This window comes from Mercenaria mercenaria, unplaced genomic scaffold (assembly GCF_021730395.1).
Source record: "Mercenaria mercenaria strain notata unplaced genomic scaffold, MADL_Memer_1 contig_887, whole genome shotgun sequence".
NCBI classification, from domain to species: domain Eukaryota; kingdom Metazoa; phylum Mollusca; class Bivalvia; order Venerida; family Veneridae; genus Mercenaria; species Mercenaria mercenaria.
The window spans coordinates 1-67,571 of NW_026463798.1; the positions used below are offsets into that span (position 1 = coordinate 1).

At 35.1% G+C, this 67,571-nt stretch overlaps 1 protein-coding gene across 2 annotated transcripts; it reads right to left on the minus strand.

Annotated features, from left to right (window-relative positions):
• Window positions 1–10,161: 10,161 nt before the first annotated feature.
• On the minus strand, window positions 10,162–33,097 carry LOC128554940 (MICOS complex subunit MIC27-like). Of its 2 annotated transcripts, XM_053536273.1 has the most exons (7): window positions 33,080–33,097; window positions 25,885–25,929; window positions 22,714–22,833; window positions 21,862–21,916; window positions 21,078–21,173; window positions 15,956–16,093; window positions 10,162–10,822 (listed from the first exon to the last, which is right to left on the minus strand). In XM_053536273.1, exons 1-7 carry the CDS (start codon window positions 33,089–33,091, stop codon window positions 10,794–10,796), a joined length of 495 nt encoding a protein of 164 aa, XP_053392248.1. In that variant the 5' UTR covers window positions 33,092–33,097; the 3' UTR covers window positions 10,162–10,793. The 2 variants fall into 2 exon arrangements, with proteins under 2 accessions (XP_053392248.1, XP_053392249.1); XM_053536274.1 differs by lacking the exons at window positions 25,885–25,929; window positions 33,080–33,097 and adding an exon at window positions 24,967–25,020.
• Window positions 33,098–67,571: the final 34,474 nt, after the last annotated feature.

The following is a 67,571-nucleotide window of genomic DNA, read 5'->3' on the forward strand; positions in this document are numbered from 1 at the left end:
TGGTAGGTGACCAGTTTTAGCATCACAAATTTTCTGGCGAAACTCAGCTTCATGTGTAGCATTAAACATCTCCTTAGCTAAAGTCATGGTCGCTGTATCAAGGCGTCCCCAATAGATATCAAAATCTTCGTCGGACATGCTTGATGTGTTTGAAAGATGCTGCAACTGGTTTCTTATCCCTCGAATTTCATTTATAAGATATGTTTGCATTGGCTGAAGACTTGCGTCAAACATTTCCGTAATCAATGTAATAAGCAGGGTCACATCCCATTGATTTACATCAGCGGTGCCGTGACCAGGATACAGTAAGTCATACTGATCATCTCTAATCTTTCTTTTCCTCTTTAATTTTATCACATCTTGATGTCTTTGGGAGAGATATGCATCACTGTCCGTATAAGAAGTCCCAGCATCATCCTTCGCAAGCTTTATGAAAAATTCTCTTAAGGGTTCAGGACAAATATTCACCACAAAGCACACAAGTTTGAAGTATTTATCCCCCATCTGTTCAGTATAAATAAAATAGAGATGATAGTAAATATCCTTCAAACAAGCTATAAATATTAAGGTATTGTAAAACTGATACTTTGGAAACATAAGCCGTCAAAATACACATTTTGCCACTTGTGATCATCTTAGTACGAGATAAAACTCAAACTTTCCAGACTGACAATTTAATGGTCATATTGCAAAGCAGTATCCACATCATGGGTACTAAACTGTGCCTTTGGTACCATCTGCACCGATGAGGAATGGAAGTACTTCGCTTCCGGTACCGCATGTACTTCGTCAATGTTGAATGAGCGAGATCGATAAGTGATTTTTTTTTCATTTTTGTCGTTGTGTTACTGCATAGAGCATTTTTAAACAAGAGGACCAAATATTCTTATGTCGCTCACCTGAGAACAGCTTGATCAAATGTAATGAATACCCTACTTAAAATGCGACTCCTTTTGCATAGGCAAAGTACCGGTATTTCTTTGACTTTAACGGGTGACCTAGTTCTTGACCCCAGATGACCTCTATTTGAACTCGAAATAGCTTTCATCAAAATAAACATTCTGATAAAATTTCATGAAGATCCAGTGAAAAAAGCAGCCCCTATTGCATACACAAGGTTATCATTTGATTTGACTAGGCGACCTAGTTTTTGACCCAACATGACCCATATTTGAACTTAACCTAAACTTCATCAAAGCAAACATTTTCATCAAGTTTCATAAACATCCTGCCTAAAATGTAGCCCCTATTGCATTCACAAAGTTTTTCTTTGATTTAACTGGGTGGACCAGTTTTTGACTCCAGATGACCCCTATTTGAACATGACCTAGATTCCATCAAGACAAACATTCTGATCAAATTTCATGAATATTCAGTGTAAAATGCAGCCACTACTGCATACACAAGGTTTTTTCTTTGATTTGACCGGGCGACCTAGTTTTTGATCCCAGATGACCCATATTCCAATTTGACCTAGATTTTATCCAGACAAACTTGGTGATCAAATTTCATGAAGATCCAGTGTAAAATACAGTCCCTATTACATACACAAGGTTTTTCTTTGATTTGATCTAGCGATCTAGTTTTAAAACCCAGATTACCAATAATCGAAACTGACCTAGATTTCATCAAGGCAACCATTTTGACTAAATTTTATGAAAATCCAATGTAGAATGCAGCCCTTATTGCGTATACAAGGTTTTTCTTTGATTTGACAGGATGACCTAGTTTTTGAAACTAGATGACCCATATTTAAACTTGACCTAGATTTCATCCAGACAAACATTTTGATCAAATTTTATGAAGATCCGGTGTAAAATGCAGTCCCTATTGCATATACAAAGTTTTTCTTTGATTTGACCTAGTGACCTAGTTTTTAACCCAGATAACCCATATTTAAACTTGACCTAGATTTCATCAAGGCAATCATTCTGATCAAATTTCATGAAGATCAATTGAAAAAGACAGCCTCTATCGCATATGCAAGGTTTTTCTTTGATTTGACCGGGTGACCTAGTTTTTGATCCCAGATAACCCATATTCGAGTTTAACCTAGGTTTCTTCCAGACAAACATTGAGATGAAATTTCATGAAGATCCAGTGTAAAATGCAGTCCCTATTGCATACACAAGGTTTTTTCCCCCTTTTATTTGACTTAGTGACCTCGATTTTAACCCTAGATGACCCATACTTGAACTTGACCTAGATTCATCAAGGCAATCATTCTGACCAAATTTCATCAAGATCAATTGAAAAATACAGCCTCTATCGCAAATGTAAGGTTTTTCTTTGATCTGACCGGGTGACCTAGTTTTTGACCCCAGATGACCCATATTTGAACTTGACCTAGATTTCATCCAGACAAACATTGTGATTTCATGAAGATCCAGTGTAAAATGCAGTTCCTATTACATACACAAGGTTTTCTTTGATTTGACCTAGCGATTTAGTTTTTGACCCCAGATTACCCATATTCGAACATAATCTAGATTTCATCAAGGCAACCATTCTGACTAAATTTTATGAAAATCCAGTGTACAATGCTGCCCCTATTGCGTACACAGTGTTTCTCTTTGATTTGACCGGGTGACCTAGTTTTTAACCCCAGATGACCCATATTTGAATCTGACCTAGATTTCATCCAGACAAACATTCTAATCAAATTTTATCAAGATCTGGTGTAAACTGCAGTCCCTATTGCATACACAAGGTTTTTTCTTTGATTTGACCTAGTGACCTAGTGACACCAGATGACCCATTTTCGAACTTGACCTAGATTTCATCAAGGCAATCATTCTGACCAAATTTCATGAAGATCAATTGAAAATTACAGCCTCTATCGCATACACAAGCTTAGTGTTGACAGACGACAGACGACGGACATCGAGCGATCACAATAACACACCTGAGCATTCGGGGGAATAAAGTGGGATGTTGTTGTATCGTAGCTATACATCCATGCTAAATTTAGTGGCAAATAATCAATTTCCTAGAAATGCTAGGAAATATAAGTTGGGATTGAAACGTGACATTTTCCACATCAGCGACTGTTTGGATTCGTTTCTTCCCGCTGACCCAAAACGTATCGTCACTGCTGTCGTAGATTATATCTATTGATGACAGTCGATCTGTCAAAACATGAAATGTGTCCAGGAATTTCCGAATTTGAAAGTTATGCCGAAATTTCAAAGTACCGCAGTCATTTTCATGACGCCGCAGCCCCTTCGACGTTTCGCAGGTACTTCTAAAAGTATGGAGGCAAAAATTTGGCCAAAAAGTATCCAGATCTCCAATAACTCGCCCTCGTACGATATAACAGGGCCACATCAAAATGATAATATATTCGTCAGATGCAGCGCTCCCATTTTCAAGACAATGAACTAAAAACAAATTGTCCACCGCCAGCTCCTTTTTGAGATTTTGCGCCTACAGTTTGGAGCATTTCTGTTCTGAGGTCCTTACCGAAAGATACAGTTACCTCCCCTATCGCTGTTAAATACATTTATAGTTCAAACATCTTTTTTATCAAATGACAAGCGAAGGATTTTCAAAAAAGTAACCAACTTATATTCATATTATTTCATAACTGAAAAAATTTGTCCACTTAATCATGAAGTGGTGCAAAATTAATAAGTATTCATTGTTCCGCCTACTATGGATTTCCCACATTCAGGGAGGCGGGGCAACTGCCAAAGCAGGGACTGCATACAAGAAATAATGTGTCTATATAAATATCAAATTGTGCTGTTGTTTTTCTTAAGCTGTCCTTTCATAGGTCAAGTTTTACCTTTCTGCACCTTTCACTCTTTGTATTAACTCCACGATTTGAATACAGCATTGACCGGGAAGTGCACTAATTGTTGCTATTTATATATCTCCAAATTTTCCTATTGTTCATTAAATTCAAATGTAAACTGGAGGTCAATTAGCCTCTACTGGTCTAAAAATAAACCAGAGCGCATAAAGTTAAACCTGCATATTATATTTTCATTGAATAAGAATCTGAATCTAATACTACTCGATAAGTGAGTCGTCTTCAATGTATTCATGATTTTGTGTACAGACAATGTTGACCACACCTCCCAGGGAAATTAAAATCATGAATTTCAAATTTGTCACCTTTGCAAAATAAAACAGAAACAGATTTTTAATAAGATATTGTAAAAAAGTCATTATGTACAAATGTGCAAATTAAAAAAAAAAAAATATCTTTCTACTGATTTAAGGTAATTTCAAAGAAGAGTTCCCTATGTGGTTTAGTTTACTTGAGACGGAGATGTTGCTCCGTTTCGGCAAACTTAATTGCATTAGAAAGTCAATAAATGATATATAACCTATACATATATGTGGGAGGTTATGTACAACAGTACTATTGTTCGATTAATTTTAGAATCAAAGCTTACGCTCAATTCAAAGTTCAGACAATTGAACAGGAAGCCTTATCGAAATTGTGTTTAAATTTAAGAAAGTGAAAGTAGAAAAGTTTATGCCTGTTCAGTGTGATTTTGAAAGTGTTAGCTTTGATTCTAAAATTAATCGAACAATGGTACTGTTGTATATAACCTCCCCTATACAAATATAGCGTACAAATATATGTTACAGAAATACTATAAAACTTTTCTGTTAATGAAATATTGATAAAGTATTATTTTGTACGGCTAGATAAACTTATTTACATATCCGAATTTCTGTAACCATTTAAAATTCTGCCTAATATCAACAACATGGTGTATACTGAGACAGACCATTTTATCATGACGTAACACGATCTTGGTTAAAGGGGTCCTCCATTTTTCATATTATTTATATGAACGACATTTTTTTGATAAAAGCTTACAGAAAATAAATGGTTTGACAAAAAAAAGTATTGTAAAAACCCTTTGTAAGCTCTGTTACTGGTTTTGGAAAGACGTCATTTACAACCTTATTCTGTGACAAGTGTACAATAGTCATAAATGGAATGTGAAAGACATAAACATCGAAAAAACAACAAAATCACTGCTGTCTTACCTTTCCAGTTCAAAATAGCACCCTGTCCTTTTGGACAGCACCCTGCCCTTTTTTGAGCTCTAGAAATAACACAAACTTTGTGGTTAGCGGGAAAAATGAGTCCAGTCGCTGACGCGGAAAATTCACTTTTCCTTCCCAAATAATTTTCCTTGCATTTCTAGGAAATTGATTATTTGTCACTAAATTAAGCATGGGTGTATAGGTAAGGTACAACTACACCCGCTGCATTCCCAGATTTAAACAAGCAAATTCGATGAATTGGTATCCCCCGCCGAAAGGGTCTGCGGTGAGGAACGGCAAAAAAAATATATCCAGCAAAAAGTTAAGTATGTTACAAAGAAGCAAATAATTTCATTAGTCAAAATCAAATTAACAGAAAATAAATGGGTTTTATTGTGTGTGTGCGTGTGTGAGGGGGGGGGGGGGGGGTGGGGGGGGGGGAAGAGTACAAAACTTTATATGTTGATTATAAATATTGATGGAAAATTAAAAAAGAAAAAAAAAAGATTTATTTGGGGGGTGGGGGGGGGGGGGGGGGGGTGGGTTGGGGGGGGGAGGAGGTGTGACCAAGGCAAGGTGGAGACCAGGTGTGGGTACACAACTTCACATGTTTATAATAAATGTTCATGGATAAGAATGAAAGAAGTTTAATGAAATTCATCCAATTGGTTGGTTTGTTATGTACAAATCTGTGGATTTTTAAATAATTAAAGGGCAATAACTGTATGGAAAATTGACGAATAAAAAAAGAAAATGACGGGCATCATCAAAGTATGTTGGTTCATATTTATTTCAAGTTTCATGAAATTCTACAAACTTGTTACTGAGATATGGCTGCAGACGTGTATTTTTCATTAAATCAAGGGCAATAACTTTAAGGAAAATTGACCAATCAAAAACAAAAACTTGACGGGCATCATATCGGTATGTTGGCTCATGTTTACTTCAAGTCTGATGAAATTCTACCTGCTAAGTACTGAGAAATGGCTGCAGACGGACATTTTTGTGCATTTTTCATTAAATCAAGGGCAATAACTCCAAGAGAAATTGACCAATCGAAAAAAAATCTTGAAGGGCATCATTGCAGTATCTTGTTTCATGTCCATTTCAAGTTTGATAAAATTCTACCTGCTAGTTACTGAGAAATGGCTGCGAATGGACATTTTTCATTAAATTAAGGGCAATAACTCTAAGGGAAATTGACCAATCAAAAAAAATCGCAGTATGTTGGTTCATGTTTATTTCAAGTTTCATGTAATTCTACCAAGTAGTTACTGAGAAATGGCTGCGGACGGACGGACTGACAAATGCCATTTCAATACCCACCTCCCGATTCATCGGCGGGGGATAAAAAAAAAAGCTCCATAAATCACTCACCGATCTCGCTCATTTTGTCAACATAGAATAATAGGACGTTTCGAGACAGTGTGATAACTTTTGACTGTCGCTGTAACTAAAAAATAGCAGATCATAAAATAAGCCATCCCGATAAGCCAAATGAGTAAGGCTATGTTGAAGTACCTGCGGTACCGGAAACGAAGTACCTTCATACCACATCAGCGCAGCCGGTACCACAGGCACAGTTTAGTACCCGCGACATAGCCGCCTAGAAACAAATCCTAATTTTAATTGAGCACATATAACACTTAGGTGACGACTTATTACTATAAAACAATATGAAAAGTTGCAATTATTCCATGCATTTATTTTAAACTTCACAACCTACTTGACTAAGTTTAGCCTTACTCAATTGTCTTATCGGTATGACTTATTTTATGATCTGATATTTTATAGTGGTCATCCCTCTAAGCCTTACCCGTATCTGCATTTTACTGTTAGGAAAACGAAGACTTTAAAAAAATCCAAAAAAGTCATAATATACTGATCAAACTTACTTGCTTCAATAAATTTAACATTAATATCCATGTAGAAACTTCATATGGGTTGAATTTAATCCATTATTTTAAATAAGAGACTTAAATCTTCGAAAATATGATGTGACAGGTGCGAGGAGATATCTACCCTGACATCGGTTTCACTAAGGTAGCAGATGCCGGTTTTTTTCTAGTACTTCGGACTTCCGAGCGATGTGGCCAAGTCAGACGGCTTCTGATATCTTACAAGATACAGACCTGAAAATACAAAGATACCTGTTTACATCTTACTTGAAGAAGAAATTAAATACAGAGTAAACTTCATACAAAGCATAAATTTTTAAATCCACAAGCCACCTGAAAGATAACTATAGCCCGCGAAAATACATGACATTTCAGCCCAAATTAGCCATTTTTCCAAGTGGCCTGAAAATGTTAGGGGAAATGATAGAGCCAAATGGCCACATGCATCCAGTACCCAGTTTGAAGTATTACTTGCAGAGCTGGACAAAAATACCTGTCAACCGATTACTTTTTTCACTACTTTCAACTGTGTGAAGCCTATATGTTATTTGACAGTTCACGAGAAGCTGAATGCTGGTAGTGGTATATACGCATTTCAAGCAGTTATACGAAAATAATGCCATCAAGCTTACATTCGCATCTGCCAGAATTTCTGCAATATACCATTCTTAAACTTGTTAATCAAAAACTCACATCAACACATATTTCAAACATCAAAACAGCCTTCACTTCAAGGTTTTATCTCTAATGACAATTCGAATCTGTGGCTGGAAACTACCAACTGCTACCTAACAACAGACTGCCGATATGACACTAAATTACAGAAATAAAACACAAAATATACATTCATAAAATGTCAGCGAGGCAAGTTTAAGCTTTAATGTCAACATAAATTCATTATCAGTGAAGTAATCATTACAAATACTCTATACATGTACCAGAAAACATTCCCAACGGATTTTAATTGGGGATTTCCTTACAGAAATATGCAGAATAAGTTTGGACGTGACGGAGACAGCGACAGTCAAAAGTTATCACGCTGTCCCGAAACGTCCTATTATTTGGACTAGATTAAGTTGGAACTCAATTTTATCCAGACTTTAATATATAGCTACCATATCTTATCGGAAACTCTACGACGGAGACAGCGACAGTCAAAAGTTATCACGCTGTCCCTAAACGTCCTATTATTTGGACTAGACTAAGGCCTAAAAAAAAAATTCTTTGTTTCCGGTAACATGCTCAAAAAAATTAGGGTAGGTAGGTCGGAAATTTTTTTTTTTTTTGATTTTTTTTTTTTTTTATTAAGGGAGACTTTTCGGAAATTATTTTTGTGTCAAAAAATGAATACAAATAAGGGGGTTATGTCTTTAGAGCATCAGTAAGTTGATTTTTAACATCACTGGCCATGTTTAAAGCATAAAAAGTAGAGTTTTGCAACTTTTTGTTAAAAAGTTGAAAAAAATATTCTCCAAGGCCATAAAAAACATTTAGGGTCGGGCCAAAAATTTAGGGTAGGTCGGGATACCGGAAACAAAAACAATTTTTTTTGCGCCTAAGTTGGAACTCAATTTTATCCAGACTTTAATATATAGCTACCATATCTTATCGGAAACTTTATGCATATCCAGATAAATAACTGCAAAAGACAAAAATCAAACAGAAAATGTTACCTTTTGTATGTAGATTCATCCCTCCATAAAGTAAAACGGCAATTTATCAGTTTTGTCTATAAATAGAAACATGGGTAGAAATTCCTATTCTAAATTAAGCACTCATAAAAATGTTATTTAAAGTAACATTTCAAATAAGTTAATAATAGTAACACAATGATCTGTTTATTTATACAAGATTTAACTTTAGTTTGTCTGACTTTAGCAGCATGTTGCAGATGCTTAAATTAGACCGTTACGTCACCGGTCCTGTTGTAACACTAACTTGAATACGAAATCAGGGGTCATGAGTTTGAGCCCCCGCTCCTCCAACTAAAATGCAAAAATTGGTAAGAGTCCCCTGTATGGGTGATTTACTCCTTGCACGCTAAAGAACCAGGGAAACTTCTGGGAGTGGAGTTTTTCCCTGTATCTTGTATTATCCTCTCAATAACAAAACTAATTCGGTCGAAATGTGCTTCCGTGGTTAGTCAAATCAAGTAAATTATATTTACAAAGTTGGGAAGAAGTTGTTTATCTCTAGCAGCCTCTATTTGCAGTGAAGAGGAAACATTTCAACAAAATTGAGGTACATGCAAGAATACTTTGGAACAAGTTTGGTGAAAATCAAGTATTTCATTTAAAGGCTTTCTTTATTCAGCTCTGGTGGCTACTTGATGCGGAATCACTTGAACAAACTGGAGAATAGATCATTCAAAGATGCTAAAGATAAAGTTTGGAGACGATCCATAAGAATTTTTTCTCTGTTTTAATCCTTGTAGCCCTACAAGGGGCACAAACCGTTAGAAAAAAAGGTCCATACAAGGATGACATAGACCAAGAATGAAGAAGGTCAATCTTCTTGCTGTCATTTAAAGGTTTTCCTATTTTTAGCTCTAGTGGCCCCTTTAAGGGCCAAGAGAAACCTTTTTAGCAAATTAGCGAGAGGACTATACAAGGCGGATTCTGACCAAATTTGGTGCAGATCCATCATCTGCTTAAAGGTTTCTTTTCTATTTTCAGCTTTGGCGGCCCTTGAAAGGGGTGAAGCAGAAGCATTTACTTAAGGTTGCTACAAGCAAGTGCGGAAAAGACCAATTATGTTGTGACTGAAGTCACTTAGGTGTTTCTCTATTTTTAGCCCTAGTGGTCCCTAAAAGGGGCCAAACGGAACCACTAGAATAACTTTACAAGGACGTTTCCAACAAAGTTTGGTGGGGATCCATCAAGTGGTTTGAATTTTTTTCTTCTTTTTTATCGCTCTGGTAGCCCCTGTAAGGGACCAAGTGGAACTACTTAACAAATTTTGAGAGGACTAAACAAGGATGGTTCGCACCCATAATCTGGTTCATGAGAAGCAGTCATTTATATGTTTCTTTTACTATTTTTAGCTCTGGTGACTGCTACAAGGTGACAAGCGGAACCATGCGAATCAGTTTGAGAGACGACCTTACAAGAGTGCTACAGACCAACGCTTTCATGCTGTAAAGCTTCTCTACTCATGCAAAATGGCTGCGTGCAATATATTTTGAAATAGTACAGGGGTATATTAAGACTGTAAATTACACACCTGAATCTTTGCAATTAAAAACATGAATATGTATCTTTAACACATTTATTTGAATTATATGATACATAATTTTTTCAGAAACGTCAAAACAACAAATAACTAAGTGGGATTTGTCAGAACCCAACTGTTCTCTATAGATCGAAACATGAATAATGGTATCAAATCTAGTGTAACAGTGACAAAATACCGAAGTACTGTAAATGTCAAACAGCACATTTAATGTTCATGTAATCCCCAGCGCCAGCAAGAGGGTCTCAGTGACCTGACACTTGTTTCTGCCACTTTCAGAGCAGAAGTAAAATAATTGGAGTTTTATGTAAGAAAGTAGCATCAATTTAGGAGTCAAATAAATATAGTTTGTAGTAAGAACATTTTCTGTATGAAATAATGTGACATAAGTAAATGCATTGAAAATCTCTGTAAGTCTTCTGTTATTTCATTACTGCCTTTTCTGTATTTAAATATTTAAACAATAGCATGGGCAACCAAATAATAAACTTGTAATTATCTGGTTAGCTGTAATAAGCATTTTTTTCAAGCCCTCAACATAAAAAGTATTTTTGTGGTAGTTCTATTCCATTCCTATGCACTGAAAGATTTCAAATTCCTCAAGCTTGATGTATTTTAGTTATAAACTGAATTACATAATAAAGTCACACTTGGCTAGGAGCTCTTGTCATCCGAGTCACTTTCTGAAAGTAACAAAAAGAAAAAATACAAGTATTCAAACTATTACTGTTCCAAGATATTTTCTGTAAACAAGAGGACCATGATGGTCCTGAATCGCTCACCTCTTCCCACATGATCCAGTTTTGAGTATGACGTCGTTTTTTCTATTATTTGACATAGTGACCTAGTTTTTGAGCTCATGTGACCCAGTTTTGAACTTGACCTAGATATTATAAAGATAAAAATTCTGACCAATTTTCATGAAGATCCATTGAAAAATGTGGTCTCTAGGGAGGTCACAAGGTTTTTCTATTATTTCACCTATTGACCTAGTTTTTTAAGGCACGTGACCCAGTTTCAAACTTGACCTAGATATCATCAAGGTGAACATTCTGACCAATTTTCATGAAGATCCATTCAAGGGTATGGCCTCTAGAGAGGTCACAAGGTTTTTCTATTTCAAGACCTACTGACCTAGTTTTTGATCGCAGTTGACCCAGTTTCAAACTTGACCTAGATATCATCAAGATAAACATTCAGACCAACTTTCATACAGATCCCATGAAAAATATGGCCTTTAGAGAGGTCACAACGTTTTTTCATTATTTGACCTACTGACCTACTTTTTGAAGGCACGTGACCCACTTTCGAACTTGACTTAGATATCATCAAGGTGAACATTCTGACCAATTTTTATGAATATCCATTCACAAGTATGGCCTCTAGAGAGGTCACAAGGTTTTTCTATTTTTAGACCTACTGACCTAGTTTTTGACAGCACATGACCCTGTTTCGAATTTGACCTAGATATCATCAAGATGAACACTCAGACCAACTTTCATGAAGATCCATTGAAAAATATGGCCTTTAGAGAGGTCACAAGGTTTTTCTATTATTTGACCTACTGACCTAGTTTTTGACGGCACGTGACCCACTTTCAAATTTGACCTAGATATCATCAAGATGAACATTCAGACCAACTTTCATACAGATCCCATGGAAAATATGGCCTCTAGTTAGGTCACAAGGTTTCTCTATTATTTGACCTACTGACCTAGTTTTTGATGGCACGTGACCCACTTTCGAACTTGACTTAGCTATCATCAAGGTGAACATTCTGACAAATTTTCATGAAGATTTCATGAAATATATGGCCTCTAGAGAGGTCACAAGGTTTTTCTATTTTTAGACCTACTGACCTAGTTTTTGACCGCACCTGACCCAGTTTCAAACTTGACCTAGATATCATCAAGATGACCATTCAGACCAACTTTCACACAGATCCCATGAAAAATATGGCCTTTAGAAAGGTCACAAGGTTTTTCTATTATTTGACCTACTGACCTAGTTTTTAATGGCACGTGACCCAGTTTCGAACTAGACCTAGATATCATCAAGGTGAACGTTCTGACCAATTTTCATGAAGATCTTGTGAAATATATGGCCTCTAGAAAGGTCACAAGGTTTTTCTATTTTTAGACCTACTGACCTAGTTTTTGATGGCACGTGACCCAGTTTCGAACTTGACCTAGAAATCATCAAGATGAACATTCAGACCAACTTTCATACAGATCCCATGAAAAATATAGCCTTTAGAGAGGTCACAAGGTTTTTCTATTTTTTGACCTACTGACCTAGTTTTTGAAGGCACGTGACCCAGTTTCGAACTTGACCTAGATATCATCAAGGTAAACGTTCTGACCAACTTTCATGAAGATCTTGTGAAATATATGGCCTCTAGAGAGGTCACAAGGTTTTTCTATTTTTAGACCTACTGACCTAGTTTTTGACCGCACGTGACCCAGTTTCGAACTTGACCTAGATATCATCAAGATGAACATTCTGACCAATTTTCATGAAGATCCATTGAAAATTATGGCCTCTAGAGAGGTCACAAGGTTTTTCTATTTTTAGACCTACTGACCTAGTTTTTGACGGCACGTGACCCAGTTTCGAACTTGACCTAGATATCATCAAGATGAACATTCTGACCAACTTTCATAAAGATCCCATAAAAAATGTGACCTCTAGAGTGGTCACAAGCAAAAGTTTACGGACGGACGGACGGACGGACGACGGACGACGGACACCGCGCGATCACAAAAGCTCACCTTGTCACTTTGTGACAGGTGAGCTAAAAAAAAACAACTGAACTTTATATTCATTTCTAATCATAAAATATCAAACATTTACAATATTCTAATATTGTCAAGTCATTTATATTCATAGGGGCTTATTTTTGTGGGGTTTTATGGTTGAATAAATCCACGAAATTCAATCCTTATGAACATATAAAATTTCTTTACTCATTTGAAAAAATGAAATCTACGAATTTATATCCCCACAAAATAGCTGTATTGGTCAAAATCATGAACTTTTATATTCATGAAACTAAATAATTTCATAGAATTAGATATCCATTTATTCGTAAAGGGCAAATGCATTGAGTATGCTTCTCAAATCCTATTATCTTTATTAATGACTTCTTCCTTTTGATTTCAGTTCGTTTATATTGACTCGTTGTAGGCGAATGGTGATGAAACTGAAGCTCACTTAAATCTTTCACTAGACTCAGTCGTCACTTGACTCAGCCTAGTCCACTTCCTGGCAGACACCAGTCCTGGTGTCATATTAGAACCTTCAAAGGGTGTGTAAGTAAAGTTCAAACGTAAAATTTAAAAGTTGAGTGGCTTATAACTTAACTGATACCACAATGCACCCATCACAGATTACTTAAAATCCTTCTGCAATTTTTTAACTATTAGAATGCTCTGCTGAATAACAAGAGTAAATGAACTGAAGTAATGCCACATATAGTGGAATATCAAGTAGCAGCATTAGACTTTTTATTATAAAATCTACTAGTATGTCAGAGCTCCCACAATGTTTCTGACTGCCTGACATGTCTGGTAAATTTTCATTTGGTCTGGTAAAGTCATTGAAAATGTTAAAATAGAAAAACAAGAGTAGCAGACTGTCACACAATACGCCTATCATCAAACTTGGCCTAATTCAAGGGCCATAATCAAAGAGTGCCTGAGGCAATTTGGCTGGTTATCGAACTTGGCCGAGATATTATGCCACAAACATTGTTACCAAGTTTGTTGAAGATCGGATGAAAACTGTTTGACTTAGAAAGCAGACAAGGCTGAATTTGCAGTTTTTCAAGTAATTCAAGGGCCATAATCGAAGAGTGCCTGGTGTGTTTTGACTGTTTATCAAATCTGGCTGAGATATTATGCCCACAAACATTATTTGCAAGTTTGTGGAAGATTGGATGAAAACTGTTTGACTTAGAGAGCGGACAATGCTAAATTTGCAGTTTTTTTAAAAGTAATTCAAGGGCCATAATCCAAGAGTGCCTAGGGCGATTGGGCTGGTTATAAAACTTGGCAGAGAATTTATGCCCACAAACATTGTCACCAAGTTTGGTGAAGATCGGATGAAAACTGTTCGACTTAAGAGGGCAGACAAGGCTAAATTTGCAGATTTTGAGTAATTCAAGGGCTGGTTATTGGATTTGGCCGAGATATTATGCCCACAATCATTTTCACCAAGTTTGGTGAAGATCAGATGAAAACTGTTCGACTAAGAGTGGACATGCTTTTGAAAGCTGACCATCCCGCCCGCTCGCCTCTGATGTTCACATAATAAGCCCCACTCTTTCAGAGATGTGCGTATAAAAAGGAAATGATTTTGCGGCTTTGTAAAGGCAGGATATTTTTCATGAACTCTACTATGTAATATGTCTGGAAATGTGAAGCAAACAACTAACTCAAAAGTTGGTTTTTAGTAGATAAACTATAGCATCACATCTTCCACACAACAAACTCTTTCCAAGGGACCAACGTTAAAAATCAAGCACCTGATTGGCTGATTTAAAGCATAAATTTGAAATTGACCAATGGAAAGGTTGTACTCCGAGGCTGGTCTCCAAACTAAATTTTATAACACTGGAACCAGGAACTAGAACCACCGCCACCAACAACAAAGGTTGTGCTAAATGGGTAAGATCCATCTAGAAGTTTCTTTGAAGACCTTGAATAAACTGTTTTTCTACATATACATCAGCTGACTACAGCAATTTTTAACCAATATTCATTCTTTTCTTTTCATGAAACTTATTTATGGGTCATTGGACTTTCATTATATTTTACTTTAGTTTAGTAAAGTTTATCATTTAATGAACTTTCACTATACTGAAGTCTGTAATGTCCTTCAACAAGATTAAAGATGTTTTTATACATACCAATGACAGTCATGATCTTATGAAAGGATATACCGGTATTTGTGTTAGAGAAAATTTATAATTTATGATAATATTTGCTTTCCTGGCCAAGAATTTGTGTTAATACTTTGCTGTTATTTCATGTCTTGGTTTGTTTGTTTTGGGTTTAACATCGTTTTTCAACAGTATTTCAGTCATGTTACGGCGGGCAGTTAACTTAACCAGTGTTCCTGGATTCTGTACCAGTACAAACCTGTTCTACGAAAGTAACTGCCAACTTCCCCACATGGATCAGAGGTGGAAGACTAATGATTTCAGACACAATGTTGTTTATCAAATAGTCACGGAGAACATACGCCCCGCCCGAGGATCGAACTCACGACCCCGCAATCTGTAGACCAACGCTCTACCTACTGAGCTAACTGTTTTGGGGGCCAATAACTTACACCCTTCCTTAACCACTGAATGTATAATTTCTTGAAGGAAAACTATATTTGCCTTTGAAGGAGAAAAAAAAATGAAATTTAAACTTTGGACACTTAGTAACAAATATTGATACTTTTGCAATCCCAAGATTGCATTAGATTTTAAAATTTAATATATTTTTAAAAATAGAAATTTTCATTTCCAAAAAATTGCCCCACTAAGAGGGCCCTAACCCTCTTCCTTATGTTTTGTTTTGTTGTGTTTAAGAGCACATTGACATAAGTATAGGTCATATGCCAACTTCATATGCCGACTTTACAGCTCTGATGGTGGAGGAAGATCCCCATGTGCCCCTCCGTGCATAATTTCATCATGAGCGAGCACCTGAGTAGAACCACCGACCTTCTGTAAGCCAGCTGGATAGCTTCCTCGCAAGAAGAATTCAATCTCTTCCTTAAAAGTGAGAGGAGAACCCTGAAGTAACTGAAACAATGTAACTTACTTCCTCTTAATTCTTGAACTTTGTTTCTGAGTTTTTCGTACTGCCCAGTTGTTAAGGCAACTGCTTCTTTAGGATAACACAATGATGTGGCTGATATCACAGCAAATGTACTAAAAGCAGCTTTTCTCATAGGACCTCCTGCAATAAACAGAAAATAAATAATAAATAAGTGCATACAATGAAAATATGCAGAGTGGTACACAACTGTTGACATTATTTAATTTGGCATTACCATTTTGTTCTAATCTTAACCTCAAAATGGTATTCTGTTTATATAGTAAGAGCTGTCTGTAAGACAGCCAATTCTCGACTATTCAAATTGTTGTCCCAAAAGCAGGAATATTGTCCTAAATGTTAAAATATCTATAGTGTTTCAATCCAGTATCTGCATTAGTTCTAGAGATAGTAACTTGCATGCAAACTTTAACCAGGAGTTTATTCGTTCAAAAGGGGATATAATTTTGCAAAATACATGTCAGAGTTATGGGACTTGATGCTATAACCTAGTTTTATAAACCCACAGAAGATTCAATTCAATATTTGCATTAGGTTTTGAGATGGTAACTTACATCCAAAACTTTTAACCAGGATTTTTTAGGTCCAAAAGGGGGCATAATTTGGCCAAAATAAATGCACGAGTTATTGGACTTGATGCTATCACCTAGTTTTATTACTCTGTAGACACATGTGAAGTTTCAATTCAATATCTGCATTAGTTTTGGAGAGTAACCTGCATGCAAAATTTTACCAGGATTTTTAAGTCAAGAATTTAGGGTGCATAATTTTCCCAAATTTATGTCAGAGATATGGAACTTGATCCTGTGAGGTTGGTAATTGACCTACAAAAAGAAAAAAAAATAAGTTTCAAAGCTACCATATATGCTTTTAAATTATAGCTATGATGTACTTGCATGCAAAACATTAACAAGGATTTTCTAAGTTCAAAAAGGGGCATAATTTGGCCAAAATAAATGTAAGAGTTATAGGACTTGATGCCTGGAGATACACGTGAAGTTTCAATTCAATATTCTGTATTCGTTTTTGTGATGGTAATTTGCATGCAAAACTTTAACCAGGATTTTCGAAGTCCTAATTCGGCCAAAATACATGTCAGAGTTATAGGACTCGTCCCAGTGAGGTTGGTAATTAAATTGACCTGGAAAAAGAATAAATGTTTAAAAACTATATACCTTGAGATAATACCTATATGTACTTGCATGCAAAACTTAAACCAAGGTGCGACTGCGACGCCGACACCAGGGTGAGTATAATAGCTTGGACTATTCTTCAAATAGTCGAGTTAAAAACTACAAGCTGAATCTTCATATTCTAGAAGTACACAAAGTACCTTCATATTCTAGAACTACAAGAAGTACCTTCATATTCTAGAACTACACAAAGTACCTTCATATTCTAGAACTACAAGAAGTACCTTCATATTCTAGAACTACAAGAAGTACCTTCATATTCTAGAACTACACAAAGTACCTTCATATTCTAGAACTACACAAAGTACCTTCATATCCAAGATAGATTTAAAAGTAAACAATGCTCGACTATTCGAATTATTGTCCCAGAAGCAGGAAAATGTTACCCTAAATGTTAAAATATCTCAATCCAGTATCTGCATTAGTTTTGGAGATAGTAACTTGCATGCAAAACTTTAACCAGAAGTTTTATGTTCAAAAGGGGACATAATTTGACCAAAATGCATGTCAGAGTTATGGGACTTGATTCAATCAACTAGTTTTATAACCCCGAAGGCACACGTGAAGTTTCAATTTAATATCTGCATTTGTTCTGCAGATAGTAACTTGCACGCGAAACTTTAACCAGAATTTTCTAAGTCCAAAAGAGGGCATAATTTGCCAAAAATACATTTCAGAGTTATGGGACTTGACCCAGTGAGGTTGGTAATTGATCTAGAAAAAGAAAAAAATAAGTTTAAAATATATATGCCTTTAAGTAATAGCTGTATGTACTTGCATGCAAAACTTTAACCAGGATTTTTTTAAGTCCAAAAGGGGGCATAATTTGGCCAAAATGCAGGTCAGAGTTATGGGACTTGATGCTATCAACTAGTTTTATAACCCCGAAGACACATGTTAAGTTTCAATTCAATATCTGCATTAGTTTTGGAGATAGTAACTTGCATGTAAAACTTTAACCAGTACTTTCTTAGTCCAAAAGGGGGCATAATTTGCCCAAAATTCATTTCAGAGTTATGGGACTTGACCCAGTGAGGTCGAAAATTGATCTAGAAAAAGAAACAAGAGGGTCAATGAGCCTAAAGCGCTCACCTGTGTACAAGGCTTCAAGTGTGTTTGTATAATTACAGAGTTAGGTTTCTTCTATGTAAGCCTATATTATATACATGTCACACACATTTTTGAACCTAGAGCAATAAGTTGAATAATTACGGTAGACATTACAAATCTGATATCACACAGCAAATATCAAGGCTCTAGCTATTACTGGTTCAGAAAAGAAGATTTTCAAAGTTTCTTATATATAAGCCTATAGTAAGTACATATCAGACACAGGGGTTAGGGCAATAATGTGGACAATTATGGTAGAGAGTCAAACCCTTATATCACATGCCAAATTTCAAAGCTCTAGAGAAAAGGATCTTTAAAGTCTGATAGCTGAAAACCAGTTTTTAACCAAAAAGACCCATATGTTCAATGAACCAGAACCATTCAACAACTCTGAAAGAGGGCTACCCAGAGATCATTGTGTAAAGTTTCATCAAAATACATTCAGTAGTTTTGGAGATGTTGTTTAAAGAAATTGTTGATGAAAAGTGACCACGCCCTCTGGCGGCCATGTTTTTTGACGAATCAGAAAAATTTGACCAGTATTGTAGGTCACACAAGGACAATTTGTGTGAATTCATTTTAAAATCAGGCTAACAATTTTATACAAGAAGATTTTCTAAGTTTCTACTATATACATAAAGGGAAAAGTGACCACACCCCCTGGCAGCCATGTTTTTTGACGAATCGAAATAATTTGAATAATCTTGGTAGAGGGTCACACAAGAACCATTTCTGTAAAATTATTTTAAAATCAGGCTAGCAGTTTCACACAAGAAGATTTTTAAAGTTACCACTATATACATACAGGAAAAAATGACCATGACGTCTGGCGGCCATGTTTTTTGACGAATGAAAATAATTTGAACAATTTTGGTAGAGGGTCACACAAGAACCATTTGTGTAAAATTATTCTAAAATCGGGCCAGCAGTTTCACACAATTTTTTTTTAAAGTTTCCACTATATACATGTACATGTAAGGAAAAGTGACCACGCCCTCTGGTGGCCATGTTGTTTGACGAATCAGAATAATTTTAACAATCTTGATAGAGGGTCACACAATGACTATTTGTGTAAAATTTTTTCTAAAATCGGGCCAGCAGTTTCAAACAAGAAGATTTTTAAAGTTTCCACTATACACATATAGGGAAAAGTGACCACAACCCCTGGTGGCTATGTTTTTTGACGAATCAAAATAATTTGAACAAACTTGGTAGAATGTGACATAAGGACCATTTGTGTGAAATTCTTTCAAAATCCGACCATCGGTTTAGGAGGAGACATTGTTTGAAGATTTTACTATTTTAAGATCTGGCGGCCCGTATGTGCAAGCAAGCGGAACCGTTTGAATAACTTTGGTAGAGGACCATCCAAGGAACATCCATGCCAAGTTTTATCAAAATCCATTCAGTGGTTATGGAGGAGATGTCTTTTAAACACAACTGTTGATGACAGACGCACGCACGACGGACGCCGGACACAGCGTGATCACAATAGCTCACCATGAGCATTGCTCAGGTGAGCTAAAAATAAGTTTCAAAGCCATTAAATGATAGCTGTATGTACTTGCATGCAAATCTTTAACCAAGGTGTGACGCCGATGCCAGGGTGAGTAGAATAGCTACATGTAGACTATTCTTTGAATAGTCAAGCTGAAAATGGTTTTGTGCAAAGAAAAAGTTTACCAAGTAAATAAGAAATATTAGCAAAGTGATCTCGTCTTTTCTTTATTTATTTATTCCCTTAGTACCGCAAAAATAGCATCAAACGGCTTCCTTCATATCCTAGAATACAAACATTTAAGTTCATATTTGTACCTTAACATTCTATAACTAGAGCTGCTTTTGAGAAAAGCGAATGTCTCCCACAACTGCCTAATCATCTAAATAGCAAGGCAGTCTTTATATACTGTTTACTCAATACAATTCAAGGACCAGAACTCCAAAATTCCTGGACCGATTCCGCTCATAATCAAACTTGTTCGAGGTCTTATGGTCAAACACATTTTGTTCAAATTTGGTGAAGATCGGATGAGAAATGTTCGACTTAGAGTGCGGACAAGAGCAAAAAGGCCAATTTTTCAGTAATTCAATGGCCGTAACTCCAAAATGCCTAAATGGATTTGGCTAGTTATTGAACTTGGCCAAGGTCTTATGGTCAAACACATTTTGTTTAAGTTTAGTGAAGATCGGATGAGAAATTTTCGACTTAGAGTGCAGACAAGAGTAAAAAGGCCAATTTTTGTTAATTCAAGGGTCGTTACTCCAAAATGCCTGGACTGATTTGGCTAGTTATCGCACTTGGCCAAGGTCTCAGAGTTGGTCAAACACATTTGGTTCAAGTTTGGTGAAGATCGGATGAGAAATGTTTGACTTAAGAGTGTGGACAAGAGTAAAAAGGCCAATTTTTGGTAATTCAAGGGCCGTAACTCCAATATGCCTCGACCGATTTGGCCAGTTATCAAACTTGGCCGAGGTCTTATGGTGAAACACATTTTGTTCAAGTTTGGTGAAGATCGGATGAGAAATGTTTGACTTAGAGTGCGGACAAGCTTTGTGACAGACACACAGACAGACAGACAGACACACAGACTGGAGTAAATCAATATGTCTCCCACACCACTGTGTGGTGGGAGACATAATTACAAGCAGTATGTATATTTTCTAAAAACTACTACGAACAGCCCTTTTATATTATAAAACTAAAACAAGTACCAGTACCTTATTTTCAAAGACTACATACAGTCACTTCATATTCTTAACTTTTTTTAATTCTAGAACTACATGCATAACACTACAAACAATACCTTTATATCCGAGAACTATTCCCGCCAATCCGGACACACCAATCACAGCCAGCCTAGGTAACACACCTTCATCATTTTGTATGTAGTCTACAGTAGCTACAAACAAGAGAAAACCAAAACATGTTTTAAAAGGCTACAGGGACTATTTTCAAATAGATTTTTTGTCACCAAAAATATGGACATGTATGCTGTCACTGTATTATGTGATTAGGACATAGAAGTGGGTGCTCTGTGAGTAATGGTGCTTTAATAATAGAACATTTAGACTGGACACTATATGCGTCCTTTGAGAATCAGATAGTGGTCTAATTTTTGTCATGTATTCTAGACATACTATGTCTGTTCTGTTTAAAGTCACACTGACACAATTCAGTGTAAGTTTCTAGCTTAAACCTTACCCTGCTTAATTTCTTTAAAAAAACTTGTCCATTTTTCAATCTGGACAGTACCATTGACTATTAAAACGAGTGCTTACCAAAAAGATACTGACTAAATAGTGAACAGTGCAGATCTTGATCAAACTGCTTGGATGTGCAGGCTAATCAATATCTACACTGGTCACAAAGGCAAAATCAATTGTGTCAAGCATGATAAGGGTTAAATCTTTTTTTAAAAGAGGCACGGACAGGCACGCAAGCTTCAACACTTCCTCACACGACTAAATTCTACATCCTTTGTGTGATTTCAAACCCATGGCAAGGAGGAGCAAGTGCTTAGAAATAAACAATCAGTCATTCAGCCATAGAGGCCCATTAGATCAAATAATATACTGTTATGCACTTACATTGAGTGTGAGCTTTTCCAATTTCATATGTGTCTTTAACTTTTTCTGTGGTACCCTAAAATATCAGATACTGATCTACATTTCAATGCAATATTGAAAGTTTAAAACAAATAAAAATACAAACATGTATCTTGACTAGTTACCCAGTTTATCAAAGCTTCTGAATCTTAATAATAGAGGATATTTGTTTGTTTCAGTATAAAATTGTAATATATTTCAATGAGTGAACATCATTATGCAATATTTTCATGAGTGGCAAAGCCAAGAGAAAATGTAAATTGTCGTCTTCACAAGTAAAATATATTTCAATTTCTTTCTACTTCATCATTTTCAATGGTTTTAACCAACTAATACCTATTTTACCCGCGCAATGCCACATGCACTGCATAATGATGCCACAATGTTGTAATGCCATGACATCAATGTTCAAATAGTTCTATAAAGTTTTCTGATTTCTTTTACAATTTATAACAGTGGAGCATATATATCTTTATGTTCGTATAGGTATTTATATACATCTATATCTTTATGGAAGTATATTTTACAAAGAATTTCCTATTACATGTGTATTGATAATAAATATTCTTTCCCATTCAAGTATTGTTCTTTAAAAAAGTGCAATTATCAATTTTTTTCCCTGACAAAATTCAGCAATTCACTTAAAAAGCACAAAACAAAAGGGGTTTAAGAGTCCAATCCCCAGATAAAAATCTGATATTGGCACCTAGTCTCATTATGCAGTCTTGTCATTGGACAATTTCAAGACTGGACTCAGAATTAAGCAACCAGAAGCTTGAAAAAAATAGCAAAGGTATCAGATTTGTTATAAGTTGCCTTAAACTAAGACTATACCTGTATTGAATCAAGCCAGTTCCACACTGCTCCACGAACCACTGATATACCTTCACGAAATTTCCCTATGTCTTCTGGCAGAACTTTAACCTTCACATCTGGGTTGCCATATACTGGAAGCTTTCAGAAATAAAATAACTACTATGATCATACATAAAATCTTTATAACACTGTAAGAAGATAACTGTAAAACGTTACAATAATTGCTCAAAGCTGCAAGGGGATTAAAGAGTTTTTCAGGGTTTCAAGCTATCCAATTTTGAAATATAGGCGTCTATAATAACAAGAGCACCGCCTTGCGGGTGCTGACGCTCATCTGATTTTTTTTGTGTAATAGAAATATTGTCCTACCCATGATTTTCTAAGTCTAAAAAGGGCCATCATTCTTGCAAAAAGCAGGATAGAGTTATGTTTCTTGATGTTCAGTGTCCACTTATGATGGTGAAAAACTGTTGCAAGTTTTAAAGCAATAGCTTTGATAGTTTATGAGAAAAGTTGACTTAAACATAATACTCAACCAAGAAAATGATTTTCTAAGTCCAAAAGGGGCAATAATTATTGCAAAAAGCAGGATGGAGTTATGTTGCTTGCTGTACAGGGTCAGCTTATGATGGTCAACAAGTGTTGCAAGTTTCAAAGCAATAGCTTTGATAGTTTAAGAGAAAAAGTTGACCTAAACATAAAACTTAACCAAGAAATCTGATATTTTCTAAGTCCAAAAGGGGCCATAAATCTTGCAAAAAGCAGGATGGAGTTATGTTTCTTGCTGTACAGGGTCAGCTTATGATGGTGAACAAGTGTTGCAAGTTTTAAAGCAATAGCTTTGATAGTTTAGGATAAAAGCTGACCTAAAAATAAAACTTAACCAAGAAAACTGATTTTCTAAGTCCAAAAGGGGCAATAAATCTTGCAAAAAGCAAGATGGAGTTATGTTTCTTGATGTACAGGGTCTGCTTATGATGGTGAACAAGTATTTTAAGTTTCAAAGCAATAGCTTTGATAGTTTAGGAGAAAAGTTGACCTAAACATAAAACTTAACCAAGAAATCTGATATTTTCTAAGTACAAAAGGGGCCATAAATCTTGCAAAAAGCAAGATGGAGTTATGTTTCTTGCTGTACAGGGTCAGCTTATGATGGTGAACAAGTATTCCAAGTTTCAAAGCAATAGCTTTGATAGTTTAGGAGAAAAGCTGACCTAAACATAAAACTTAACCAGGCAACGCCGACGCAGACGCCGACGCCGACAACCGCTCAAGTGATGACAATAACTCATCATTTTTTTTCAAAAAATCAGATGAGCTAAAAATGGCAGGACGACAAGGATAAGTTGCACGAGTAAGCCAAAATATTCAAGTCATCAATGTTTGAGCTAGTGGTGTTTCACTTTCTACAGATAACAAACAATAAACATGAGCTCTATAATGGCACCAGCTTCCTATAGTCTATTTTATAATGTCACAAGCTTCTTACAGTCTATTTCAATAACAAACTGTAATGGCACAAGCTTCTTATAGTCTATTTCAATAACAAACTGTAATGGCACAAGCTTCCTATAGTCTATTTTATAATGGCACAAGCTTCTTACAGTCTATTTCAATTAACAAACTGTAATGGCACAAGCTTCCTATAGTCTATTTCAATTTATGAGCTGTATGATGGCACAAGCTTCATATAGTCTATTTCAATTAGGCACAAGTTTCCTATAGTCTATTTCAATCCAATAAAATTACAAGCTTGTGTAACAGTCAGTCTGAACAAAGAAGTATAAAATACACAGAATGGCAACTGGCTATAATATCGCGTGATCTCGTGTCAGAGCGTGAATCGGCGTTATCTAAAGTAAAAACAAACATCGGCGAGCATGGAGTTACAATTTGTACCTTTAAAACTACATTTAAAATACATGTTAGCTTCTAAAACAACATTATTTTAATGTGAAATAGTCTTAAGACACAAAGTACATGTTTCTTACCATCAAAAGAAGCATGGTCATACAGTGATAATTAATTTACCGATAATTAATTGCTTTCGCATACAAAATGGCGCGCCGAGAACGCGTCACTTCCGGTAAACGAGACCTCATTTAGTTGTCACGTTTTTTGGCGAGATTTGCTTTACATGCCTTTCAAGTTGCCGATCTATTTATTTTTATAGCTCTTTGGTCTGAATCAAACAAATTCTTTCAATCTCAACTCATCAATATAATTATAAACATAGGTTTCTGTATTATGTTATGAATAAAGAGACTTTACCTTGCAGCTTTCAAACTGCTTTTTAGTATTTATACCCATTTTCCTTCAGGATGAGGGAAAATTATTCTGACTGGCAGACAAAAGGGACATGAAATAACAGGAAATGTACTGTAAATGGAAACAATCAAAGAAACAAGAGCTGTCCATAAGACAGCACACTCCACTATTCATGGATTTGACAGTAAAATGACTAAATGTCTGAATAAGAGACCTCTACTTTAAAAGAAAGATACTCCAAGGGGCATAATTCCATCAAATACACAAATTTGAATTATTAGGATTGTTACAACACATGCAGATGATGATGATAAAGATATATTTTAAGTTTCAAGTCATTATCTTATATAGTACCAAATTTATGTCCAGAAAATGAAGTTTGTAAAAAAATTAAGTATAAAAGGGGCATAATTCAGTCAAAAATACAAATCAGAGTTATGGGGATTATTAACACATATGCAGATGATGATGATAAAGATACATTTTAAGTTTCAAGTCTTTATCTTATATTGCATTAAAGTAATATCCTGAAAGCAAAAGTTTAAATACAAAAGGGGCAAATTCTGTCAAAAACACAATTAGAGTTATGGGGTATGTAGCCACACATGCAGATGATTATAAACAAATACTTTTAATTTCAAGTCATTATCTTTTAAAGTACCAAAGATATGTCTATAAACGAAGTTTTCGAAAAAAATTAACATGAAAATAATTCTAAGTGTGACTCCTTGGTGACCTTGACCATGGGTATAATGGGCCCAGCCGAATTGTGGAGCTAAAAACTGATTGACAAGTATAATCATAGAAAGAAGATACGAAATAAAAGTGCTACTTTATCAAACGTATCTAAAAATGTGCACCAAAATCAAATGTCTTTGCAGGTAGACAAAATCAAACATAAATAATTTAATATTTACAAACCTCTGAAATTTTAATACGCCGTTTGCTATCGCCACCTTCATCTGACTGAAAAAATAAAAACATACATTTGATACATCTGTTCTAAAAAAGGCCTGTTTGAATGGGAAGATAGTTGATGGTATTTTTATCCTGGTTCTACATGTATATTACACAGAAAAGTTGTAAATGAAGGCTTACACTGTGAACCCTTGTCCAGAAAGTAGCCATATAAGTATCAGTGTTTTGATAATCATGGCTCTAGGACACAAAAAATAGTCATTAAACTCTGCAATCTACTCTGTGCAGGACCCTTTGGTACAGAGTGTTGTCTCCCCTGATTTGCTACATCACTATTGGACCAGGTCCAAGAAATGTCATTAATCAGCTACATAGCTAAATCTAACTACATACAGCTAGAATTAGCTATAAACCCAATAACAATAATGCAAAATATGTCAAAATCAAATGCAAAACGGTCACTATCGCATCCAAATAGCTTTTGTTTGTTTGTTTTGGGTTTAACGCCGTTTTTCAACAGTATTTCAGTCATGTAACGGCGGGCAGTTAACCTAACCAGTGTTCCTGGATTCTGTACCAGTACAAACTTGTTCTCCGCAAGTAACTGCCAACTTCCCCACATGAATCAGAGGTGGAGGACTAATGATTTCAGACACAATGTCGTTTATCAAATAGTCACGGAGAACATACGCCCCGCCCGAGGATCGAACTCACGACCCCGCGATCCGTAGACCGACGCTCTACCTACTGCGCTAAGCGGGCGGGCCCTAAATAGCTTTTGAGATGAAAGACAATAACAGTGCTTTAATGGTACAGAGGATAGGTTAATAGTATTTGCATTAAGACCTAAGTAATTTATTACATTTTTATCTCATTCTTTTACTGGCTTAAAGAGAGGTTTTTTGAATATTTGCTTTTAAAGAGACTGACATTTTGACACACCTTTTAAATATTTGCTTGTAGACGTCTTACTTTTTAAATGTCATTATCCTGTATATTGCACAGATCTCAGTTTTTTGTAACTGTTTTTAGTCTCATAAACCATTTGGATGGGATAATGACTGTTTTATATTTGACACTGACATATATTTTACAATTCTTATTGGTTTTATAGCTATTTGTAGCTAGATATATTGCCAGATTTTACTGCATAGCTGATTCATCACTTTTCTTCATCTTCTTCTTCTAGTTACTACACTCCTTCATAACTTTTAAAGATTATATGTAGGGGCTGAATAAACTTTTAGGGTGTTTTTAGGTATCATATGATATTTGAACATGTACTGTAAAAGCTCGAATACCGGTATATTACGCATGAAAACTACGATGAATCTTTATGTCCACTTCCTCAGACAACAAGAGCTGTCACTATTGTTGAAAAATGCCCCCAGGGTAGGCCCAAGAATGCCAAAATTGTATTCGCAAAAAATCACATATCATTTTGTGACCTTGACCTAAGAGGCCTCGGTCATAAGTGTGACACATCTTCTCAATATGGTTGACATTTGTGTCAAATTATTTTCAAATCCCTTGATAAATGGCAGAGTTATGGACCAGACGAGAAACACCTTTGACTTCTAAGTGTGACCTTGACCTTGGAGCTAGGGGTCTGGGACTTGCACATGACACCTCATCTCATTGGAACATTAATTTATGCCAAGTAATTTCAAAATCCCTTAATCAATGGCAGAGTTATGGACCGGACAAGTAACAGACCATGTTAACCTTTGACCTCTAAGTGTGACCTTGACCTTGGAACTAGGGGTCTTGGTCTTGCTCATGGCAAGTTGTCTCATTATGGTGAACATTTGTACCAAGTAATTTCAAAATGCCTTAATGAATGGCAGAGTTATGGACCGGACACGAAACATACCCTGTTAACCTTTGACTTGTAAGTGTGACCTTGACCTTTAAGCTAGGGGTCTGGGTCTCGTGCCGGACACGTCACCACATTATGGTAAACATTTATGCCAAGCTCTTTCAAAATCCCTTCATGGATGGCAGAGTTATGGACTGGACAAGAAACAGGCCATGTTCACATTTGACCTCTAAGTGTGACCTTAAAGCTAGGGGTCTGGGTCTTGCGCATGACACTTCGCCTCATTATGGTGAACATTTATGCCAAGTTATTTTAAAATCCCTTTATGAATGAAGAGTTACAGCCCGGACAAGAATACCAGACGCACAGACGGGTGGACAGTGCGATTTAAATATGCCCACCTTCGGGGATATAAAAAGTACCAACATCTTCGACAGATTATACAATATATTGCCTAAAGGTTAAGGTTTATCATAGGTTTAATAGTGTACCTGCCAAAAAGGGAAACAACAGATATTAATCTTTGGAAATACGATGTGAAAAGGTGCAAGGAATTAACCACCCAGACATCGGTTTCAATACGTAGTAGAGTGCCGATGACACTAAACTGCAGAAACAAAACACAAAATATACATTAAAAAGTATCAGTGAAGGAATTTTAGGTTTTATTGTCAACATAAATTCATGATCAGAAATGTTATCATTACATGTACCAGAAAACGTTCGTAACAGATTTCAATGGGGATTTCCTAACAAAAATATGGAGAATAAGTTTGGACGTGACAGGACAGGGGCAGCCAAAGTTAATCACACTGTACTGAAACATCCTATTATTTGGGCTTTATTATAACTTACTGCATGTAGTAGTTCTATAAATAAAAGTCAAGACTTCAATATTTAACAATTTTGATATTTCAAAATCAAATAGTCCCGGCGTTTTATCAAAGTTCTAAATTTCACCGCAAATTATCTTGCGGAAGGTTTTACAAGTTCACAGTGGAAGTGACTAAAGAGCGATAGCTAAATACCAACAACGGACAAAGAGACCTATGTTACACATCCATTGAACACATCGTCTCACTCAAAGCACCTAAGTTCTGTCCATGCTTTGGGAATGAAATTTCTATCCATTCACTTTTGCAACACAACACGAAACTGTCAAATTCTCTGAAGTCTTTATTATAAATAATGAATTTAGATGAAAATTATTCTCATGGTCGGATTTAGGAAAATGCAGCTATGTACATAGTATGTATAGTCGATCATTGTTACCAGACATGGTGGTCGATTACTGACATGTGTAATCAATTATTAATTGATTACATGGACATATTTGGTGTAATCGATTATTCATCAATTACTTTCATTTGGGTCTGAAATCAAAATAATTTCGATTACTTTGAGTAAAGTAATTATTATTATTATTATTATTATATACCACATTTATATAGCACTCTTTTCATATAAAAATACATTCAAAAGTGCTTTACATAAAAACATTTATATAATGTTCAATAAAAAATGGGAATTGAACTATTATAGAAGAAATTAAAATTACATTACGGTAATAAGATACCAAGCATTTTAAATTGGAAGGTAGGCAGATCAAAACATGAAACAAAATACAATATCATAAAACATTAACTGACCTATCAAAGACACAGGTCAGAGCAGAATAGAACAGAAGATATCTTACATTTTGAACAGACAGAATTAAACGGTATGATGTCTGCGAAATGCATCACAGCATGCAAACCGTCCCGGATGATTGGGCCAATCCCTACCTAAACGGTCCAGAGAACATCCACGATACATCCCACAGAAAAAAACACCGCCAATATTATTCTGTCACACTGGAGTTCTTAATTAAAGTAATTAATTGGCCGGCAAAGTACCTACATTATAAATCAGGTAATCAGTGAGATGTTAGTTGCCAAAGAATTGTATGAAATAATGCGTCTTTAGCGCTTTTTTGAAACTTTGCACGGTCTTGCACTCTCTTATGCCAGATGGGAGGGCATTCCATAACCTCGCAGCAGCTGTCTGAAAGCTCCTGTCACCAAATCGTATTGTTCGACATTTGGGCACCACTAGTTTTAATGCATTATTCTGCGATCTCAGATTTCTGGATGGTGTATATATTTCTAGCATGTTCGCTACATAAGCTGGTGATTGATCTTTGAGTGCCTTATATGTATGTGTTATAATTTTGTATTCTACCCTACATTGCACAGGAAGCCAATGGAGTTCACGCAGAACAGGCGTTATATGGTCGTATCTGGATGTTCTGGTTACGATTCTAGCTGCCGTGTTTTGGACATATTGCAGTTTGTTCATTGACCGTTTTGGAATTCCATATAGAAGAGAGTTGCAATAATCCAAACGTGATGTAACAAGAGAGTTGATTAGAGATTTGGTTGCGTTTGCGGTTATATATTGTCTGATGTGACTAATTTGCCGCAACTGTGCATAGGAATTCCTACACACACTATTCACATGTTGCTCCATCCTCATGTTCGAATCCAGGAAAGCACCGAGGTTCCTGACACTGCCTGATTGTTTGATTTCAGAGCCGTCCACTTTCACAGATATGTTTGAAACAGATTGTGTCTTGTGTTCAGATGAAAATATGATTAATTCTGTTTTTTCAGCATTGAGTTTCAACATGTTAGTATTCATCCAACTTACTATATCCTTTAAACAACTTTCAACGCGATGAATGGTCTCTTCAATAGACATTTTATTTATTGGTTTGAAGGATTGATATAACTGCGAATCGTCCGCATAGAAATGATTGTTCAGTCCGTGCTTTCTGCAGATAGCTCCGACTGGTTTTGTGTACATTGTGTAGTTCTTTGGCCCCAGGACAGACCCTTGGGGTACACTGTACTTCATTAGCACTGGTTGTGATAGCTCGCCATCTATGCATACGGTCTGGTAGCGGTCACTAAGGTATGACATCATCCATGCGAGTGGCTTGCCTGTAACACCAAAGTGACGTTCAAGGCGATGAATCAACGTCCCGTGGTCAATAGTGTCAAATGCTGCAGAGAGATCAAGCATCACAAGAATAGTCACATTGTTCTTATCCAACGATTGAAGAATGTCATTTTGAACTTTTAATAGGGCGGTTTCGGTTGAGTGGAATTTTTTATAAGCAGATTGATTAACTTCATGAAGTTCGTTGTTCCTCAGATGATTTTCAATTCGAACATCTACCACTTTTTTGCCACTGACCGTTACAAAATGATTACATTCGATTACTCGAATTCATTCAACTGTGAAACTTATAAACATGACAGTATACATGTAAATTGCAATGCAGTACAATAATATGCAAAATAGAGCATTTATAAATGTTATTAAGTATATTGTGCTTTTACTTATACAAAGTAGCAAAGTCTTTCAAGATTGAGCGCACAGTGTGATCCAGAAACTTTGCTAATTTTAATGCTACTTTGTATAAGTAAAAGCACAATATCAGGATCAGCAGCTTTTCCACAGCTTTAGATGTGCTTAATTTGTGTGCTTTTTAGATATATAACTTTTTCTTTTACCAGGGCTCACGCTGTCAGTCGCCATTATCGCCATTTGCGATTATTTTATTTAAATGGCGAATATTTTTTCATTTTGGCGACTTGAACTGGCGATTATTTTATTTGTTAGCTGCATAAATAATTATGCCATCCGCGGTCAGGTAGCGTGGAAAAATCGATAAAGCGTACTGTTTATTGCCTCGTGTATTCCAAACACGTGTCAACTATGCCGATAACGTTGCCTAAGGCGGTAGAATGCAGAAGACAATTAAACCGATTATAACCGGAATGCAATCTTACTAATCCAGCATTTAAGTCACATTGAACTGGCAGGCTACTTTTTGAGAACACTTGCAAACACCAACACAAATTTTCTTCAACTCAATAGTCAGCAGACGACAAACCAATATGTACCGGCATTTTTTTTTTGTTCTTGAAATGCAATTGTTTTAAGTGACAAAATCTCAAAGTTTTTTTTTTATTTTCCTTAATTTGAAAAGAACGCGAATGTACATGTTGAAATATTACAGGCCAAATATTTTTTTACCAAGATTAATAAATGTCTGTTTTGCACATTAAACCCAGAAATAATCGGAAAACTCAGTCTTGTTTCTATTTTTAGTCACATGGCCGATACGGGCAAGCTAAAAAAATCAACAAATAAATTTGCCTGCATACTGTCATTAGCGTAAGTAGAAACGTTCTAAAACACATAAAAATATTATTTAATATTGAAAAAAGCCTTGGAAACATGTTGACAAAAAGCTGTAATTAAATAGTGTGCCAAATATCACGTATTTTTGCGACCCGATTGTTTTGTACTTTTGGGGCAATTTAAGTGCAGTTAACTGTTGTGGTCAAAAGAATCATGGAAACACTTTTGCTATATAAAAAGAAAATGTATAAACATGACTGATACTCAAAACTTTCCCTTTTGTGCAACTGTGCCCATACTGTGTGTGCACGAATGGTGTTTGAGCTATTGCCCAGTCAAGGGAGTCAACAATGTCAGACAGAGTCAATCATTTCAGCAGCCTTATGCAAGCTATAAATATACATGCCCAGTAAATGCCTTCAGAATCCATCAGATTATAGCATAGGTCTTATCTTTGAAAGCATTTAAGGGGGAGAGGGGAGCCCCCAATATGAGGTAATTTCCATGAATCCCCAATTCCCACACCCCTGTTGGGGCTACAACTTTTCAAAGCAATAAAAAAAAACTTGTTCTTTTTAATTATAAACATTACATGCAAAAGTCCGCATCAGTTTTGGCTATTATTTTTTATAGTTTCAAAAGTTGGCTATTATTTCTCGGAGGCCAGTGTGAGCCCTGTTTTACAGCTATTTATATTCTTGTTGACCTCATATATATTTGTTAATGGTCGGTTAAAAAGCTCATCAGAGCTTATGTTTCATATGTTTGTGTCTTGCTGACTTGAAATAAAACTTATTGTATTGTATTGTAATATACTTAAAACCCCAATTTCATGACGCGATATACAGAGCATTTTTTTTTTTACTTTGGAGTTAAGAACAGGCTACATGCAAATAGTTAGGGCCTGTTTAGATTTTCAATGCAAATTGAAAACAAAATGTAAAATAATAAATGTTGAAGGTAAAATGAGCATGTACACGTCTAATATAAATAATTTGGACTAGTGACATATCCGACTAGTATTCACATTAAGAATATCGTCATATCGTTCAATAGTATGTTTCTAGATCAAATTAGATGCTTGAAATGAAAAATAATTAATAACTGTTTAATTTTCCAATGATGTATTTCAACGACAGGCTTTCAGTAATCTGAATTATTCATTTGCTTTCAAAAAAAGTTTCTGACCTTGGCTGCCATTTTACTTAGCTATGTAACGCACATACCCGTTCTTTACCGGACGCGCTAGATTCGAACAGGGTATCTTCTTACTGAAAATAAAAACTAGCTTAAAATAAGGTCTTAAAATATACTGCGATTTTACATTTAAGGAAAATGATATATCTGAATAACAACACCATCTACATCTAGCTCACACAGCTACAGAATACTCAGTCAATACTGATTATATGGTAGAGGCGCAAGTCATGTGATCAGTTGTTTAAAGGTAAAGGTAAAAAGGTAAGTTTTATTTACCGTCGCTTGGTGAAACAATTAACATAAGCTCTATAGAGCTTTTTTTGCGACCCTATATTAAGAACAATTAAAACCAATTATACCTCACCCCCAGCAATTTGCTGGTACCCATTTACAGCTGGGTCGACTGATCGAGGCAATCCGTGTGATAAAGTGCCTTGCCCAAGGACACACCGCAATGGGAGTAGCCAGGATTCACACCAGGGGCCTTCACCTCCGTAGGAAAGCGTCTTAGCCCTCTTGACCAATGCGTCCGCAAATGAGAAAGATCTCATGAAACGCAAAATTAAAAGATAAATAAAAACTCCTTAAGGCGGGGCAATACATGTCCGAAGATCTAGATCAGTGAAGGACTGAATCAAAACATAGATTTCTTTCGTTTTAGTGGTGTGTTTCGGGGGTTGGGGATGTTAATGTGTTTGCGTGGGGAGGAGAGGCGTTGTGTTTATTTTTGCACTCCTAAAATAGCCTGATCACCACTTTTGTATCAACCTTTATGTATCATATATACCAAGTTTGAAGTTAATACTTTAAATTGTTATAAGTTATGCTCTGGGTATAAAATATTACGGATATATGACATTGCCGTGACCTTTACCTTTGACCTACGGACCTGGTACATGAACCCTGCATATCGTCTTATCGCCACTTACCATGATTGAGGTCAATACATTGACTTATTAAGTTATAAAACGAAATATAAGGGAAAAAACTTTGATTTTTGAGCTTCATTTGTGACTCTGATCTTTCATCTGCCGACCTGGTTCATGTGCTGTGCACATTGTCTCGTATCACCACCTACATATATCCCAAGCTTAAAGTCAATACCATAAAGGTTTGGCAAGTTATGCTTCCAACACGAATTTAGAAGGACAGACAGTTAGACGGACAGATGCACGCGCCATTACATATTACGTCTTCAACGTTTTTCATATCAAAGACTACAGTGCTATGGGGTTAGGTAAGTAAGATAAGGATTACAGAAACCAGTCGCTCAGCAAATAAACTTATAAAATAAAAAATATTGAGCTGGACTTTACATTGCTGGGGCGGGTTTTCCACAAACGAAATGTTCTTGGAATGAAAGAATTTGAGAAGTATTGTCTGCGTGAATGACTGAATGTGGAATAAGGTTGTTAACGTTCCTGGTACAGGTTAGGTGATATCCCAGCACACAAGCCTGAATGGGGCCCATATGGGCTATATCTGGGCAAATGTACCATACGGGTCCCATATGTGACCCATATTGTAAGAATTTGCCCACAACGGACCCATATGGGACCCATATACAATGTTTCTTCGATGTGGGATTCATGCCAATCCCGTTTGCAAATCCCATGTGGGTCCCATATAGGAAACAATAAGGGACCCATATATGATCTACATGGACTAGGTTATACATAATTTTCTAAAATACAGTCAGGGAGGTTTTGTGACGGCGTTTTTCTAGGATTAGCCAGTTTAGGGTATTATTCATGTGGGAAACACTTCTTGTGCAGTCATTGTTGTTACAGACATATCGTGCTGCTGCCTTGTTAATTATTTGAATTTTGTTATTTAGGGACTTTTGCCACATGGGCCAAACAGTTGAACAATATTGTAATTCTTTACATTTCTCTTGATGAAGCGGAGAGTTATTTGCATTGGATGAAATTTTATTGATATGGACCGTCCAGTTCAGATCTTAAGAGATTGTCACCGCGAGTTATTTAGCGGCATCAGTACTTTTTAATTCGGTTGGGGAACATATAAGAGTTTTTTTTCCTACCTATTTGCAACACTTCAAACTTATCAAGGTTGAATTCCATTGACCAGTTCTGTTCCCACTGTTCAAGAAGATGCAGCAGGTTATGTTATAAGCTTTGGGGTTTTTTTTATACTACAATTCATTTAGTGCTATCCTTTAGGGATGTCTTGATTCACCGTGATGCCAGACATTGAAATACCGTTTCAATTTGTGTATTAGTTTATTGTGTCCAGCCTTGCTAAATGCAATACTAAAATCCTTATGGGTCAGTCACACTACAACGTATAGCGTTAACGGACGTCCAACGTATAACAAAATTTTCAGTCAGTTTGTGTCCGTCCGCATGCGTTTCTTTTCCGTTTCTCATGCGGCGCCTGGGCTCTTTGTCCGGCGATGTTCATTCCATCCGGTGGAAGGTTTTGAGCATGTCCAAAATTTGGAACGTACACTACCAGACAAAGACCACTAGAACTATGAAACTTGGTATATTATATAACTATTGCATTTCTGAGAGGGTGATATGAAAAATGTTCACCGCGAGATATATGAATATTGACCGAGGCGCCAGCCGAGGTCTATATTCATATTTCGAGGGGTGAACATTTTTCATATCACCCTCTCAGGAATGCAATATTTATTTTATTATACCGAAAGCTTATAGCCTGTACGAAATTTTACAGCTGTAAAAGACCTGTATTTTTGTTCAAAATAACAGTCATGCTTATTCCAAATTTACACCTGTAGATTTTATATAACGATATTGATTTTACAGCTGTAGATTTCAATTTACAGCTGTCAAACGACTGTAAAACAGTTCGAAATATGCAAATGAGCTACACCAGTAAAATAAGTTACAGCTGTAAAATTGTAAAAAAGTTACAGCTGTAAAAATGCCCAAAAAATACAGCTGTAGAAATATTATAGGTATTGAAAAAGAGGACATTATTTTAAGGGACGAAAGTAAAGATGCAAAAAGTTTTAGGATGAATTGCAATTCTCCAGATAAGGTAGCAATTACTATGAAAATGGCAAAATAAATGATCTAGTACGTAAAGTGCATGTGGTTTGATTACAGTATAGCAACAGCAAAATTCAAGAGTAGGATACAAAGTAGAACATATGCAGATCTTGTTTATAAAACTTTCTTTGTCAGTCATGATAACATATGACAATCTTGTAATTATTTCTTTTAAACTTATCGGCTTCCAGTAAAGAGTAAATAGTTAATGTATGTACTTAAACATGTCCTTTTACAACTATAATAGATGATTAAACATCTGTACTTACTCTATACCGCTTTAAATTCCAAAATTTTGCAAGATGTGATGTCTTTGTGAATTTCAGTTATATCCCGCCAAAATGCATTAAAGATGGCTGACAATACTAATGCCTGTACGAAATTTTACAGCTGTAAAAGACCTGTATTTTTGTTCAAAATAACAGTCATGCTTATTCCAAATTTACACCTGTAGATTTTATATAACGATATTGATTTTACAGCTGCAGATTTCAATTTACAGCTGTCAAACGACTGTAAAACAGTTCGAAATATGCAAATGAGCTACACCAGTAAAATAAGTTACAGCTGTAAAATTGTAAAAAAGTTATAGCTGTAAAAATGCCCAAAAAATACAGCTGTAGAAATATTATAGGTATTGAAAAAGAGGACATTATTTTAAGGGACGAAAGTAAAGATGCAAAAAGTTTTAGGATGAATTGCAATTCTCCAGATAAGGTAGCAATTACTATGAAAATGGCAAAATAAATGATCTAGTACGTAAAGTGCATGTGGTTTGATTACAGTATAGCAACAGCAAAATTCAAGAGTAGGATACAAAGTAGAACATATGCAGATCTTGTTTATAAAACTTTCTTTGTCAGTCATGATAACATATGACAATCTTGTAATTATTTCTTTTAAACTTATCGGCTTCCAGTAAAGAGTAAATAGTTAATGTATGTACTTAAACATGTCCTTTTACAACTATAATATATGATTAAACATCTGTACTTACTCTATACCGCTTTAAATTCCAAAATTTTGCAAGATGTGATGTCTTTGTGAATTTCAGTTATATCCCGCCAAAATGCATTAAAGATGGCTGACAATACTAATGTTTCCCTCCAAAAATGTTACAGCTGTAATTTTGAGACATGACCATTTTACAGCTGTAACTTTCAACAGTAAAATTTTTACAGCTGTAAATTGAGACCTTCATATTTTACACCTGAAAATTTTAACTGTATTTCTGATCAGTTTTCCACTTACAGGTCTTTTACAGTTGTAATTTCAAAATACAGGTCTTTTACAGACGTTTTACAGCTGTAAAACAGGTCGTTTTTTCGTACAGGTGTTTCCCTCCAAAAATGTTACAGCTGTAATTTTGAGACATGACCATTTTACAGCTGTAACTTTCAACAGTAAAATTTTTACAGCTGTAAATTGAGACCTTCATATTTTACACCTGAAAATTTTAACTGTATTTCTGATCAGTTTTCCACTTACAGGTCTTTTACAGTTGTAATTTCAAAATACAGGTCTTTTACAGACGTTTTACAGCTGTAAAACAGGTCGTTTTTTCGTACAGGAAGGGTCAAAGCATTTACTGGAAAATCAACATAATAATTTATTTAACGTTAAAAAGTAATTACTAACCAAATCATGAAGACAGAATTGAAGAGTCTTTACTTGTTAGCACTCATAATTTGTGGCGACTTTGCTGTAATAAGACTTTCGATAGATTTAGTCGATACGTTTACATATCGCTGACCCCTATATTTATTCTAATATTTCAACATTGCGTCAAACAGTAGCATTCGAAAAACGGCGATAACATTCTTTTTTTCTAAATGAAACACATAAGTATGAGTACTCATTTTCTTAGTTAGATCATTTCCAAACTTATTGTTGTAGTTTCGATTCAATATTTGATGAAAAATTGTTTTCGAAATATTTTGTACGTAGCATAAAAAAGAAAATAATCAATGCGAAAGTATCAATCTCTCAACGGGTGATATGAAACAATAATATCACATGCGCAGAAAAACAAAATAACGCTGTTGCGCATGTGATATGAAATTATGGATCATGTCACCTGCGCAGAAACTGAAAATAACGATTTTGCGCATGTGATATAAAATCACTGGGGAATATGATATATTATTCAAGTTAAACTAATGGGAAATTTGCATTGGACATTTATGTGAGGTATAATAAATATTGATATCAGTGGGAGGAAGTGTAGCAGCACAGGAACATCATTCTACATTGAATGCCGTTAAAAATATCTCCTTTTATACTTAATTTTCCATTGTCCGGAGCATTTGTCAAAAAGTACTGAAGATATTTCTATGCTGCTAGAAATGAATAAAGATATCAATGACAGAAAGTATCTTTCTTTTTGTACTTTTGTTAAATTTTGTCCAAAACTGTAGCTTTGAAACTACTGACAGAAATTTCAAGGACTTTAATTTGTCATAACTATTGGTTATGAGAGGAAGTAAAAATACTAAAACTTTTATTACATCTTTGACTCATAAATTTAATGAATTAGATTTCTTTAATTTAAATATTTTTATTCAAACATGTAATTTAAAATAACAGTTTGAAATAACATATTTTATCTAATTTGACGAAGACGGAATTAGATCAACTTACACGTCTGTTATCTGATATACATAGCATTGTCATTTCTTCAAATTGGTGATTTTGAATGATAATCTGGTATTTGTTTCAAGATTGTCGGGAAGCATGTTAATCCCATTACTCAGCGTATTTTTTAAAAATGTATTTTTTTTAGATATTTTTAGGGCAAAATATATATGTATTTCGGGTCTCCTTGAAAAAAGTGTCTTTTCAATTTTAAAAGTTTTAAATACTAAGGATCCGTGGCCTATAAATGAATTTTACTTTACAATAATGTGAATTTGGATTTTGAACAGTAATATAAATTATCAAAATTTATAGCTTCATATCCATAATTTAGATTTTAACTTAAAAGATTTTAGACAGGAGCCGTAATCACTGTCTCTAGCCGCGGGGCATGTCAGAGAAAAAGACACTAATCCAATTAGTTACCATAATATAGAGTTTTATTCAAATATATTCCACTGGGCTATAAGCCCACGGTGGCACACATATACATAATATAAACGAACAGTGGTGATATACGATATATGGGGAAAGTAAGACAAACAAATAGGTAAAAACATTACAAAACAGAAAGTTGTACACACACAAAAAAACAAAACAAACAAAAACAACAACAAAAAACAAAAATCAAAAACAAACTATGACATCATATAGAGTGCATTAAATACTGGCCGTATTTTATTTGATATCCCAAATTGATCAACCAGATCTATCAATTTAATGAATTGAATTTAATATACAGAAATATGTCAAGATTCGGTTAACTTATTGTCAAACACGTTATTTGACTTTAATCTTGTGTGACAATGTGATAGTGATGCTTGATTGGGGTTTATCATGTACAGATACGCAATAATTACAATAATTACAGCCGAATAATATGTTTTCATATTTGCTCATTACTTTTAAGTGAAGTATGTGAAAAAAGCGAACTCGAAAAAAGAATAAACTGCAAAATTTCATGTATTTTTTAATGTGAGTATTACTTTCATTGTCCATGTGTTATATTTACATGTACAATATTCAAGTTTAACTATGAACATGTATATGTTAATTAACTTTATGTTATGTTTTAATGCAATAAATAATTCTAGTAGTGAAAATTAGTATTAAATGAATTAAAAATTAAAATATTTTTTTATTTAAACTTGTAATTTAAAATAACATTTTTATTTAATCTGACAAAGTAATGACATTAAACGCGGAATTAGACCGATAGACGTGTCTATTTAATTCAGAGACTTGTACCAGTTTATCCGGTGTCATCAGTACACGTGTACAAGGACGGGCAAAAATTTCCAAATAAGTAAAATCAGTGATATTCAAACGTTTAAGGAAGCAAGAAGACATAAAAATAACTTAAAAATAAACTCATTGAAAGAAAGAGTAACTTTCCTAGTTTACTTCAATAACTTAATAAATGTTGTGAGATGAGTATAAATATGAGAATATATCATTTAAATAGGTCATTTCCTACAGAAATCAATGGGACTTGGGATCAAAATTAGTTACTTATTTCAAACGCTTAGGGAAGCAAGAAGGTCATATTTTATTTCATTAAAAATTATATTGAAAGAAAATGTAAATAACGCAGATTACTTCAATAACTTAGTAAATATTGTGCTTTTGATGTCATTTGATGTGTTAAAGATTTTCCCCTTCTATATTTCAGTAGGCGTAAATTGACCGATAATCGCTAATCGATACACTCGACAAGCTGTTTTCAAGGGAGACAATTCCGCCAATAAGCCAGCAAATAATGGCTTAGATTTCTGGGAATGTAATATTTATTTCTTCAATTGATTCCGTTTTTGAACTTCAGTATTCATTGCAACTATTGAAGGTGAATCGAAGAAACTATGCATAATTATAGAATCCGATGACAGTAAAAAAGGACATAAGACAAAGCTCTGTCTGGGACCATCCATCAGTTCCATCGATAGCCTTATGCAGTATTTCTTTGAGCAACACTATCTCTGTTGCTGCGGTCCGCAACAACAACATTTGTACTTGTTATAAACGAATGAACAGTATGCCACCAAAGTCTGCATATTGATCATGGTAATTAGGGGAGCATATTGTCACCGCTTCGTCAGTATGTCCGCCCGCGTGTACGTTCACCATTAAATGGTTTTTCACTTAGTTATTTCCCTTTTAATATTCGGCATTAGTAAACTATAGTGCCTCTCTTATCCGGATTATTCCTCAGCAGCCCACTGGCTGGAAATCAGCGAAAATTTACAAGAAGCTTCACTCTCAAGAGGAGGTTCGCATATTGTCTTCATGTTTCGGTCAGATGATATTTCCCAGTTATTGCATTTAGATTATTCAACATTAGTAAACTATAGCGCAATCCTCAACATGTTGAACCCTTGGCTGATAATTAGCAAACATTCATAGGAAGCTTGATTCGCAAGAGGAGATGCGAATATCTTGTGTATGCTTTACCTCAACAACAATTCGTTGGAGTTTTAAGAACCTTCTTCTAAGACAAGGTATGAACCCAGTCGATAAATTCCGCCTTTCTGCTTTTAATACACAATAATCTTACTACGAGGATCATCCGTCGGTTTTACCGAAATTTCACTGATACTGAAATGGAGTAAGTAATAGATAAATCTCTGTCAAATTTCACTTTTAAGTTTTTGCGCTTTTACATATATTACGTATATATGGGACTCGTTCCGAAAAGGCCGGTTCGTGAGCCGCGAGCTAGTTAAGTGAATGGATACCGACTTCTATCCGCCTGGCATAGCGGTAGGAGTTGGGAGGTAACTGATACGCACAATAAAGGTGTCTTATAAGCCAAATTGGCTGGCCCTATTCAATAGGGGTGACACTATAATAAAAAAGACCTTTACCTTTACCTTTTTATATTAACCATATGTTCGGTGCGGATGAACTTTATTGACCATTAAATAATGTTTTCAAAAAAGAGAGCGTTATGTAAATATTTTAGAGGTCAGTTATGTTTAAAGTGCATAACCCGAGAACAGCATTTCTTTTGAAAATAAAAAAAGATGAATTTTTCTAATTAGAACAGTTAATTGAACAACAAACTAAAGCATTAAAAAAGATGATGCTCTAGTGAAGCAGTTATTAAGCTAGCATATGATTTTCTTTGGATATTGAGTGTTCTACCATTCAATATAGTATTATTATTATTGTAAATATTAATTAAACATTGGATCAACCAAGTGCATATGATTAGCAGCTCACAGACCTGTTACAACTGTCTACAAAACTGCCGAGGAGAACGGCTCCAAATATCAAGTAAAAACGGTAAATTCCGAGCAAGAGATCAAAAGTTTCTTCTACATAAAACTGAGACACTTCCAAACCAGGGTACATTTTATATCTCTGTTTCTAATATTTTCTTGAAGAATAATATAAGTGCTGAATTAAAATAAAAAGAAAAGTGGGGTCATGTTTGATGCAAGAAACATATTTTCAGTCAAACGAGCAGACTGTAAAATAAGCCCAAAATAAGATTACAAATTCTGTAAAACGGGACGGAATGCAATTATTTTAAGATGAAAATGCTACATAAATATCAACGGCTGCAACACATATGGATCCATTTTGAATGTCTGTAACTTTCAAAGATCGCGCTGTATTAAGCGGTGATTTGAATATCATATATATTGTGATTTCTGCAATCAACCATCATTTGGCCAGATTTATATTTTTTACCAGTGTTCCGTTATACGCATAAGCACACTAAGCAGCTGGTCTTCTTTATCTATGTAAAACTGGGACGGAAATTTTACAAATTGTGGGCATGCAGGTAAATGTAATTGTCCTCAACATGGTGCTTCTTTTTTGTTATTCTGATTATAATGCATTTTAAGTGTGAAATGTCATGAAAAATTGCAAATAATTTTTCCGTCGCGGTAAATACATTGGCCATCTGTCCAGGCGTGGCCATATCGACCTGTCGCAAGATCACTTGCATTCCTAATATGGAACCTCGGGAGCTGCCAGCAGGATGTCAAAGCGCAACAGGCATACAGCACACATTTTCGATCTGTCTTTGAATACTAGAATGCGTCATCAGTGTCAGATCATTATCAAAATCAAAACGTCCGACAGCTTAAAAGAGTCCAAAGCAAATCAACCATATTTGCCACAGGTAAGTTTATTCCAGAGATCTCGATAGTGACACATGTGACATATATGCCACTTAAGCTAAACTGGATACTTCCTCTGCACAGAAGAGCATTGATGTTCTTTAAAATAATTCCTTATGTTGTTGAAGTTCGTGTTTATCTGTCACTGATTTCAGCATAACAAGGAGCTCTCTAGTAAACAGCATCCGGCAAATCAGCACCAGGGTAGATAGATCTGAACAAATTTTCATTTATGCCGTCGACCATTTTGATGTGGAACTTTATCCCATCACCTGTGCTTCCAAGCATCACATTCTGTGTTTCAACTCCTTAACGGAATCTAGACAAAAATGTAGCAGATATAAGGATTGTTAATCAGATGTTAGTTGGCTTATGAGTTTGTTTGAATCTTAACCTTTATATTGTGTCAGTATGAATTTCACCCCCCCCCCCCCACCCCTCCCCCCCTCCTCTCCCTTAAAAAAGAAGTATAACAATCTATCCACAGAAAATTTTAGACATCTACACGTGATACATGAAAGCAATATTTACTGCATCATAAAGCCTTAAATTAGTCTTTCACCTGACACAGTTTTGCAAATATCCGACAGAAATATAGTAGCCGGTAGTGACTTATAGATGTGACGGACAGAATGGCACCTTCCTGTATAAATGATTCAGTAATAACACAGTCAGTTATTTTCACCTTCCAAACTGACTGAAAATTCAGCAAATAGGACAAGTATATATGTCTTCCTTGCAATGGTTCAATCTCACAAACTAACAACCTGTGTGAGTGTAGAACTTTCACTGAAGGTGATTAATATTCAAAGGTGCCACTTTCATACAAGAAAGAACGGGCCGATGATGATTTTATTGCAGTTTGTAATTTTGTGACTTTTTGAAATTGGGTTGAGGTTGCAAAATGTATAAAAAGACAGCACAGATATTTATCAAACTTACATATTTTGCAAGATAAATTCTTAAACCAATATGCAGCTTTTTAAGTTATAAAAAACCTATTTCTAGTGACAAAATGGTTAACAAGTACAAGGACTACTATCAAAGGTAAGACTAGAAAAACTGCTACCTTACGCCCTGAAAGCATGCTATCGGTCAAGCTATTTCACGCATAGCAAAACCAAACTTAGTATTGTAACATTGTTTCACATATTTTAAAAAATGAAGTCTTAAGATAATCCTTCAAAACTTTATATAAAGCGAAAGTGTACATTTCAAATTGATATATATATATATATAATATATGTCAACTTGCAGACGAAAACCCCATGTTTATTTCTGAAGGATTTTGTGTGAATCTGTTTTTCAGTACAAGGGGATTATTTCAAATAAACAAGAATCAAGAATTTTAAAATTAAAAAAAAAAATATCCATACAGTTACACAACTGATGGTTGTCACAATGCATAATTACCGCTCAGCACATCGAAAACATCATAATTCTTGGCAATGCTCTAGTCCAAGAATCCCGTCTGTTCATTTCAACGTCTTTAACTATTACAACGGATATGATGTCACATTGCAGCATGACGGAAGGCAGTAGTTTAACCCTAAATCAGATAACCCTTAAAATGTTATTACAATACAAGAAGTAATAGACATATTATCTAGTTTAGATGTAAATAAAGCGATGATACTGGATCAAATAAGTCATAAAGTGCTTATAGAATTAACGAAATCTTCCCATAAAAATATATTTAATCGCCATCTATAAAAAGATATCCTAGTATCTGAAAATTAGCAAATGTCGTGCTAATGTTTTGAAAAGGAGGAAAGACTTATTTGTGCTTCTGTTGTTGCCGAACTAGAGTTTTTCGTCATTTGTTCTTGTGCTGGCGTCGACGTATATTTTTGTCAGTCGCTAATTGTTTTGTCTTTTGCGCTACCCTTGACACCGACTGATAGCTGTTGGTCATTTTTGCCATTGTTGATGTTGGCATTCAATTATTCCTAACTTGTCCTTTGTTGACGTCGACTTGTAACTGTTTGTCATTTGTGCTACTATTAACATTGATCGATAATTATCCGCCATTGGTACTACTACTGACGTCAATGTATTTCTGTTGGCGTCGACCAATGATTGTTCGTCATTTGTACTTCTGTTGACGTTGAACGTGATCGTTCGCTACTGTTGACGTTGACCAATAATTGTTCCTCATTTGTACTACTTTTTACGTCGACAAATGATTTTCATCATTTGTACCTCTGTAGGCGATGACCGATGATTATGTGTTATTCGTACTGTTATTATCGTTGACCAATGTTTGTTCGTCATTTGTGCTTCTGTTGATGTCGACCGGTGATTGTTTGTCATTTGTACTTCTGTTGACGTTGACCGGTGATTGTTCGTCATTTGTACTTCTGTTGACGTCGAACGTGATCGTTCGTCACTTGTGCTACTTTTGACGTCGACAAATGATTTTTCATCATTTCTACTTCTGTTGGCGATGACTGATGATTGTGTGTCATTCGTACTGTTGTTACCGTTGACCAATGATTGTTTGTCATTTGTACTTCTGTTCAAGTCGACCAATGATTGTTCGTTATTTGTACTTCTGTTGACGTCGAACGTGATCACTTGTCACTTGTGATACTTTTGACGTCGACAAATGATTTTTTATCATTTGTACTTCTGTTGGCGATGACTGATGATTGTGTGTCATTCATACTGTTGTTGCCATTGGCCAATGATTGTTTGTCATTTGCATTTCTGTTGGCGTCGGCCAATGATTGTTCGTCTTTTGTAGTTCTGATGACGTCTATCAATGATTGTTCGTCAATTTTACTACTGATGACATCGACCAATGATTGTCACTTGTGCTACTGTTAACGTTGACCAGTTGGTCAGGTGGTTTTAGTGACAAAAGTATCCTAGAAATCATTCAATGAGGGCCGGAATGTTAATGCTCGAAGATAAGATATTTGTTGAAGCTTGGAACCTTCACGGTTACTTTGATAGGTGTCTCCAAAAACTATAACAATGTTTTATGTAAATTAGATGGGTCATAAAGTCATGTAATGAAATGCTGATTTTACGATCTTCTGTGTAGCATTTTTTAATGATTATGTACTCGCAACTTTTCTGGAAAATTGTATCCTATATGTTTTATGAAAAACTATTTTAGTCATTTAGAATTTATGCAAAGCTATAACAGAACACAACAAATAGAAACAATGACTGAAATTAGGGTCAAAGGTCATGCACTTTAGTCACGTTGAGAAAATGTCAAATTATAGATACTATTTATACGTTATCCAAAAGTGAAGAATAGAATTTATATAAACTTCATACAAAGATTAAGGACATTACGGAAAAGTGCTTTGTACAAGTAAAATAAATTTGCCTAGCTTACTTTTTGAAATATTTCCCTTTTTAAACTTACATATAACATTTCTTTTCCAAAAAATAAATCTGAAATTATCCAAACGTTTTGTTGAAATTTCATACGATGATAAAGGCCATTAAAAGAAACTGAAGTGTAAAAAAATCATTAATCTATCTCGCTCACTTTTTGAATTATCTCCCTTTATAGAATGTAGTTGTCTGAATCATATCGTGAAACTAAATGACACTTATGAGGCACAATATGCTGTTAAATTGATTACCCATTTTTAATATCAGCAAAATATCTATTTCATTTAAATAAGAGTAGAGTAGAGAGAGGAGAGAGGAGAGAGAGAGAGAGAGAGAGAGAGAGACTATACTGGAAACTGACATAATACTAAAAACATTTTATCTTGACATTACTTTTATTCAGTCGTCTAAATATTACATACGTTACTGGCATCAGTTGATCGTTACTGGCATCAGTTGATAAAGCTTTTGTCAAACGGTCTCTGGTATCTTTTTGCTTAGTAAAGGATTGTTCAATTATATAGAAAACATTTCAAAAGGTCACAATCAATAGACACAGAGATTAATATTTACTGTATTATGTACTTGTTTAAGCACACATCAAATGTTCGACCTCAGCTCCTTGACACTTACGTAATAATCAATATATAACAATATATGTACAGCACAACAAATGATCTGTGATAGTTGTATATTCCCTTTGTCTGCATATTTTGTATATAATTCAACACTAATATTTTAAATATTGTTGTAGAAAATGGGGTTCCTTTTTATTTCAGCATGCTTCCACGGTAACATATGTACCGATACTTACCGTATTTTCCGGACAGTAGGCCGCTGCACCTTATTGGCCGCAGTCGTATATTTTAACTATAATATCAGAAATAAAAATTATGGTATAGGCCGCTCCGACATATTGGCCGCGGTCAATACTCCAAAATACTGCGAACTTGGCCATGTTGTATATAGACTAGCTGTCCTCAATAAATAGTCATTGAAGTCGGTTGTATTTACTGATGTCACACTTGTTAATCCGTCGAATACAGTGAACTATTAAGTCCGAACTGTAAGTTATGTGAACTGTTTTCAAAGGCCCTCTCGGCAAAATTGTCCAATCTGTACTTTTTACCTGATTCAATCGGATGAGAATAATATGGCTGCACCGACGAAAAAGAGAAAATTGTTTGGTTGCATACGCTGAAGAGAATGGAAATCGGTATGTTGAGGTATATATCGGAAAACACTGTTCAGTTCGGTAAGCAGATTACACGTATTTGACGCAAAACCTGTAATTGTCTGTTTGCGTCTATTCATATTTTGTCTACAGAACAATAGAGATGCGAAACAACTGGGCTAATTTCACAGTTTGTCTTTCGTGGAGATTTTACAAAGATGGGAATTCTTTGAATTATGAACATAAAACATATTGATTTCGTGTTAAAATCTATTTACCATACCGAGATGTAATATTGATATTATTTATAGGCCGCATGAAATGCCCATTTAGAAAAAATAAAATGACGTATAGGCCGCTTCGACGTATATGCCGCACCCCTGAAAATTTCACATTTTTAAACGTATAGGCCGCGGCCTATTGTCCGGAAAATACGGTGCATTTCTCACTTTAAAAATGTACTGCATACCACAGGTATATTTCAATTTGTTTGTATATTTGTGAGTACTTATTACAAGTCACTTTCACATACTTTTGATGAATAAAATGTCCCCTCCAACAATTTATCAAACTTTAGAGCAATGACTGTCTACCACTGTGTATATCATGCTTTGTTTAGTTTATCATCTATTGCACCAAAATCTACGTTACATTATAAGACTTAAGATTGACAAAACTTTTCATAGTTACACAATGACCATTCAGTTTCAGTGCTTAGTTAACAAGCATTTCTAAAGTTAATGACTTTTGAATAATTCTTTATGAAAATTGTTTAAAGTGCATCCTAGTGCCAGATGCAGCTTATTGGTAGGAAGCAACTTAAATAATACATATATTTACTTGAAATTTCTGTTGTTATATTACCTGACGCCACGTAAAAACATACGTTACCATACAGATGTATCTGTAATGTTTATGTTACATGGTCGTTACTGCGAAAACACACATTTCAAATACGGTTAAATTGTATGATAAACATTTGATAGCAGCAAAGAGTTTCTTGTTTTTCTGGACAATGTCATATGTTTTTCGACTTTCTTTGTATAAATATTACAGACAAAAAATATTTTTAATAAAAAAGCCATTCAATTTATAAGAAATTGCATATGCTAATTGCGTCTGATGTTGTCCCTTTAATGAATAAGCTAATACTTGAATGAGGCTTAATGCAACAGACTTAGAGAAAACGGGTAGATATAATCATCAATTTGATTAAGTCAAGTAGTCAGTGAAGCCTAATGTATATATTTCTTAGTACTTTTCTTTAAAAGTGCCTCGCGTCAATAAAACATTTACTTCCTTCAACAAATCATGGGTTGATATTTTGTATTTGCGACTTTTCACATAATTGTTAAACTGGTTAAAATGTACTGAAACAATGCAAATCAATATATATGAAAAGTTTTGGCCGAAGAAGAAGGAGATATAGAAATGGGCTGCGTTCATTCGTCCGCCCTTCCACCCGTCACACATAGTGTCCGGTTCATTATTCTGCCGTTCAGGGAAGAATTTTGAAAATACGTGGCAAAACTGTTCCCCATAATGTGGCTTATGCAAGACTCATGTTCCTGTCTCAAGTTCAAGGTCACACAGTCAAATATTGTTGTTCAGGTCATTTTTACTTTACATGAATGGATATTTAAATAAATTGGCACACACAGTCACTATAGCAAATTGATTTGTCCCATGTAAGACCTAACCTTTAGATCAAATTCAAGGTCACACCTGGATATAAAACATTTTGGTATTTTGTCTGGTCTGTAACTTTTAATGCATGAATGTATATTTACATAACTTGAGCCTAAACTAAGTTTATTTTTTTGTTTGTACATGCTATTACTTCCCTTTTATATCATACAATACAATAAATGTGTTTTCCAACTAATTCCAAAATGAAATTACGATTGGTATTGATAGATATAAGAATAGCTGTTAACAATTATAGATTTCCAGAATATGAACACAGACACAAGTCACAAATTTATTGTATATAAATAGGTAATATAACATTATTGTGATTGTAATACAATACGTTGATATGCATTGCAGATCTGCATTTACACTGGTATTAACTTTCACTGGCGTTTTCTTCAAAAACAAGTATCATTAGTACCATACATATGTTGCATTTTATTTGTTCATCAATTACTTCCCTTTAATATGATATTATCTTAATAATATTTCATTACATTTTTATTTCTTATTTCGTACCAATTTAAAAAAATCACATTCATTCTTTAAAATGCAGGTATTAATATTTGAAAGCAGTCAACAATTATAGATTTCCAGACAAGTACATACCTCTTCATGAATTATAATTTATAATTTTATAGTTATCATTTATACACATATGGTCCCCCTTCTTTTACTTTGAAATGAAAATGTTGTATTGGCATATGGTTTTTGAAAAATGTCCCTTGACGGAGGACGTTGGTAACAATTTATTGTTTCATTTTTACCAATCATCTACTTTGATCATCCTTAGTGGCATTCGGTGTAAACGTGCGAAGGGAACTGCATACAAAGACAAAGATAGGAGACATCAAGGGAAATTGCTGTGTACAAGAACCATTACAATATTTTAAGGAGACTTTCTTTACAAACTAATCGATTAATCTTTGCTTTCAAAGACTTACATCTAAATCTATTTGGCATGACTTTCTTTATTTCTGTATAATACTTTTATCTGTACCAAATTTTTATATGTAACTACTTGCGTCTATATTGAAGAGAATAAAAACGCTATTCAAAATGTAAGGCATCATTACCGTAGTGAGTATTTAACTGTATTCGGTTGAAACATTTCATGCTTTTTGACATGGCGTTCCCTCCAACAGCAGAAAATCTGATGGGTTAACTTGGATAGATAAGAAGCTCACCAATCCCGGTAAATTACTTGCCAGATTCTTGGAATAGCTGCGACTAACTTCCTGGCATATTTGGCAGCTTTGTGTCATGGTTGGCATACTTGGCAGCATTGTGCCGTCGTTGCTCTCTACTACAGGTAAAGTAGTTAACTTGTTGTTTTTTTTTATCATACTTTGGCCTTAATTGTTTCGGTTGCAAAGTCAATGTGTCTTAAAAAAGGCCTTATTCATACAGAACTGTTTGTTTTAATCCAACAGCGATTGAACCAAACATTATCAAAGATCTTCATTTAATTTAGTTATTTCTAGCTGCGGTGCAGCTGTCTTATGTTTTTTTGCGGTTGCAATGAGTGTGGGTGTGTTCGAATAAAGTGTCTTTTGCAACATTTTTTCAGTCATATCAATGACGCTGTCTACTTGTAGTAGTGAGCGAAATGCCCAAATTTACAGTGCTGCCTCACTGGAATATCACGCTGTCGGTACGTGAAAAGTTACCCCATCTAGTCACAATATACTGACACTGCGCTGACCAGTCCTTGTCCTATCCTGTTATTTTGTATAGCGAGGGAGTTACTTTTTTCACGTTTTTGTTTGATATGACGCGGCCAGGGATCGAACCCACGACCTCCAGCATTCGAGGCGGGTGCTCTACTACTAGGCTACAGGAGGCAGTGTAGGTGGCAAAGTTAGTGTGCCAGGTAATATGTGATTATCTTAAGGAGATTTGTACATTCATATCATTGTTAAGTTCAAGTGATTGATCGTCTGTTCCGATGACTATTTCATTGTTATAGCCTTGGATATCCGTACCTATTTGCAGTCATATCGCTTGGTGCCGTATAAAGTCCCACACCAAATATATTATCTACTAACTTGGCAAGTCTGCAATCGTCAAAGTTGAGAGGCGGTGTTTTTGAGCAAGAAAAAGAGTTCCAATTCCATTTATATCGTTTCTTTTTTGAGACTGCGCAACACGAATTGCCCAAAGATAGTATTATAACTGCCGTTATTCTTTCAACACCTGCTTTTGTAAAGCCTTCAGAGTTACTATAATGAAGCGGCAGATTAATCCTGATTTACAAACAAATATTACACTGACCTTTGCCTGAGTACTCGGCAGACACACAGTTTGGTGGAAATTTACCCTTGTAACCGCTAGTCAGTATGTTTATCAACATTGATAATTACTTTATATGCTGAAAAATATATTACTTTAAATAAAGATCGATGCGGTAGGGGTTTTGGTTACGAGCATCGAGTGGAGAAGTAGAAATGGAAGTAACTAGAATGTATGTGAAAAGCAAACAAATGGATATGGCTCAAATAACAATGCTGCGTTATATGACACGCGTTAGTATTGTAACAGCATATCAGAGGCTAGTTTTATATTGATAATACGTTGCACAAATATTAAAACTGTATTATACAAATTAAATATATAAACGGTGAAGAAGTAAACGACTTGGCGGCTCGACTTTGCATGATATTAGAAATTTAGATAGGAGGCGGTGAAATAATTCGCATTCAAATATGACTACACATGTACCCTGACTTTGATCCAGACTGGTACATTAAGTGGAAATATCATGATACCAGTGGTAAACGAAATCCAAGCGTCGATTCAATGAAACTGACGAGGAAGCTAAACTTCTTTTGTAAATAAGTTCTACCAAAACAAACATTACTTTTTGTGAACATTAATATTAATGTTGCAACTAGGGTATTAACTAGAGAATACCTAGGGGCCTCCGTGGCCGAGTGGTTAAGGTCGCTGACTTCAAATCACTTGCCCCTCATCGATGTGGGTTCGAGCCTCACTCGAGGCGTTGAATTCTTCATGTGAGGAAGCCATCCAGCTGGCTTACGGAAGGTCGGTGGTTCTACCCAGGTGCCCGCTCGTGATGAAATAATGCACGGAGGGGCACCTGGGGTCTTCCTCCACCATCAAAGCTGGAAAGTCGCCATATGACCTAAAATATGTCGGTGCGACGTTAAACCCAACAAAAAAAAAAAAAAAAAAAAGAGAATACCTAATATGTGTTTATTTGTTGATTTGTGTGTATTTGACAACGTATCCGATAAGTTAATTTTCAATAATTGAACGTTTAAGGAAGACTGCGTTTTAGGAACGTTACTTTCGCTGTTGAATATTCATCCTTGTTCCCCCCCCCCCCCCCTCCCCCACCCCCCTGCTTCCCCACCATACCCGACCCTTTTATCTACCCGTTACCCCCTTTTCAATCTGTATTTTGCCTTTAAAATGTGCTTGTTGTTGGATTTTTTAGCAATCCGTCTTCAATATTTTTCCGTTACAGATTCTTTTTGATGCGGGCCTACTTTGTGATGCATGACTATTGCTGTGTTTGGGTTGTTCTGTGCTTCCGGGAAATCTACCCTAACTTTTTTATCTTTTTATTTTGTATTTATGTTTATCACATTGGTCAAGAATTTTTTGATTTGGCAATTTGTGTTAAGTCAAAAACACCAATTTTCAATACAGTTTTGCATTATTAGCAAACATCCATGCGGATGACACACTATTTTATGAAAATAAGGTCTTATACATCAGAGCAAAGTTCCACCTATGCACTTTCACGCTGGGACAGAGCATAAAATATTCTTTGCTTTACATGGATGAGAAGGGTAGGGGAGTGGGTATGTGTGGGTGTGTGGGATGTTTAAAACAAATATACAGCATTAGGAAAGTGATCTGAAAGTAATAAGGATCCAGTGGCAGTGATAGGGACGAGGAATGTGTGTCGGGTATTCGGTATGTGGACGAGAGATGCTATGGAATAATAAGGACTGTTCCATGACAAAACCTGTCTACTGTAAGTGACAAAATATCAACCCTTTCAAATCTGAAAATTTAAAGAAATTATCTTCACTGTTTCATAACTTACAATGTTTTCAAGTAAGTGACAGAAGGCATTTAAAGGAAAATCAAACCTTTCAAATCTGAAAATTAAAAAAAATATGTTCACTGTTTCAAAACTTACAATGTTTTCAAGTAAGTCACAGGCTGAATGGGAAAGTGGAACAAGGATGAATATTCAAAAGGGAATACTACTTTCCTTAACACATTTACCCTACAACGTAAACCACAGCAGCGCAGACATGTACAAAAGACAAACACACACACGCATGCACGCACGCACGCACGCACACATAACTAACTTACATAAATAATCAGACAGATAAAATATAACAATACTATAGGGCACCGCCCAAGACACACAGACGAACAAGCACACAAATGCACACACATAAGCAGGCAAAAAGAAAAACAATCGGGCACCGCCTTAGGATTACGGCAGCCAAAATTAAGGTGGGCATGATAACTTACTTATAGTAAAAGGGGAGGGAATGCCAGAGCAAGGGAGCGCAAATGCAAGGGGAAAGGATGGGGGAGCGATGGGAGAGTGAGGAGAAAGAGGAAAGAAACGCTAACAACAAACAAGACAATATACGCAACACAAAATACAAGACAGACAGGAACCTTTTATCTATATACCTCTGTATTCATATGGTGCATCGGTGCTTTTGGTTTTCAGTTGCCATGACAATATAAATACTATATGTTGGTAAAATATGGTAAATTGGATTTGCCTTAGAATTACAATATACTTGTTTTGTAGTCTCCGCATGAACAAAAACACAGCAATGATTTTCCAGTATTTTAAACTATGTATTTTGTAAAAATTATATCATGTCACAAATACAGGTTTTCTCATGGAAGGCCGATATCTACCTGTAAGAAAAAACAACAACAACAACAAAAAAAAAAAAAACCCACACACGGGCGTAAATGGTTAGGTTATATAGAGAAGGGATACCAAGATACAGTGATACGAAACTAAAATGATTTTTAAAGAAAATTAAGGTGTACTAGCGGAGGTATATAGAAGGGAAAGGGGGCCAGGATGTGGATGAGGGATACTAAGATGTAATAAACGGTTTGTGCGGGAGTATTTGGGGGAAGAATGTAAATGAAGGACACTTAGGGCAATATGAAGAAACTAAACTGAAAGTAAAAATGTGAAATAAAAAGAAAAAGATGGGTCTGGGATGGCATCACTGTGACCTTGGTCAACCATTGATCCTAAAATCAATGGGGATCTTCCCCTTGTGATGCTTATTCATGTCACGTTTGAAATGTTCAGCTATAACTATTTCTGATTTAGAGCTCGAAAACAAAATAAAACAGAATACCAGAAATTAAACCTGTGACATTGACCCGTGAGTTTCTGGCATCAAAATTTATCTTTTTGTTTAGTAATACTTAGCCTTAGTGTAAAGTTTGATAACTGTAGCTATTGTTCTTTACGACATTTAAGTCTTCTGGTTACTGTGACCTTGACCTTTGACCAATGGACTCCAAAAGCTATAGAAATCTTCCATAGGTAGTGTTAAATCATAATGTAAATCTAAATGCTGTAGCTGTTTTTATCTAGAACCCGGAAATAAAAAAAGTAGCAGAAATAAAGTCATGCACTTATGACCTTTGAGCCACTGATTCCAAAATCGATATGAATCTTCCCCTAGCAGTACGTAGTCATTATTTTAAGTCTGAAAGTCACGGCTGTTTTACTTTTTTGCTTAAAGTCCGGAAACTGCTTTCAGTCTCCAGGTCACAGTGACCTCGACTTTTCACCTTTTGACACTAAAACAATATAGTGCTATCTCACGTTTTGCTTAATCATCCTATTAATTCAACAGGGCTATTTCTCTTTTTTGAGAGCTAAAGCTATAATGCTTTGTCATTTAGAATCCAGAAACTATTGACGGCAGGACGGATTGACGGAATCGTCATTCTATACGAAGCCCAGTTTTTGAATACAGTCGTTTAAAAAACACTTACTTCTAAATTGCTTAATCCGTATTTAACCGTTCTGTAAAGATGACTTATTGATAATGTTGTGTATTTATTCTAACTGTTATCTTTTCTAGACTACACTGTACGCAATTGTAACTGTTACGTCAAATATATGCCGTATCAGTAGTTGTATATATTTGTAGTATAGAAATTTAGAAAGCAAACGTAAGAACCAAATTTAAAACAAACGATTCTATTACTTAAATTTGTCTTGTATTTTGACTTTAACAAGTATACTTATGTGTTTAATTTAAAAGATTATGTAGTAGCATACATTGAATTGAGAAAACCTGCAATAAAAATGGAGCAGTCTAATAAAGTCTTTAAAAGATCTTTTGAAAATTTAGAACATAACGACGTATAAATCTTTTCATACAAGTAACGAAATGTTTCTTTTGTTATTGGACTAAAAGTGTTCATAAACATCACATGTATTTGTAACGAAATGATTCCCACTAATTAAAGATGTTTGAATCTAAATCGTGTATTAACCACAAACATCTGTAAGTTGAATTGTTTGTCACGCATTAAAGAAAGCATACGTTTGGCGAATTACTGCGTAACGGTTTAGATACGAAAAAGGACATTCAAATATATTAGATCTTACGTTGACTTTGTACAGGAACTGAACGGTAGCAACATCATCAGTTTTTGAGCAATGATGTCCTGATATTTTGATCAGCATTTATGCCATGTACGAAAAGGATTTCTTGCATACCAGACGGGGATTTCCGGTATTTTTACCGGTGCTGGAAAAATCCATCTTACACCCCGGGGTGTAAGATGACTCTCGTGCTTTAAATGACGTATTACGAACAACAAATATTTGGAAGATTGATGTAGTTATTTATATTTTATTTCAAAAAACTGAATAAAAATCCAATACCTTGATAGTTATTTTTTGTTCCTGATGGTATATTTCTCGATTCAAAACACGTTATTTTATCAAAAAATCATAACGTTACGCTGCAACTGATAAAACAAAACCAGGACTAAACATTGTTATTTGTCTTTGAAACGTCATGACGTCTTTCCTGTTTACGGACGTTGGTTTCCCGTGCTTTGTTTAAATACGCTGCTATAAGAAATAGTTCTAAAATGAAAGCCGTTCGATTAATTTTATTTTTATCATTATTTCTTGATATCGGTATGCAAGAAAAAGATTATGTCACTGGTTATAGATGCATAAAGGAATATCCGGCTCTCGGGTAACTGTTTAGGCGGTAACTCGGTAGGAACCTCGTTTCCCCTTGAGGCCGGAAATTCCCATCTGCACCTACAACCTGTGAAAGAATCTTATAATCTGAACATATAAGTTGTTGTTTAGAGAGCGGTATGTCATCATTTCATGCTCGAAATACTTGTGCCACTTTATGATCAGGTGTGATGGTGATCTTGCTAACCTGCTAGTTGCTGAAACTTCGTAAGATTAAGAAATCATTGAATATTTAACTACTAGAGAATTTCTTTATATCTTCGAGAGCAACATTAGTTTCAGTGTTACATCTGTATTTATGTTGTTTAATCAACTTGGTGTTTTTTGTCTTTCAAAACTATTTAAGGAAAAAGAGCGTGGTTTACGGTCTTTTGTAGTTGATTTCGGATGAACAATACTTTTGATATTTATGTAACAAGAAACTTTTAAAAGTCAGTGTATTTTATCAGTCAATAACAGCATAAAGATACTTCAATGTCATATTTCTCATTTTTATCTCATCCAACACATTGTTTGCCTGTGCAGTTACATTAACTATATTATTATTACCAGTATGACGGCTTTTCGCGTTCAATTTGGAATTGGTATGTTAGTTTCTGCTTTTTACTTTTAATATAATTATTTTGCTTTTGATCTCCTGAAGTAACTTAATAAATGTTTTTAATTTGTGACAAAATATAATATAGTGTCAGATATTTAGGTGATTTCCAACGAGACTGTGCATTTGAATTAATGCGAGTCGACGGATATAATACCGTATCAACACTTTTCAATTATAGTCACAATTATTATCCATTCAGTTTTCTTTGATACAAATTGAACTTTGCTAGGTGTGTGCAAATTTAACATAATGTACGTTAAGTGTCCTTTTGAAAACGACAGTATGGTATTCACTAAGATTGCCAAAAAAAACCCCATCTACGCAATTGTCAATGGCAGTGGTCAGGGTGTATTTAGTGTATTTGACATGTCATAAAGTCACAAGCATAGTATTTAACCTTTATCGAAATATTTCAGTTATCTCTTGCAACAATCTATTTAGGTCGTCTATTTATGTTAATCAAATCCTAAATGTATAGTTTATAGATTATAAACGTAACACGTGATATCCTAATGACATTGTAAGAAGGTATTTGCATTATCAACTATGGATGGGTGCATTGAAACGACATAAAAAATAGTAGCGCATACCAAATATATACGGATACATTTTAAGTGCATAAATACCATATTGTTGCTTTTTTAATGAAATCAAAAGTTTATTTCTTTGATGTGTCCATACTTCTATCTTTTGATAATGCTTAGAAATTAAGTTTATTTCATACTACTACATAACGTGTGTGCCAAAAAAGTATTAGTTTCCTCATAATACGTTATTTGAATTGTAAAGTAAGAATACAATATATAAGAATAGCTATAGCCAAATAATTATTCCTCGATAAATAAAGTTATCATCATCATTACTACTGCTGATCGAAGCTAAGTACATCGATCTGTGAAACATATCATATTCTGTAGACAGAACATGATTTTATTGTTGACTAATATGTAATCAAGTTTTTGTATTACCTATGAGAGTACATAGCAAAGAAAAGCCTTGCACTTGAAATAAACTTCGAAATAGTTTTAATCCAAATTCTAGCATGATACTAAGTCATACAGTTTAAAAAATGATTTATCAGTCATTCCCGTTATTTCCACAAATTCAAGTTCCTAAGCAAAATTGGAATTGAGGATCATTGAATTATGTCAAGAAGTGGACATTTTAAACAATTTATCATTTTAATTCATTTTACAGAGTCCATAGAGCAAAAAGCATATCCTTTTTAAAACTAACATAAGCCCTTCGGTATGATCATAATTGAGACCACATAGGGGTATTCGAAAAAAAAATGACAAGTTTAATTTTGAGACGGACCTTAAATCGAATTTGTTCAAAGGATAAGAGTTGTTTGGTTCCATCTATTTCCAACCAATGTTTGTTAAGAAACAATTGTCAATTTGTCTGTTTTTCATTTTAGTTATTCCATATTATTCCGTATTATTTCTTTCATGTAGTTTTGTATACATGGTTTATAATTGACTGTGCACCAGGATGTTACTATCTCTTTAAGAATTGTAAACTTAATATAGAGCATCAGCTTTGCCAATATTATATATAGATATATGTCAAGATATTCATAGTTTATATACAAGTATTGCAAAAACATACTGTATTGTTACTGTCTTGTTTATATTTTGACTGTTCCATAATCTTCAATTATGTTTGTCATTGGTGTTTCTCTCGATTTCCCTCCAGATCTGAAAAGTATTTAGTGTTCTTCTAAGCTCCTTCCAACAATACAGCTTCTGTTAAAAATAACTTTAATTGACTTTAATATTGTCATCCAAATATCCAAGGTCGTCTGTTTGAAAGTTTAATTCTGGAAAAAGTGTGACATTTCCGCTAGACTTATATTATTTGTCTTCAATCATTTAATATTGTTTTCAATTTAAGTTTTTCAATTAACATTTTCTCTCTTTTTGTACAGAATCATACAAATTCGTTTCTACTCTTTCTTATAATAATTTCAATACTTTCCGAAGTGTATTTGGGTTGGCTTCTGTTTTCATTTAATAATTTACGTATGATACTTTAATACAAATGTACTATAATCTTATTAAAAATATCCCGGACCTTTTTAAATAAAATTCTTTTATGGTATTCTATAATTAGGAGAAAGTTGTACATTTCTTAGTTTTTTTTAAAATGTCCTTGTAAGTGACCCGAAATACCTCATCAAAATGGTTCGCTATATGCATATCCATATATAGATAACTCCTTGCATCAAAACATGTACATAATTTCAAAAACTTGTCAGGCATAATTATTGTCATCGATGAGGTCTTTTACCGATATGTGCCACAAACTATGTGCTAGATGTTTTAAATGCGATTCTGGATCCATAACATTGGCAAAAAATAAAACGATTGGACAGGGGTCATTTCAACAATATATCCGACAAATTTCTTTTGCATTTTATTATACAACAGTTTCATAAATGTATCTTAAAATATCTATATGTATGATTCCAGCAACCTGTAAACTAAACTACATCATAAGGATTCCTATAGCTATAAGACCTCATTTTCTATATAAGTAATATGCTATTTTTCAAAAACTTTCCAGTCTTTTCTCCGTGTTACATACATATTTTTACGCGTAAATGAACACAAAAATATGCATGGGCTCACACACGTACTACATATGCATTCGCAAATACTCAACCATGTGCCCCTACATATTAATATATAAGCATACGTACATTAGTACATCATGCTTTATGTTATATTCCTATTGCATTATAGATAACATGTCACTGACTTCAAATCACTTGCCCCTCATCGATGTGGGTTCGAGCCTCACTCGGGGCGTTGAATTCTTCATGTGAGGAAGCCATCCAGCTGGCTTACGGAAGGTCGGTGGTTCTAGCCAGGTGCCCGCTCGTGATGAAATAATGCACGGAGGGGCATCTGGAGTCTTCCTCCACCATTAAAGCTGGAAAGTCGCCATATGACCTATCATATGTCGGTGCGACGTTAAATCCAAAAAAAATTAAATAATAATATGTATGTATTTTATTGATATGTTTTTTCTTTTTAAATATTTGTTTTAATTTATCTTTATATGTTTTCAAATGAAATATTTAATAGATAATCAATTTTTTCGATGGCAGAAATGTCAGAAAAGTCAGTTTGTCTTGCTTTTTTTCAATGTGTAAAATTATTTTACCTATCGAAACAGCTTTGTCGTGAAATGCTGTTCATCAGTGATAATCGTGAATATAAATTACAAAATTATTACAAATTACAAAAATAGGCAATATACGTCCTACGTGCTTCCAACAAGCTACTTCTTCCTCTGGAGCCTTGAATCATACACAGGAAAAACATTAAAATTTTGACCAGTGAGATCTCGACCTAGAACAATGACTGTACCTTTTAACATTTTTATTGGACATAATCTCAGCCCGTAGAAAGCGTGATTTAATGTGTTTGTAGTTTGCCTTATTATATTTGTTACAACTTTTTCTATCGTGGCCTGTTCCGTATAACTAAGCGAAGTTTTTCTTCTTTCATGGTTCTACCCTTTCTGTTATCGACCCCAAATTTGCAGAAGTTTATCCAGAAAAATATAGTGGTTGTCGCTCTGCCTGTCCCGTAAGACTGCCACACATCGACATACGTTTGATGACTTGGGCAGTGTTGGGAAGCCAAACAATGCTACTCACGTTTGTCAACGGCAAAACGGCGTACGCTGCAAAAATTAGAAAGATTGGTCCTTTGTTTCTTCTTGAGAGTGACAAAATCCGTTCTTTGGTCATTTTACCTCGAACTTGCAATGTATCTGTCTGTTTTGAGTGATTATTTTGTAACTAAAGCATAAAGGATTTTCCAAATAAGTATCATTACGTTGATAACTAATAGTTTATAGCTCTCGACCAAATTTCAAAGTCAATATGAAACCACCTACATGTATTTAATAACTTATGTCACCAAGCAAATTCAGATTCCAAAAACTTGATCCCTATAAACACAACCCTTTCTTCTCACCACCTTCACCCACCGCAACATGCGTGAAATGGGCAATTCTAATCCAAATAGACATACCTATTTATGTAAATAGAAAATAATCCGCATTACTTATTCAACATTTATACATTATTACATGCGTACGCCCGGTCGTCGATAGTTTGTATTCTTAGGTTTCTATCAGCGTGACTTCAGCGTTATGCTTATCTCTAAGTCCTAACTGATTTGTACTTTAAACATGTAAAATCAGATGCCATCGGATAAATTGCTATAAAATGTAGATGTAGATTATTATGATGTACATGTATTAGCAAACTAAATTTTATGTCGTATAGCATAAATGTTTGAAACTGTTTTGTTTTGTTGGTCAGTATTTTGAATATTGTATTTTTAAGTGATCAGCCTTGAAACAAAAACATCATCTAATTTTGCATTAATGAAAATGACAATTGTAATTACAAATTATTTATTGCACTATTTAGTAATAATTTCATTGCTCTTAAGGGCAGATAATATTGTCTTTGAAATGAAAATGCACGAGTTACTTTATAATTCCCTTTTATATAGGGTTTGTATCACTCATTCTTATACAAACAATAGTAGTTGCAACTCCAGTCAATTTCATATTTTTTTCGAATATTGTCATAAAACCTCTGTTGTCATCAATGACAATTTTTTTCAAATAACATAACGTTATTACTATCTATTTAATAAGCCAACAGATGTTAAAATGTTACCCTTTCATGATAAATCTACAAGTTTATTTATTATTTTAAGGTCATTTATGAAAACTAAGTTTACACTACATTTCAGGTCTTGAGTGGTCTCCCTGGAGAGTTCCTGTAGAAAATTTCAAATGGACCGAAGAGGTAAGTTATTTCGTTGAAAAGAAATTATTCTGTCCTTGTTACTCCTTAGTATGCACAATGAAAGATCCGGTAAAAAGCTAAAGAATTATGTACCATGACGATCTGATATCAAATAAATTTATATTAGAGTGACAATACATGATACACTTTAAAGTTTATTAAAAGTGTTAAAATGTCCACATTCCTTATCAAAAGAGTTATTTTTTGTTGTTGGATTTAACGCCGCACCGACACATGATAGGTCATATGGCGACTTTCAAAAGAGTTAACACTAATTATACAATATATATGCCGACACGAAATAAACATATTTCTGTATATAAATAGTACGATGTGCTGTGTAAGAAATAGAACAGACTTAATTAAATAGGGTTATTACAACATTATCTTGATCTGCAATGCTGTATTCGGCTCGAGTGGACGTTGTCAGGTGTGGATCCCACGAGGCGCTTGCGCCGGGTATGATCCGGCCTAGCAAAATCCACAACAGCCAAATGCACCATTACAGATCAAGGTACTGTTTTAAGGTAGCAGTTGTTAGTTTTTAGCCCTAGATTCGAATTGACCAGGGTCACTGATGTCCCGTCTTTCCTTCAAAATGATGTTCTGTGCTGATTTTGCCCCTAGGAGCTTTGGAATGGACACTTTGAAAACTTCTGACATGCATTCAGTTGACATTCATGTGATTAGTGTCTTGAAGTCAGTCAGGCGCGAATCTACAAATGTCGATAGCTAGCTTTACGTGCAAATGACAAATTAACGGAGGCCTAATTTAGCAAGCTGTAATGAAACAAGAAATCGATTGACAGGCAATTTTGTTATATGCTGAAAGGTCATGATTTAAAGATTCTAGCCGTAGTCTGTTGTGAAGTACTTGTTTATTTCTTGTACCATGGTGATAGTAAGAAAGGCCTTTTTCGGAAGTTTGCATTGAGTTGGCTTTTGAAAGCAGACAGAGATGGAGCTAGTTTGTTTTGTTGATTCAGGTTGATTCTAGTCACGTATAACAAGAGGTAGAGAAAGGGTCTTTATACAACTGAGTACGTGTGTCAATTTGAGGGGTATTGTGAATGTTGCGGAGATTATATCTTGATTGTATTTGACCTGGGATGAGTTGAGATAAGTAATCTGGGGCGATATTGTAATTCATTTTATGAAAAATTGTCAGTTTATTTTTCTTCTGTCAGTAAAATTTTATACACCCGTTTGAAACACGGAACGTATAATGGAAACGCCCTTGGCGGGCGGGCCGGCGGGCGGCGTCAACAGACTTTGTCCGGAGCATATCTTCTTTATGCATAGAGGGAATTTGATGAAACTAGGCACGATTGTTCACCATTATGAGACGGAGTGTGACGCACAAGATCCAGGTCCCCAGATCTAAGGTCAAGGTCACACTTAAAGGTCAAATGTTAAATTCAAGAATGACATTGTCCGGAGCATATCTTTTTCATACATAGAGAGATTTCGATGTAACTTGGCACGAGTGTTCACCAGACAAAGTGCCATGAGCAAGAACCAGGTTTCTAGGTTTAAGATCAAGGTCACACTTAGAAGTCAAATGATACAAGGTTGAAAACTTTGTCCGAAGTATTTCCTCTTCATACAGGAGGGATTTTGATATAACTTGGCACAATTGTTCACTATCATGAGACAGAGTGTCATGCGCAAGAACTAGTTCCCTAATTCTAAGGTCAATGTCACACTTAGAGGCTAAAGGTCTGATGCAAGAATGATTTTGTACGGAGTATTTCTTCTTCATGCATTGAGGGATTTTGATGTAACTTGAATTGTACACCATCATACTAAGGAGTGTCATGCGCAGGTTGCTTCTTTAGAATTACTTCCTTTTTTTACTATTAATAGCTTATATTGTAATTTTTCATTACTAGTCATAGGGAAAAATCGAGACCACTTTTCTGTAGTACAACATGCATGTTATATCCAATATTGATATATATTTTTGTAGCTCACCTGAGCACGAAGAGCTCAAAGGTGAGTTTTTGTGATCGCCCTGTGTCCGTCGTCCGTCCGTCGTCGTCGTCAACAATTCGACTGTTAACACTCTAGAGGTCACAATTTTAGCCCAATCTTGATGACATTTAGTCAGAATGTTACTCTCAATAAAATCTTGGACGAGTTTGATATTGGTTTATCTGGAATCAAAAACTAGGTCACAGGTCAAATCAAACGTAAAGCTTGTTAGCACTCGCGAGGCCACATGTATGACTGAATCTTCATGAACCTTTGTTAGAATGTTAATCTTGATGATCTCAAGCTCAAGTTTGAATCTGGGTCAGGTGGGGTCAAAAACTAGGTCACTAGGTCTAATCAAAGGAAAAGATTTTTAACATTCTAGAGGCCACATTTATGACTGTATCTTCATGAAACTTTGTCAGAAAGTTAGTCTTGGTGATTTTTATATCATGTTGATATCTGGGTAAGGTTGGGTCAAAAACTAGGTCAAAGGGTTTAATCAAATGAAAAGCATGTAAACACACTAGATGCCACATCTTCATGAAACTTGTTCAGAATATTAATCTTGATGCTCTTTAGTTCAGGTTTAAATCTAAGTGTAATCAGAAACTAGGTCACCATTTCAAATCAAATGTAAGGCTTGTTAAAACTCTAGAGGCCACATTTATGATCATACCTTAATGAAACTTAGTCAGAATATTAACCTTATTTATTTTTACGTCATGTTAAAATCTGAGTCAGGTTGGTTAAAAATAGGTCACCGGGTCAAATGAAAGGAGAAGCTAGTTAACACTCTAGAGACCACATTTATGACTATATCTTAATGAATCATAGTCAGAACATTAACTTTGATGATTTTTAGGTTAGGTTCATCTGGGTTAGATGGGGGTCAAAATTAGGTCACCAGGTCAAATCAAAGGAAAAGCTAGTTTACACTCTAGAGGCCACATTTATGATCACACCGTAATGGAACTTGGTCAGAATGTTAATCTTGGTGATTTTTAGGTAAAATTCAAGACTGGGTCAGGTGGGGGCAAAAACTAGGTCACCAGGTCAATTCTTGTTAACACTCTGGAGGCCACATTTATGACTGTATCTTCATGAAACTTTGTCAAAATGTTAATCTTGATGATTTTTATGTAAACTTCAAATATTGGTCATGTGGAATATGACCTACTGACCTAACTTTTTTAGTTTTTAAGATACAGCCTTGGATTTTGGATGATATGTACAGTTTTACACATCGATCTTAAAACTGACTTCAGTGACCATGAATGCTACCTACTGACCTACTTTCTTCAGGTGAGCCTTCAGGACTGTATTGTCTGTTTGTGTGTAAGATTACCTTGCCTTAGTTCTTACTTTAAATAACTTACGTTGTTACTTTATTATAATTGACCATAGGGAAAAACAAAGACCACTTTTATGTGGTACAACATAGATGTTACTTTCAAACCTAAGGTGTATATTAAGGTATCTCTACCTGGTAAGGAGATTTTTTTTTGTGGATTTAGAAGAACAAAAGAATTACAATAATTACTACACAACCACACAATACATTTACAAATACAGGTGCTAGTGCAAAGAAATTTGCTATGACGGGCGTATATTGTGACATTCTGGCACTCTTGTTCACATTTGAGTTCATTACAAAGTTTCTCTATGTTACACAATTTTGTTGCACCCATTACTTTTCTCGCTGCCTCAATTCGTACCGACTCGCTATTTCTTTTTTCTTTTATGGTGCAATTGTCCCAGAATTGTATTCGAGGAGAGGTCTGATAAAGGATATGCATAACTGTTCAAGAGACTTTCTGTTAAGTATAAATTTCAAAGATCCTAACATTCCTAATTTTGCCATGCTGTAGCCGTGGTTGCTGCGATATGTGACTGCCATTTTCCATTGTTGTCAAAAGTGATGCCAAGATGCTTATGATTTTCGACAGCTTTCATTTAGTTGTTGTTCATTGTTAAGACAGGGTGATTTACTTTCTTCTTTTTTCTTGAGATTAAGAGCATTTTAATTTTGGAAGGATTGAAATCCATGAGTCATTTGTCTGCATTGAGAGTATGAGCTGCAATTATTGGATGGGCTACGATTACATAAAGACTTGTGTTGTCTGCCTAGAGTCTAATGTTGGAGATTACTTCATTGACTATGTCATTGATGCATATAAGAACTAAAAGGGGACTTAAGATAGAACCTTATGGCACTCTAGCGGGAACCGTTTGCCATTCAGAATAAACGTCAAAGAGACAGAATTTAAACCAAGTAAGAAGTGTACTTCGGATGCCAATAGTAAATCAATTTCTGTATCAGCCCCTGCCAGACACGGTAAAAAGCCTTAGATATATCGCAAAACACAACCCTTATTTCTTTTTGTTCGTCTAAGGCGTTGTAGAAATCATTATATATGTAGAGAAGTTGATTTGTTGTACAATCACCTTCGATGAATCCAGATTGAAGAGGTGTCAGAAGCTTGATTGACATATGGAAATTTTACAAATACTTATGAATACATCTTTCCATAACCTTACCAAGACATGAGAGGAGAGAAATGGGTCTGTTATTACGTTGATATGATGGCTCAGATTTGTTAAATACTGGGGTTACATTAACATTTTTCCAACCTGTTAGGATTAGACATAAGCCGATTGAAATATTCAGTGAGCGGAGAACACAATTCGTTCATTGCTTCCTTTAGAAGTCGAGTTCTAATCAAGTCTGGGTTAAAGGCGTTAGAAGGATCAGTGTTTGATATGGCATCTGCAACATCCTGAGGAAGTATGTTAATGCTGATAAAGACGGATTCTGCTGTGAAGTCTATGGTTGGTAGTTCTTTTAGATATTGTTAACGGACACTGTTTACTGACGAAAGTTCGTTTTTTTCAAGGTTAGTGTTGGCTATAGTGTCACCATTTATCAATGATGGAATTGTTTGATTAGATTTGTAAAGTTTGAGATCAGTTTTAGCTAATTTGAACCAATGTTTGAAATAAGCCCATTTATATTTATTTTCTCAACTACAGAGTTTTTGGAACTGGGCTTTTGCCTTTTTAATTTCTTTTGATACTTCGTTCCTAATTTGGCGGATGTTTTTCCAAATGATAGTCGGAGTTCAACCGGAAAACATCGTTTTGCGAATCGTAACGGCCTTGTTTTGAATTGATAGTTTAGCTACTTCGTTAATAGTGGTTGTTATTTTAGTTGCTACTAAGTAAGGTCTTTATGAGAGAGAATTTCTTACCAATTAGTCGAGTCAAGAGTGTTTCGATAGGTGTCATAATCTCCTTGATCGTACTTCCATATGTGTCTTTTATAGCACTGCGTTATTGGTTTTCCCATTTTCAAGACAAGGACAATTGGGTATTGATATCAAGTTAGACCAGGAATAACCTGATCTAGTACAAAACTGGATATAACACTGTTTTGGTTTTTAATGATGAAAATTTCAATAAAAGTACAGAACTTTCTGTGAAATAGGTAGTTTCGTAAATTGTTTGAGAGAAGTTGTATGAACTAATCAGGTTGTTTGTTTATTTATTTATTTATTTATTTTTGAGTTGAGGCCTTATATATAATAATTGTTGTCGCCTGCAATTATGATGTTTTGAATATTTGTATTGCGTGCACTATCGATTCTCTCTTCTATTAAAGACCAATAGTGATTGTTTGCATCTAGAGGGCGGTAGAAACCGCCAAGTAGTAATGACTTGTTTTGGCAGACGAATTCAACCCATAGTACCTCAAGACCTGGTAAGAAAAGATC

What these genes read in the sequence shown, in the direction of transcription:
- LOC128554940 (XM_053536273.1), bottom strand. An exon ending in ACTGGCTTGATTCAATACAG is followed by an intron (nt 21,917 to 22,713) that starts GTATAGTCTTAG and finishes CTGATATTTTAG; the next exon opens with GGTACCACAGAAAAAGTTAA. An exon ending in TGGAAAAGCTCACACTCAAT is followed by an intron (nt 21,174 to 21,861) that starts GTAAGTGCATAA and finishes TCTTGTTTGTAG; the next exon opens with CTACTGTAGACTACATACAA.